The sequence below is a fragment of the Oncorhynchus mykiss genome, chromosome 23 (assembly GCF_013265735.2).
Source record: "Oncorhynchus mykiss isolate Arlee chromosome 23, USDA_OmykA_1.1, whole genome shotgun sequence".
Taxonomy (NCBI): domain Eukaryota; kingdom Metazoa; phylum Chordata; class Actinopteri; order Salmoniformes; family Salmonidae; genus Oncorhynchus; species Oncorhynchus mykiss.
In genome coordinates, this window is record NC_048587.1 from 33,153,256 (window position 1) to 33,223,622 (window position 70,367).

A 70,367-nucleotide genomic window follows, 5' to 3' on the forward strand; every position below is an offset into this window, starting at 1 on the left:
TGGTGAAATCCCTGAGCAGTTTCCTTCCTCTCCAGCAACTGAGTTAGGAAGGTCACCTGTATCTTTGTAGTGACTGGGTGTATTGATACACCACCCAAAGTGTAATTAATAACCTCACCATCCTCAAAGGGATATTCAATGTCTGCTTTGTTATTTTTGGATGTATTGGAAAACATCCCTGGTTTTTGTGGTTGAATCTGTGTTTGAAGGGACCTTACAGATAATTTTGTGTGTGGGGTAGAGATGAGGAAGTCATTAAAAATCATGTTAAACACTGTTACTTATTATGTGACGTGTTAAGCACCTTTTTACACCTGACCATATTTAGGCTTGCCATAACAAAGGGGATGAATACCTGTTGACTCAAGACATTTCAGCTTTTCATTTGTAATTAATGTAAACATTTTGAAAAACATAATTCCACATAATAATTATGGGGTATTGTGTGTAGGCCAGTGATATTTTTTTAAATATTGAACAAATTTTAAATTCAGGCTGTAACACAACTAAATGTGGAAAAGTCAAGGGGTGTTCATACTTTCTGAAGGCAATGCACCATTCAAAAATACATTTAATCTCTCGTTTTCAAAAAACAATGACACCCGTCTAGTTCTGCCAGCCTTGAAGTGTTTTTGTATTTAAACCAGCCATCACCTTCTCCGTCTGTTTCACAGTTCTATAGGAAGTTAAGACTGACCACAGGAGTGTGCAAAGAGACAGGGGTCCCCCCCTGACAGGCCTTATCTGTCTGCAACCCACCACATGGATCTAAGGCAGTTTCTCTCAAATTGCTGCTCCAATTTTTGTGTGGGCTTGAATAGGGCGTTGTATATTGATTTCTTCTCATTCGATTCAAGTACCAAATAATCTGAGGGGAAAAAATAAGTATGGAGCAATTAATAAAACATCAAATCAGAGTATACAGGCAGCAACTCATGCAAGCACACATCAAACAGGATAACGATTAGATCAGTAAAAAAAAAAAAAAAAAATATATATATATATATATATATATATATACTGCTCAAAAATATAAAGGGAACACTTAAACAACACATCCTAGATCTGAATGAATGAAATATTCTTATTAAATACTTTTTTCTTTACATAGTTGAATGTGCTGACAACAAAATCACACAAAAATTATCAATGGAAATCAAATTGATCAACCCATGGAGGTCTGGATTTGGAGTCACACTCAAAATTAAATTGGAAAACCACACTACAGGCTGATCCAACTTTGATGTAATGTCCTTAAAACAAGTCAAAATGAGGCTCAGTAGTGTGTGTGGCCTCCACGTGCCTGTATGACCTCCCTACAACGCCTGGGCATGCTCCTGATGAGGTGGTGGATGGTCTCCTGAGGGATCTCCTCCCAGACCTGGACTAAAGCATCCGCCAACTCCTGGACAGTCTGTGGTGCAATGTGACGTTGGTGGATAGAGCGAGACATGATGTCCCAGATGTGCTCAATTGGATTCAGGTCTGGGGAACGGGCGCGCCAGTCCATAGCATCAATGCCTTTCTCTTGCAGGAACTGCTGACACATTCCAGCCACATGAGGTCTAGCATTGTCTTGCATTAGGAGGAACCCAGGGCCAACCACACCATGGTGGTCTCACAAGGGGTCTGAGGATCTCATCTCGGTACCTAATGGCAGTCAGGCTACCTCTGGCGAGCACATGGAGGGCTGTGCGGCCCCCCCAAAGAAATGCCACCCCACACCATGACTGACCCATCGCCAAACCGGTCATGCTGGAGGATGTTGCAGGCAGCGGAACGTTCTCCACGGCGTCTCCAGACTGTCACATGTGCTCAGTGTGAACCTGCTTTCATCTGTGAAGAGCACAGGGCGCCAGTGGCGAATTTGCCAATCTTGGTGTTCTCTGGCAAATGCCAAACGTCCTGCACGGTGTTGGGCTGTAAGCACAACCCCCACCTGTGGACGTCGGGCCCTCATACCACCCTCATGGAGTCTGTTTCTGACCGTTTGAGCAGACACATGCACATTTGTGGCCTGCTGGAGGTCATTTTGCAGGGCTCTGGCAGTGCTCCTCCTGCTCCTCCTTGCACAAAGGCGGAGGTAGCGGTCCTGCTGCTGGGTTGTTGCCCTCCTACGGCCTCCTCCACGTCTCCTGATGTACTGGCCTGTCTCCTGGTAGCGCCTCCATGCTCTGGACACTACGCTGACAGACACAGCAAACCTTCTTGCCACAGCTCGCATTGATGTGCTGTCCTGGATGAGCTGCACTACCTGAGCCACTTGTGTGGGTTGTAGACTCCGTCTCATGCTACCACTAGAGTGAAAGCACCGCCAGCATTCAAAAGTGACCAAAACATCAGCCAGGAAGCATAGGAACTGAGAATAACCACTCCTTTATTGGGGGGGGGGGGGGGTCTTGCTAATTGCCTATAATTTCCACCTGTTGTCTATTCCATTTGCACAACAGCATGTGAAATTTATTGTCAGTGTTGCTTCCTAAGTGGACAGTTTGATTTCACAGAAGTGTGATTGACTTGGAGTTACATTGTGTTGTTTAAGTGTTCCCTTTATTTTTTTGAGCAGTGTACATTGGTTTAATACAATACATTGCAACTGTAAAAGTTCACTTTTCGTTTCACTTCCACAGCTATGTGAAGTCGAGGCAACTGGTTGCCCATTGGGCCAGGTGTGAATGTTCTGGGAACCTAACTTACTCAACCAGTTTGAATGCAATGGAAGCCCATCCACTGTCAACGATAACCCATCAGCAGGCAATTAAGTATGCTAAATTGAGAACATGTGAGAACATCTGCGAGAAGGTTTTGTGCATGCAGGAACAGTCATGTATGCTTTTTTTACATAAAAGCTTAGGTTAACAGAAAGGATAAACCAATATCAAGACGTGCCTTGCTCATATCGATACCAAACTGATATCAAACAATATTGAAGTCAAAACAGTATCAATTGATATTGATATAATATCACATTTACCATTCTGTTTGTTTGAGTTCTTATCCATGTAGCATGATCTGAATCTCTGACAGTCGTGAGCAGCTAGGCGTGCCCATCCGCTGAGCCCTTTGGTACAAGTCAGAGTCTCCGAAATAACGAGCACGGTACAGCAAGCCTTCCTCTGGAAGACAAAAACACACAAAAATGTATCCAATATATTGAAAAATATAATCACGCAAATGATCAAAAAATAGCTAACTTCAGCATAACTTCACTGTATTGGGCTGGTTAGTAGTCGCTAGAATGCTGGAGAGGACAATGTGAGAGGAAAATAGCCAAGCCAGTACAGTAAAGTACAATATGGCAAGATACTGTGAAAAGGGTACCAACTTTGCATGTCTGTTGTGTTAACGTTGGGCTGTGACTTACTCTGTTGCTTCTCCTTCCAGCAGTTGTTCCGGAGGTTGGAGATGTAGTCTTCCTCCACGCTCCTCTCCACATTCCTTAGGTCTTTTCCAGAGTACTCCTTGGTGAAGCTAGCTCCTACGTAGTAAGCCACCTTCAGGGTCTGTGTCTGCCTCCGGTTGATGTGGCCCGCACCTCTGCAGCGCAGCACAGGAAGTGATAAAAGAGGATGTGAGAGTGTGATAAACAGGGTGGTTCAACTTCCTAAGTGACGTCATAAAGAATTACAAGAAAAACAAAAGTCATACAATCAAAATCTTGACACACAGGTCCATTACGAGCAAAGGCTAAACATGTATAATTTAATGTTGTAATTACTGATACCCTCAGATGTAATAAATTATATGTGATAAAGTGATAACCAGAAATGCTTTAGAGGTTATTCATCAATATCAAGTTTTACACTGACTCAACTAAAGCCTTTCAAATTTCCTTGACGAACGTTTAATATATTCTGAAGCTGTGACCCCAAGCTGAAAATTCTGGGTCACGATCCACCATGTCTGTCAAACACTGCTATCATAAGTAGCAGAGCTGTATAGATGTTTGTATAACTATTTTATAAGTGAGTAGTAGAAGTGTTAGTGTGTAAAGGAGGACACTGAGACTCACGAGCGGTGGCTAAGGCTGTAGGGGGGAGGGGTCACCATCATCTGGCTGAGGGCGGAGACGAAGATTAGAATGAGGATGGGCATCAGCTGGACAAACAGGGCAAAACCTCCCTATAGGGGAACAGAGAAAGAAAGATATACAGAGAGAGAAAGAGAGTGAGATAAGAGTCAACCCTGCTCAAGCACTCCCCATGTGAATTCCAAATGGACTCATAGCCCCTACTCCTTTTTTAGGTGTTTATGCAGACCTGAAAGGATTGGCAGAACCTCAACCTGCCTGACAGAGGGTAAGATGGAACTATAACAATTGCTTTCAAATATACACAAAGTCTCTAGGGATAGAGGTCGATTTAGTATTCAGCACATACGGTACCAGTCAAAAGTTTGGACATTCAATGTTTTTTCTTAATTGTTACGGTTTTCTACATTGTAGAATAATAGTGAAGACATCAAAACTATCATCATGTAGTAAACAAAAAAAGTTGAAATCAAAATATATTTTAGATTCTTCAAAGTAGCCACCCTTTGCACTTTTGGCATTTTCTCAACCAGCTTCACGAGGAATGCTTTTCTAACAGTCTTTATGGAGTTCCCACATATGCTGAGCACTTGTTGGCTGCTTTTCCTTCACACTGCGGTCCAACTCATCCCAAACCATCTCAATTGGGTTGAGGTCAGGTGATTCCATTTTGAATTCAGCACACGTCACAGAATAAGCTAGATAACTAAACACGGTATAAGTTTGACTATTGTCATGGTCAGCACTCTTCATTCTGTCATGAAGTGAGGATGTAAGAAAGGTGTCCATTGATCAACAAAAAGGAGTCTACAGATTTCACTTACATCCCGCTGTTCTCTCCTCTCTGGTCCTGCTCTATGCTGATGGCCAAAGTGCATTCCGCCGTTTCTGTAAACATGTACATTACCTGGAATAGAGCAGAACATACAGTATAAAACAACAATTAGCATCCAAACATCCAGGCCAGCAGAACATCATTTAGACCTCATTTTTGTCCACAACCAAGATTGTATTCATTAGGGCATGGAACCGATAATGTTTCAAAACATTTTGCCACAGAAAACAAAAATGTGCTTTTCTTATTGGGGAAATCCAGGAAGTCCCTCCCTGTTTCAGTCAATTTTCTTACATTTAGTGCCTAATTAATAATATGACCCAACTCACGTGATGGGAAACCTCCTCCAAAGAACATGTTGAAGAGGTCCTCGGGCGAGATGTCGGCTTCGAAGTCATGGCGCTGGTGCCTGTGCTGTTGTCTCGTAGGGTGAGCTCTCTCCTCACCATACTGGTCATACTGGCTCCGCTTCTCTGTGTTACTGAGTACAGCGTATGCATTGCCAATGGCTGGAGAACAAAAAAAAACACACAGTAACCATTGTTCCAAGATGGCGTAGAAGTCGGACGTCTGTTTTGTCTTGTCCCGTGTATATATTGTTTTCTTCATATATATTTTGTATACATTTTTAATCTCAATCTCTCAATAACCCAATTTCCATCTACGGACTGAACATACTCTCCTGCAACTTGCCTCTCCCAATGTGGTACGGATCTGCTATTTTTTATATTTTAGAAACAGAACCCCCATCAGCAGCTAGCCAGCTAACTAGCTACTAGCTAGTAGTCAGTTAGCCATCACCCTTAACTCGGACATCAGCCAGCCTCAGCCGGTCAATCCCTGCCAGTCTACACAGCGCAAAATCAACCCAGAGCATATCGGACTGCTTTTTCTCTACCACATCTCCGGATTCCTACCGCAAGCTCTGAACCTTTACACCGGATCATCGCAGTGAGCTAGCAGCTATCCGAGTGGCTATCGATCCATCAGTCAATTCCTGGGCTACAATACCTCTTCAGTCAATTGGCCTGGACCCTTTACTGCTGACGCGGAGCCCCGCCGATCCATCACGACTCGTCTGCCGAAGTAACCGTCCGAGGGGGTTTCAACAGACTCTTACATTGCAACGTCCCATCTGCTAGCCCCGGCCTGCTAGCTGTCTGAATCGCCTTGTCTCCAGCTCACCTAGCTACTCACTGGACCCTATGATCAGTCGGCTACACATGCCTCTCCCTAATGTCAATATGCCTTGTCGATTGCTGTTTTGGTTAGTGATTATCTTATTTCACTGTAGAGCCTCCAGCCATGCTCAATATGCCTTAGCTATACTTTTTGTTCCACCCCCCACACATGCGGTGACCTCACCTGGCTTAAATGGTGCTTCTATAGAGACAAAACCTGTCTCATCGTCACTCAATGCCTAGGTTTACCTCCACTGTACTCACATCCTACCATACCCTTGTCTGTACATTATGCCTTGAATCTATTCTTCCGCGCCCAGAAATCTGCTTCTTTTGCTCTCTGTTCCGAACGCACTAGACGACCAGTTCTAATAGCCTTTAGCCGTACCCTTATCCTACTCCTTCTCTGTTCCTCTGGTGATGTAGAGGTTAACCCAGGTCCTGCAGCCCCCAGCATCACACCTATTCCCCAGGCTCTCTCATTTGTTGACTTCTGTAACCGTAAAAGCCTTGGTTTCATGCATGTTAACATTAGAAGCCTCCTCCCTTTGTTTGTTTTATTCACTGCTTTAGCACACTCCGCCAACCCGGATGACCTAGCCGTGTCTGAATCCTGGCTTAGGAAGGCCACCAAAAATCCTTACATTTCCATTCGCAACTATAACATTTTCTGACAAGATAGAACTGCCAAAGGGGGCAGAGTTGCAATCTACTGCAGAGATAGTATGACAGAACTCTGCAGGCTATCCAGGTCTGTGCCCAAACAATTCGAACTTCAACTTTTAAAAATTCACCGTTCCAGAAACAAGTCTCTCACCGTTGCCACTTGTTGTAGACCCCCTTCAGCCCCAAGCTGTGCCCTGGACACCATATGTTAATTGATCGCCCCCCATCTATCTTCAGAGATCGTATTGTTATGTGACCTAAACTGGGACATGCTTAACACCCCGTCCGTCCTACAACCTAAGCTAGATGCTCTCAATCTCACACAAATTATCAAGGAACCTACCAGGTACAACCCTAAATCCGTAACCATGGGCACCCTCTTAGACATCATCCTGACCAACTTGCCCTCTAAATACATCTCTGCTGTCTTCAACCAGGATCTCAGCTCTGTAATTGGTCCGTGGTCAAACAACCACCGCTCATCACTGTCAAACGCTCCCTAAAACACTTCAGCAAGCAGACCTTTCTAATGGACTTGGCCCGGGTATCCTGGAAGGATATTGACCTCATCCCGTCAGGAGAGGATGCCTGGTTGCTCTTCAAAAGTGTTTTCCTCACCATCTTAAATAAGCATGCCCCATTAAAAAAAATGTAGAACTAAGAACAGATATAGCCCTTAGTTCCCCCCTAACTTGACTTCCCTTGACCAGCACAAAAAAAAAATCCTGTGGCGTTCTGCATTAGCATCGAATAGCCCCCGCAATATGCAACTTTTCAGGGAAGTCAGGATATCAATATACTCAGTCAGTTATGCTAGCTTTTTCCAACAGAAATTTGCTTCCTGTAGCACTAATTCCAAAAGGTTTTGGGACACTGCAAAGTCCATGGAGAATAAGAGCACCTCCTCCCAGCTGCCCACTGCACTGAGGATAGGAAACACTGTCACCACGATAAATCTACGATAATCGATCATTTCAAGGCTGGCCATGCTTTCCACATGGCTACCCTTACCCCGGCCAACATCTCTCTGCACCCCCTGCAGCAACTTGCCCAAGCCCCCCCCCCCCCCCCCCCCCCCCCCCCCGCTTCTCCTTCACCCAAATCGGCAGCAGATGTTCTGAAAGAGCTGCAAAATCTGGATCCCTACAGATCAGCTAGGCTAGACAATCTGGACCCTCTCTTTCTAAAATTATCCACCAAAATTGTAACCCCTATTACTAGCCTATTCAACCTCTCTTTCGTATCGTCTGAGATCCCCAAAGATTGGAAAGCTGCCGCGGTCATCCCACTCTTCAAAGGGGGAGAGACTCTAGACCCAAACTGTTATAGACCTATATCCATCCTGCTCTGCCTTTCTAAAATCTTCGAAAGCCAAGTTAACAAACAGATCACCGACCAGTTCAAATCCCACCGTGCCTTCTCCACTATGCAATCTGGTTTATGAGCTGGTCATGGGTGCACCTCAGCCACACTCAAGATCCTAAACGATATCATAACCACCATCAATAAAAGACAGTACTGTGCAGCTGTCTTCATCGACCTGGCCAAGGCTTTCGACACTGTCAATCACCGCATTCTTATCGGCAGACTCAACAGCCTTGTTTTCTCAAATGACTGCCTTGCCTGGTTCACCAACTACTTCTCAGATAGAGTTCAGTGTGTCAAATCATAGGGCCTGTTGTCCGAACCTCTGGTAGTCTCTATGGGGGTGCCAGTGTTCGATTCTCGGGCCGACTCTTTTCTCTGTATATATCAATGATGTTGCGCTTGCTGCTGGGGATTCTCTGATCCACCTCTACGCAGACGACACCATTCTGTTTACATCTGGCCCTTCTTTGGACACTGTGCTAACAAACCTCCAAACAAGCTTCAACGCCATACAACACTCCTTCCGTGGCCTCCAACTGCTTTTAAATGCTATTAAAACTAAGTGCATGCTCTCCAACCGATTGCTGCCCGCACCCTCCAGCCCGACTAGCATCACTACTCTGGTTGGTTCTGACCTGGAATATGTGGACAACTACAAATACCTAGGTGTCTGGTTAGACTGTAAACTCTCCTTCCAGACTCACATTAAGCATCTCCAATCCAAAATTAAATCTAGAATCGTCTTCCTATTTCGCAGCAAAGCCTCCTTCACTCATGCTGCCAAACATACCCTCGTAAAACTAACTATCCTACCGATCCTCGACTTCAGCGATGTCATTTACAAAATAGACTCCAACCCTCTACTCAGCAAACTTGATGTAGTCTATCACTGTGCCATCCGTTTTGTCACCAAAGCCCCATACACTACCCACCACTGCGACCTGTATGCTCTCACTGGCTGGCCCCCACTACATATTCGTCGCCAAACCTACTGGCTCCAGGTCATCTATAATCTTTGCTAGGTAAATCCCCGCCTTATCTCAGCTCACTGGTCACTATAGCAACACCCACTCATAGCACATTCTCCAGCAGGTATATTTCACTGGTCATCCCCAATAGAGGTCGATCGATTATGATTTTTCAACACCGATACCAATTGTTGGAGGACCAAAAAAGCCGATACCGATTACATCGACCGATTTTCTAAATGTTTTAATTTGTAATAATGACAATTACAACAATACTGAATGAACACTTATTTTAGCTTAATATAATACATCAATAAAAATCTATTTAGCTTCAAATAAATAATGAAACATGTTCCATTTGGTTTAAATAATGCAAAAACAAAGTGTTGGAGAAGTAAAAGTGCAATATGTGCCATGTAAGAAAGCTAACATTTGAGTTCCTTGCTCAGAACATGAGAACATATGAAAGCTGGTGGTTCCTTTTAACATTAGTCTTCAATATTCCCAGGTAAGAAGTTTTAGGTTGTAGTTATTATAGGAATTATAGGACTATTTCTCTCTATACCATTTGTATTTCATTAACCTTTGACTATTGGATGTTCTTATAGGCACTATACTATTGCCAGTGTAACAGTATAGCTTCCGTCCCTCTTCTCGCCCCTACCTGGGCTTGAACCAGGAACACATTGACAACAGCCACACTCAAAGCATCGTTACCCATCGCTCCACAAAAGCCGCGAAGCTGCAGAGCAAGGGGAACAACTACTCCAAGTCTCAGAGCGAGTGACGTTTGAAACGCTATTAGCGCAAACCACCACTAACTAGCTAGCCATTTCACATCGGTTGCACCAGACATTAGTCTGATAGGCTTGAAGTCATAAACAGCGCTATGCTTGCGAAGAGCTGCTGGCAAAACACATGAAAGTGCTGTTTGAATGAATGCTTACGAGCCTGCTTCTGCCTACCATCGCTCAGTCAGACTGCTCTATCAAATCATAGACTTAATTATAATAACACACAGAAATACGAGCCGTTGGTCATTAATATGGTCGAATCCGGAAACTATCATTTTGAAAACAAAATGTTTATTATTTCAGTGAAATACGGAACCGTTTGGTATTTTATCTAACATGTGGCATCACTAAGTCTAAATATGCTCGTTAGATTGCACAACCTTTAATGCTATGTCAAAATTACGTAAAATTCTGGCAAATTAGTTCGCAATGAGCCAGGCTGCCCAAACTGTTGCATATACCCTGACTCTGCGTGCAATGATCATAAGAGAAGTGACACAATTTCACCTGGTTAATATTGCCTGCTAACCTGGATTTATTTTAGCTAAATATGCAGGTTTAAAAATATATACTTCTGTGTATTGATTTTAAGAAAGGCATTGGTGTTTATGGTTAGGTACACATTAGAGCAACGATACGCACCGCATCGATTATATGCAACACAGGACACGCTAGATAAACTAGTAATATCATCAACCATGTGTAGTTATAACTAGTGATTATGATTGATTGTTTTTTAGAAGATAAGTTTAATGCTAGCTAGCAACTTACCTTGGCTTCTAATGCATTCGCGTAACAGGCAGGCTCCTCGTGGAGTGCAATGAGAGGCAGGTGGTTAGAGCGTTGGACTAGTTAACTATAAGGTTGCAAGATTGGATCCCCTGAGCCGACTAGGTGAAAATCAGTCGTTCTGCCCCTGAACAAGGCAGTTAACACACCGTTCCTAGGCCGTCATTGAATATAAGAATATGTTCTTAACTGACTGGCCTAAATAAATAAATAAATATATATATTTTATATATATATATATATATATATATATTTGAATGTAATTTATTTTTAAAATCGGCCAAATCGACGCCCAAAAATAACGATTTCCGATTGTTATGAAAACTTGACATTGGCCCTAATTAAATCGGCCATACCGATTAATCAGTCGACCTCTAATCCCCAAAGCCAACACATCCTTTGGCCGCCTTTCCTTACAGTTTTCTGCTGCCAATGACTGGAACGAATTGCAAAACAATTACTGAAGCTGGAGTCTTATATCTCCCTCTCTAACTTTAAGCATCAGCTGTCAGAGCTGCTTACCGATCACTGTACCTGTACACAGCCAATCTGTAAATAGCACACCCAACTACCTCATCCCCATATTATTACTTACCCTCTTGCTTTTTTGCACACCAGTTTCTCTAATTGCACATCATCATCTGCACATCTATAACTCCAGTGTTAATGCTAAATTGTAATTATTTCACCTCTGTGGCCTATTTATTGCCTTACCTCCCTACTCTTCTACATTTGCACACACTGTACATAGCTTTTTTATATTGTGTTATTGACTATAAGTTTGTTTTGTGTAACTCTGTGTTGTTGTTTTTGTCGCACTGCTTTGCTTAATCTTGGCCAGGTCTCAGTTTAAAATGAGAACTTGTTCTTAACTGGCCTACCTGGTTAAATAAAAACTTCAGTTAAGCTTTTAAACATACTTTGCCATGATGGTATACTTCAGATATGACATTGTGTACTCATTATCAAGCAGTGACATTTCAACTGCCAGAAAAGAGGTTACCTTTAAATGCCTCTGTGGCTCCTGGAGCATGGTTTTTATCAGGGTGGAATTTCAGGGCCAGTTTCCTGTAGGACTTCTTCAGGTCCTCCTCGCCGGCGTCCTTTTCAACTCCCAGAATCTCATAGTAGTCTTTACAACTCTTTATTCTACACACATGGCATAAGAGAAGCAAAGAGAAAGTAAACAAGTCAGTGAAGCAACCCAATTAGTCGAGCAATGAGCAAGAAAACAACCAATGAACCATGTAGCACTATCTCAGGTTGTCTGAATCATTCTAAAGTATGCCCGTTAAAACATAATATAGACAGAGGTTATAATTGTCAAAGTATACAAAGTATATGTTCCCCTTAAACACAGATCTAGGATAATTGAATCAACCCCAATCATGATTCCAAACCTTAACCATTAGAGAGGATAAACAAATACCAAATCCTGGACCAGCGGTTAGGGGGAACTCATTCTGGCTCTGTTAAACGGAATAAGTACACAGACATACTTTTTAACAGCATCCAGCTGATCTGATGTGTATGGTTTGGCTGAGTCTGTGGCTGAGTCTCCGGCTTCGTCCCCATGGCTACGTTGTCTCACTCCAGAACCATCCCCATTCATAGGCCTCTCTTCTTCGTCCGGTGGTTTCTTATTCTGTTCGATAGACTCTAGTAAACCTGGGTGGATAGGAATAGGTTTACGGGACAGCTGCAGATGATAAGTGGTAACGTTGGCATGTCACTGCAGCCATATAATTTACACTTCTCTCCCCATAACTAAGGCAAATGTAAGACGTGCATCACAGTACAGTAAGGCCTACATTTTATCTCCAACACTATTTTGTAACTATGTAACGTTACAGCAATGTTGGTGGTGCCACCTGTGTCAGCATATTACAAGCAAGAAAGTTAGGGAAGTAGTTACTAGCTTGCTTGGCCATTCATGTACTGTAATGCAAGCGCCTTAGGTGGGCTGGGTATGAGTTTCTCGAGAGCTAACGGGGTCGATAGCTAACGTTAGCAGGCTTGTTGTTAGCTTGCTAGCTATCGCAGATGTTTATCATTAACATGAGAAATCACTCAACATGCCATAACAAAGATTAGTTGTTGATAACAAAATGAACTACAAGTACCACCTCTCCAAAAACTGAGGTCGATGTCATGCTAGCTAAAAGTTAGCATATTTGGTTCTGAGTGTACTTTGGCCCACCACCAACTGACAGGAAATACTGCACGCATAAAAATAGATAATCAACGTACTTTTGGCCTGATCGGTTGGAAACAAACGCTGTGCCTTTTCTAGAAACCTCTTAGCTCTGTCTGTCTGGTTTTTACTGAGCGCACTTATAGAAATCTTAATACACCGTTCAGCTTCGTCCTTGTTTGATTCCATCGCGACAGCGGAACTAGTCTGTTTACTCGCCAGATGGTCGCTCTATGATGGCGTCACCGGGAAGGTAAAAAAAAGTTGGAACTTAAATAATACGTCATTGAATTTCAATCTCCGTGGACATGTGTACATTCAGGGTCAGTGACTAATTCATTTTAACATAGTTGGCTTCAAATTGCGATATACCCATTCTGGATGTGTTTGGTGGTCTAAGATATTTGTCAAATTGTAAATACATGTATTGTAACAAGTGGCTAAACAATATAGATATTTTTTTAAAGCTAGCTTCATTCAAGCTAACTGATCAACGGAGGCGTCCAAGGATTAATAATCCCAATGTATGTACAACAGCCATTAAAACGTGTGTGTTCCTGTGTATAGTTTAATCATATAATCCCCCATTTGCCATGCTTTTAATACTAGCGGGTTTAAGGACAGCATTACTAAAACATAAGCTAGTAAATGTTCTGGTGGAGGCATGTCTATGCTCGGGAGCCAAGGATACCACCACCAACCCAGGGAAACCACCAAAATTATCAAAGAAGAAATGGAGAAAGAAGTTCAGGAACAAGCCTGCATCAAATGAACACCTGCCCTGGGAGGAGAGACTGGCCGACGCTGTCACTCCTCTGTGGCGCCTGAGTTACTACGATCAACTCCAGCTGAAACAGAAGCACCAGGAGAGGATCCTACTACAGCTCTCAGATCAGCTCTTATGTGGAGAGTCGACCCAACATAAGGCCTTGACACAATGTACTCCACCCAGGAGTACCAAACTCAGCTTCCCTCTGCTGCCTATCTTACCGTCACCTGTCAGGGACGGCTACCGCAATAAGTCTACCTTCTCAGTCAACCGTGGCGTGGATGGCAACCCTAAGACGGTGGGGTTCTACGTGGGAACGGGAAAGGTGGGAAACATTGTGTGTGTGAACGGGGACCACCTCCTCAACATGCCCGAGAGACATAAACTGGTGGCCAGGTGCTACCAGGACTTCCTCCGCCTTTCAGCCCTGGAGCCCTGTCTGCTGTTCCACGACGGAGGCCACTGGAGGGAGGTAGGATAGTATCTAAACCCAGTTCAGAGGGCCCACCAGTAATTTAATATATTTAATGTATCCTAACACCATCACAACTACTTCGAATCAAATTAATAGTGGTGGCATTCCTGCTTGATCAGATCTCACATCACTTGTATAGGTGTTTAACATATCAGCTAATCACATCATATGATATAGCAAGCAATCTGATGCCTAACTGTGCAGTCGATGAAGTGGCAAACAACCATTGGTTGATGCAATGCAACTGCCGTTTTTGAAAGCATCAAAACTGTGATGCATCTTAGGTAAATTAACTGACTTGACTGATCTACAAATAATAATGGTGCTCCGAAAGTGACTTTGTGGACATGAATGCCAAAACATTCAAGAGATTAAGGTGCTCAAAGTTGACATCTTCTGCATTTCCACTAGAGGTTGACTGATTAATCGGAATGGCCGATTAATTAGGGCCGATTTCAAGTTCATAACAATCGGAAATCAGTATTTTTGGGCGCCGATTTGCCGATTAAAATATATATATATATAATAATAATTTTTACATTTTTATACCTTTATTTAACTAGGCAAGTCAGTTAAGAACACCATTATTATTTTCAATGACGGCCTAGGAACGGTGGGTTAACTGCCTTGTTCAGGGGCAGAACGACAGATTTTCACCTTGTCAGCTCGGGGGATCCAATCTTGCAGCCTTACAGTTAATTAGTCCAACGCGATAACGACCTGCCTCTTTCTCGTTGCACTCCACAAGGAGACTGACTACCTGTTACACGAATGCAGTAAACCAAGGTAAGTTGCTAGCTAGCATTAAATGTATCTTGTAAAAAACAATCAATCATAATCACTAGTTAACTACACATGGTTGATGATATTACTAGATATTATCTAGCGTGTCCTGCGTTGCATATAATCTGACTGAGCATACAAGTATCTAAGTATCTAACTGAGCGGTGGTAGGCAGAAGCAGGCATGTAAACATTCATTCAAACAGCACTTTTGTGCATTTTGCCAGCAGCTCTTCGTTGTGCGTCAAGCATTGCGCTGTTTATGACTTCAAGCCTATCAACTCCCGAGATGAGGCTGGTGTAACCGAAGTGAAATGGCCAGTTAGTTAGCGCGCTAATAGCGTTTCAAACAACACTCGCTCTGAGCCTTCTAGTAGTTGTTCCCCTTGCTCTGCATGGGTACCGCTGCTTCGATGGCGGCTGTTGTCGATGTGTTCCTGGTTCGAGCCCAGGGAGGAGCGAGGACGGAAGCTAAACTGTTACACTGCCAATACTAAAGTGCCTATAAGAACATCCAATAGTCAAAGGTTAATGAAATACAAATGGTATAGAGGGAAATAGTCCTATAATTCCTATAATAACTACAACCTAAAACTTCTTACCTGGGAATATTGAAGATTCCTGTTAAAAGGAACCACCAGCTTTCATATGTTCTCATGTTCTGAGCAAGGAACTGAAATGTTAGCTTTCTTACATGGCACATATTGCACTTTTACTTTCTTCTCCAACACTTTGTTTTTGCATTATTTAAACCAAATTGAACCTGTTTCATTATTTACTTGAGGCTAAATTGATTTTATTGGTGTATTATATTAAGTTAAAATAAGTGTTCATTCAGTAATGTTGTAATTGTCATTATTACAAATATATATTTTTTAAATCAGCCGATTAATCGGTATTGGCTTTTTTGGTCCTCCAATAATCGGTATCGGCGTTGAAAAACCATAATCGGTCGACCTCTAATTTCCACCATACCATGAGACATCCATGTCTTCATCACTGGAAAATGTAAACGGTTGAGATTTATATATTTTAAAACCTTACAAACAGGGTTGTCGACTATTTGATAATTTCTTGATAATTTTTAGATGCATATAAATAGTATTTTTTTTAAATCTTTTACCTTAAACTAACATGATCTAAAAAAGTGGAAATTCAGATTTTTTTTCATATTCACATATTTCATAGTTTAGATCATCTGAGGTTTTTGAGTTGTGCCCGCCATCAGTTTAGACATAACATGTTCTTGAATACAGGGTGGGTGTCATGTATTCACTTGTAGCCTACTTCTCAGCTGAGATGCCTGTGAGAAGGACCCAATCACGTGACTGGCATTGGCTAATGAGATATTTGAGAGAACCATGTGAGTGAGAGGTGCTTCGGAGCACGGCAGCCGGGAATTATAATTATTATATTCAGCCCAAGGGTACAACGGTCACAAAAGGCATTGTTTTTTTAGGGGGCATTACGGCCACACAAAGGGGATGCCGCCGGGAAATTCGAGGGCTGGTGAGAATATTATCAAGTGTTTGTGAATGAGAGACGAGTGCATTGTGTGCAGCCTGCTATACAAACAAATCAGAGCTCATGCCTTTCATGCAACTTTTTTCAAGTCATCATTAGTCGCATCACGCAGCCTTAAAACGTATTAACATATAGCCCAGCGTTTGTATCAACACTAAAGTTGCATACATAACTCTAAATTAAGCATATAGGAAGAGCTGTTTCTTTGTAAACCGCTCAACACAGAATAGTCGCATGTGTGCACTTCCTTGGAAATCGTTTGGAGAAAATATACTTTCTATTTTATTCAGCAATGTTAAATTGTATTTTTTTTATTGTGATAGTGTCGGCCAGGGGTACTCAACTCTTACCCTACGAGGTCCGGCGCCTGCTGGTTTTCTCTTCTACCTGATAATTAATTGCACACACCTGGTGTCCCAGGTCTACATCGGTCCCAGATCAATGAAAAAAAAGTAATGAAACTGGCTTTAAGGTTAAGGTCCAGAGTTGAGTTTGAGGGGTGTAGGCTATATTAAATGGATTTATTAGACTTTTTAAAATGTAGATGTTCCAAAGGTCTTCATCAGTGGCTTGTAGGCTATGTGGAAGCCAGGAGATGCTAAATGTGTTTATGTTAATTACGGTCTATTACTGTTAAACAGGCAGTTATTTTCTTGACAATTTCATGACCGCCACAGCCCGAGCTGTGTTCAAGAGTGTGAAATCCGTGATGCATTGTGGGTAAATTGTGACTGATTGACTCATCTGCAAATAATAACTAGTTTATTTATGATGCAAGGTGATTCGTAGATAAGTCAGTCAGAAGTCGCCTGCAATGTCGAACAAGCCCATTGGTACAGGTGTTTCAGCTGTTCTTGTGTTGGAATACTTCAAATAAATAGAACTGCTGGAGGGCCCAGAGGAATGGAATTTTTTTTATTTGACCTTTATTTAACTAGGCAAGTCAGTTAAGAAAAAAATATTATTTTCAATGACGGCCTTGGAACAGTGGGTTAACTGCCTTGTTCAGGGGCAGAATGACAAGATTTTTACCTTGTCAGCTCGGGGATTCGATTTTCCAACCTTTCGGTTACTAGTCCAATGTTCTAACCACTAGGCTACCTGCCGCCCCAATGAAAAAGGCTGGGATAGGATAGATTAGGCCGATACTTTATTGTTGCTGGGGGGGGGGGGGGGGGGGGGGGGGTAAATTGTCTTGACACAGTACTGCTGTATACACATGAACCCTATAAATTATTACACACTCACAGGTGACAGTGAGGACCAACGCAGCAGGCCACACCATGGCCATCGTCTATTTCCACCCACAGAGGCTCACCCCGGAGGAGATAGAGGTCCATAAGTCCTCCCTGGTGGAGTACTTCACCCAGGGGCCTGGTGCCATCTGCCAACTAGACTCCCTGTACTTCCAGGAGAGCTCCATGACCCGTTGCAGCCACGAGGAATCCCCCTACCAGCTGCTGCATGGCCAGCCACACATACACGAGGAGGTGAATACAATACATTGCAATACAATACAATATCACTGCACTCTGTACTCCTCTGCAAATTGGCAGTCAATGGTACTGATATTATAATTTTTCACGCTTCATGTCCAAATCATCAATAAGTAACTTATTTGAGCGACACAATACATTTTCATACTTTAGCATGATTTGAACATGAGTGCAAAAAAATCTAAAATCAATACCATTTGATTAGAATTTAGCATTTGGAAGCAGTGGCCAGGTAAATAAAACCAAAACATGGGATTGCTGTCATCATACCTTGTCCATAGACTGCTTAGAGCAGGTGTACTCAACTACTATTAGAGAAGGTCCAGTGACACCAACTTCCAGGGTGGCAAAGGTCCGGATGGATATCGTCCTTTATCGTTACAGCGTAGTAACAAACATACAGTAGTTGTCTACGACTTAGGAAATATGTTGTTATATAAAATGTACATTAATTACATTAAATGAGACTGAGAATTTTAATTACATTATTTTGAATGTAAACATGTGCAACGTTGCGTCAACATTGCTGAAGAACAAAAGTGGTTGCATAATTGTCTATGCAGAAAGTGCACTGTGAACCATTGTACATGGGCCTTGAATATTTTTTTAAAATAAAATAAAGTGCATGTTTTCTGGAGAACAAAGGAGAGTTGAACAAAAACAATAATCTGAATGCACAGAACGTCACCCAGGGCCTTGCCCTGCATTAATGAGAGAAATGACACTTTCGGTCTCCTGCCAATGCTTTGAACTTTGACACAAACGGTATGAGAGCAACTCTGAAACACTGGTGCAGGTGTTCATTGGTGAGCCTGTTGCGGTATTTGTTTTGAATCAAGCTAATTGTGGGGAAGGCTGATTCACAGCTGTATGTGGAACCAAGCATGGTCAGGATGTACAGTGCATTCTGAAAGTATTCAGACCCCTTGACTTTTCTCACATTTTGTTATGTTATATAGCCTTATTCTAAAATTGATTAAATCGTTTCCCCCCTCAAATTACACACAATACCAATACCAATACCTTACAAGGCACAAAGTTTTGATTTTTTTTAGCACATTTATAAATAATAAGAAACTTAAATAACTTAAATATCACATTTACATAAGTATTCAGGCCCTTTGCTATGAGACTCAAAATTGAACTCAGGTGCATCCTGTTTCCATTGATCATCCTTGAGATGTTGAACTTGATTGGAGTCCATCTGTGGTAAAGTGCACTTCAGAGCAAACACCAAGCCATAAGGTCAAAGGAATTGTTTTTAGAGCTCCAAGACAGGATTGTGTCAGCACAGATTTGGGGAAGTATACCAAAACATTTCTGCAGCATTGAAAGTCCCCAAGAACACGGTGGCCTCCATCATTCTTAAATGGAAGAAGTTTGGAACCACCAAGACTCCAGCCAAACTGAGCAATCAGGGTAGAAGGGCCTTGGTCAGGGAGGTGACCAAAAACCCGATGGTCACTCTGACAGCGCTCCAGAGTTCCTCTGTGGTGATTGGAGAACCTTCCAGAAGGACAGCCATCTCTGCAGCACTCCACCAATCAGGTCTTTATGGTAGAGTGGCCAGATGGAAGCCACTCCTCAGTAAAAGGCACATAACAGCCTGCTTGGAGTTGCCAAATGGCACCTAAAGGACTCTCAGACCATGAGAAACAAGATTCTCTGGTCTTATAAAATCAAGATTGAACTCTTTGGCCTGAATGCCAAGCGTCACATCTGGAGGAAACCTGGCACCATCCCTACGGTGAAGCATGTTGGTGGCAGCATCATGCTGTGGGATGTTTTTCAGTGGCAGGGACTGGGAGACGAGTCAGGATCAACGGAAAGATGAACAGAGCAAAGTACAGAGAGATACTTGATGAAAACTTGCTCTAGAGTGCTCCGGACCTCAGACTGGGGCGACTGTTCACCTTCCAACAGGACAATGACCCTAAGCACACAGCCAAGACAACGCAAGAGTGGCTTCGGGACAAGTCTCTGAATATCTGAGTGGCCCAGCCAGAACCCGGACTTGAACACAATCAAACATCTCTGGAGAGACCTGAAAATAGCTGTGCAGCAACGCTCCCCATCCAACCTTGACAGAGGTTGAGAGGATCTGCAGAGAAGAATGGGAGAAACTACCCAAATACAGGTGTGCCAAGCTTGTAGTGTCATACCCAAGAAGACTCAAGGCTGTAATCGCTGCCAAAGTTGCTTCAACAAAGTACTGAATACTTATGTGAATGTGATATCAGTTCTTTTATTTATATATTTGAAAAAATGTCACTGTTTTTGCTTTGTGTGTATATTAAAATAGATTTAAAAATCCCTCAGAACAAGGTTGTAAAATAACAATGTGGAAAAAGTCAAGGGGTCTGAATACTTTCCGAATGCACTGTACGCATTAAACTACACAGTAAAAAATGCAAGAACATTGTATTAACATGTAGCTGATTTTTATGTATATCTTTTTATTTATTGTATATTGTATATATTATTGTACAAACACTGTTTGTATTCGGTCTTGTTTTCGGTCGCCTTGCCATGATTAAAAGCAGTGGTTCGCGCTTTCAGTTTTGCGCGAATGCTGCCATCAATCCACGGTTTCTGGTTGGGGAAGGTTGTAATAGTCACCGTGGGTACATCACCACCGATGCACTTGCTAATTAACTCGCTCACCGAATCAGCGTATACATCAATGTTGATATCTGAGGCTGTCCAGAACATATCACAGTCCACGTGATGGAAGCAATCTTGAAGCGTGGAATCCGATTGGTCGGACCACCGTTGAAGGTATATATTGTTAGTCTTTTCTTATTATCTGTTAACCCATTACAATTATAGCTGGCTATACTTATTTCACCAATTACCCAAATCTATCATACTTTTTAATGGTGCATTTACAAATATAAATTAACAGTGCTTTTTAACTACATGGTGATCGAGTTTAGCAGTGTAGGTTATTGTGGAAGAAGAACAGTAAAATGTCTAAATCTATTTTGCTTAAAGGCCATTAGTATAAATGAGATGTATTAGGGATGTTAATCAGTTAGCCACCGGAAATACACTGCTCAAAAAAATAACACATCCTAGATCTGAATGAATGAAATACTCTTATTAAATACTTTTTTCTTTACATAGTTGAATGTGCTGACAACAAAATCACACAAATTATTAATGGAAATCAAATTTATCAACCCATGGAGGTCTGGTTTTGGAGTCACACTAAAAATTAAAGTGGAAAGCCACACTACAGGCTGATCCAACTTTGATGTAATTTCCTTAAAACAAGTAAAAATGAGGCTCAGTAGTGTGTGTGGCCTCCACGTGCCTGTATGACCTCCCTACAACGCCTGGGCATGCTCCTGATGAGGTGGTGGATGGTCTCCTGAGGAATCTCCTCCCAGACCTGGACTAAAGCATCCGCCAACTCCTGGACAGTCTGTGGTGCAACGTGGCATTGGTGGATGGAGCGAGACGTGATGTCCCAGATGTGCTCAATTGGATTCAGGTCTGGGGAACGGGCGCGCCAGTCCATAGCATCAATGCCTTCCTCTTGCAGGAACTGCTGACACACTCCAGCCATATGAGGCATTGTCTTGCATTAGGAGGAACCCAGGGCCAACCGCACCAGCATATGGTCTCACAAGGGATCTGAGGATCTCATCTCGGTACCTAATGGCAGTCAGGCTACCTCTGGCGAGCACATGGAGGGCTGTGCGGCCCCCCAAAGAAATTCCACCCCACACCATGACTGACCCACCGCCAAACCGGTCATGCTGGAGGATGTTGCAGGCAGCAGAACTTAACTTTGGTGGCCTGGATTAAAAGGAGCTATTTTTATTTATGAATCTCAACTCTTAATTAAAACGCGCCTCCCAATCGCCATTCGTGTGTATAGGCTATAGCCTGCCTACCGTTGACTTATCAGCGTTTCACCCACCACTTTGCAATGTGAGCTTGAGGCAGTATAATTGTTTGAAACCTGAACTTTTACTTTTACTTTCCTTCAAATAATGAGGCATGTTTAACCTTGCTTCAAAGTAGCCTTACGAAAATCCAACCGTAGAAACGTGGAGGTAATTACACCACATTACCAAAAGCATGTGGACACCTGCTCGTCAAACATCTCATTCCAAAATCATGGGCAGTAATATGGAGTTCGTCCCCCCCCTTTGCTGCCATAACTCTTCTGGGAAGGCTTTCTACTAGATGTTGGAACATTGCTGAGGGGACTTCCTTCTATTCAGCCACTAGTATTAGTGAGGTCGGGCACTGATGTTGGGTGATTAGGCTCGAAGTCAGTATTCCAATTCATCCCGAAGGTGTTTGATGGGGTTGCGATCAGGGCTCTGTGCAGGTCAGTCAAGTTCTTCACACCGATCTCGATAAACCATTTCTGTATGGACCTTGTTTTGTGCACGGGGGCATTGTCATGCTGAAACAGAAAAGGTTATTCTCCAAACTGTTGCCACAAAGTTGGAAGCGTAGAATCGTCTAGAATGTCATTGTATGCTGTAGCGTTAAGATTTCCCTTCACTGGAACTAAGGGGTCTAGCGCAAACCATGAAATAAAGCCCCAGACCATTATTCCTCCTCCACCAAACTTTACTGTTGGCACTATGCATTGGGGCAGGTAGAGTTCTCTTGGCATCCTCCAAACCCAGTCTTCTTTTGGACTGCCAGATGGTGAAGCGTGATTCATCACTCCAGAGAATGCGTTTCCACTGCTCCCGAGTTCAATGGTGGTGAGCTTTACACCATTCCAGCTGGCTTTTGACATTGTGCATGATGGTCTTAGGTTTGTGTGCTGCTGCCCGGCCATGGAAACCCATTTCATGAAGAGTCTGTCCTCGGTTGCAACAATCTATACGTGCTTCAGCACTCGGCGGTCCAGTTCTGTGCGCTTGTGTGGCCTACCAGTTCTTAGAAGAGTCGTTGTTGCTCCTAGACGTTTCCACTTCACAGTAACATCACAGTTGACCGGGGCAGCTCTAGCAAGGCAGAAATATGATGAACTGACTTGTTGGAAATGTGACACATAACTCTGCCACTTTGAAAGCCATTCTACTGCCATGTTTTGTCTATGGAGATTGCATGGCTGTGTGCTAGATTTTATACACCTGTCAGCAACAGGTGTGGCTGAAATTTAAGGAAATAAGTCGATTGAAATAATTTCATTAGGACCTAATTTATGGATTTCACATGACCGGGAATAAAGATATGCATCTGTTGATCACCAATACCTTAAAAAAAAGGTAGGGGTGTGGATCAGAAAACCGGTCAGTATCTTGTGTGACCACCATCTGCCTCATGCAGCGACAAATCTCCTTTGCATAGAGTTGTTGATTATGTCCTGTGGAATGTTGTCCCACTCCTCTTCAATGGCTGTGTGAATTTGCTGGATAGAACTGGAACAAGCTGTCGTATACGTCGATCCAAAGCATCTCAAACAAGCTCAATGGGTGACATGTCTGGTGAATATGCAAGCCATGGAAGAACTGGGATATTTTCAGCTTCCAGGAATTGTATACAGATCCTTGCGACATGGGGTTGTGCATTAGCATGCTGAAACATGAGGTGCTGACGTCAGATGAATGGCACGAGAATGGCCCTCAAGATCTCGTCACAGTATCTCTGTGCATTCAAATTGCCATCGATAAAATACAATTGTGTTCGTTGTCCGTAGCTTATGCCTGCCCATACCATAACTCCACTGCCACCATGGGGCACTCTGTTCACAATGTTAACATCAGCAAACCGCTCCCCCACACAACACCATACACAGTGTCTGCCATCTGGCCGGTATAGTTCGAAGGTGAACATTTGCCAACCGAAGTCGGTAGCGACGCCAAACAGCAATCAAGTCAAGATCCTGGTGAGGATGACGAGCACGCAGATGTGCTTCCCTGAGACCGTTTCTGACAGTTTGTGGAGAAATTATTTGGTTGTGCAAAACCACGGTTTCATCAGTTGTCCAGAAGCTGGATGTGGAGACCCTGGGCTGACGTGGTAATACTTAGTCTGCGGCTGTGAGGCCGGTTGGACGTCCTGCCAAATCCTCTAGAACGACGTTGGAGTCGGCTTTTTGTTTGCTGCTTCATGAAGGGAGTTGCATGTTCAATAATAGGCTATATGAACTGTAAGACGATAGGCTTGCTATTGTTGCATGTTTCCATTTAGCTCTTAATGAAAAATATCTGGTCCTTGTATGCATGCATAGTATCTGGGAGGATGAGGCAAAACAAGAGGTTTCACTCTCGCCAAAATATGTCCAAAATAAGCCCAATACGTTTCTATGGGATTATTTTGGGCCTAAGCTTGTCGTCTGCCTTCCCGCCTTGGGACGACTCCCATTGTTAGGGCGGAAACATAAGCATCTCGTCATTATATACAGATCTCTGGTAGTATTTTCTGTTGGTCACTTAATTTTATTGTTTGCAAAAAATGTTAGTTTGTTGACCGATTATTGAGGATCAATAAGTCAGGAGCAAAATTAACAGAAATTTGAATCCCTAAGATGTATTTATCATGCACTTATATTATCCACAGATTTTGGGGTTCAAGTTCCGCATCTCGGCAGACGCTTTCTTCCAGGTGAACCAAGGGGCGGCGGATTCGCTGTACCGCACAGTGAGAGAGATGGGCCTCCCAAATGGAGCTCGAGAGGTAGGAGGAGGGGGCACACTCTTGGATGTGTGCTGTGGAACGGGGGCCATCGGGATAACCATGTCCCCCAGAGCGGACCGGGTAATCGGGATAGAACTCATCCAGCAGGCCGTGGAAGACGCCAGGCACAACGCAGCCCTCAACAAGATCCAGAATTGTGAGTTCCTCCCTGGGAAAGCCGAGGTTGTCCTTCCTGGGCTCATGGAGGTCCTGGGCTCCACCACTGCCTCTGGAGGCCCCCTCACGGCTGTGGTGAACCCAGCCCGCGCTGGACTGCATTATCGTGTGATCCGGACTCTAAGGAATCACTCATCCATCCGCAGGCTGCTCTATATCTCCTGCAAACCCGAAGGAGAGGCCATGAGGAACTTCAGGGAACTGTGTTGCAGTCCCGACCCACATAGGAAGCTGACAGGCGAGGCTTTCAGGCCGACTGTGGCTGTGCCTGTGGATATGTTCCCTCACACGCCACACTGCGAACTGCTGTTGGTCTTTGAAAGATAGTTCATTACTACCACTACAACTTCCGTATCAAGTTTTTCTAGTTCTTACACTTAGTGAATGGTGTCCTCTGGATTGTGTGATGACTACAGAGATAAAACAGTCAAATCAGTGGAAACTCAATTCCAAAATCCTCTCAAAAAGGAAAGTGATTATTACATGTAAAAAAATGCTGAGAGCTTTTCAATGTCATGTAGAATGTTGAATGAAAGTTGTGTTATTCAGAGACAGATGCAAGTCTAATGGGGGGGTTGTGTCCCTAAATCCTGCAGCAGGAGTGAAGCAAAACATTTCCTGCCTTTTGTGAATGGATCAAAAGTAGGAAATGAGTGGAGAGCAGGGGAAGTGTGTTTGGGGTTGCTTGCTCACAAAATGCAAGAATAGATTCTACGCTATCTTCCTGTATTCTGTGTTTGAATGAGGCATATGCACATGCTGTATTTCCTGTTACTTCATGTTACATGCCTGAACTGAATAGGCATAAAGTCTATATATCTACACTAGGTGGTGCTATGGAGTCCAATGGTCCAACTATTAACTAATACTGTGTTGCCTTCAGGTATGGTACACATCTTCCATTATTGCTGACATACAAGACAGAAGGTACCCATAAACTTGATCAACTAGGGTGGAATCTACAGTATTTGATCAGTTCTTCCTTCTAAAACCCATAGTTAACATATAACAAACTTAGAACAAAATACATTATGGACATATTTGACAAGTTTGGGATCAATGCAGGAAGTAAGCAATTTTCTGTCCTGCTTTAAACCAAATACAACTCACAAAGTTTAGCATACATAAAGGCTTCATAAGCACTACATAAATGCTTCACAAATCACAAGTGTATCGCATATTCTATCAATGGTGTATAAACACTGCGTTATGTCACATTTCGCAATTCACTCTACAGTGGGAATGACAATGTCACCTTTAATATATAATTTATGACATATGCATATAGATAGCAGCTGTTAATTGGTCAGTTCTGAGGACTCCTGGGAGGCGTAGGTCTATGACCAAGGTGGAATTAAAATAAAATCACATGTATGCTTTAAAAGTTGAATATACATTCACAACTTTACAAATTGGTTTGAAGTACTAAAAGGACAAAACAAGACACTTGAGGCAAGAAGCATTTCAATATAGCTTTTTCTCATTTTTATGACTTACAAGCAGCTCTGTCCAGGACATAGCTTAGATGAAAAGGCCTACGAAAATGTTGGCCTCAAGATTTATTTTCAAAGGCACAAGTAGGTATGTCAGAATTCAAGTAAATAGGAGCACTAGCAAAACTGGGAAGAAGTGGAATAATAGAAGTATGGAGAACAACAGTACTGTTCTTGCTGACAGAAGCACACTAATCACCCTATATGTAGCCCATTGTGAGGAATGATAATTGTTCCACTGACAAGCTATTGTGAAAGAACAACTACGTTTTTACAACAAAATAAAAAATGGTTGCTCTAGTACATTTTTGTGGTTTAGAAGCAAATTTCCTACAATTCTACGCAGGATTTTGTAACATGACTCATGGCATATTTTGGGTAGGCTATATCATGATAATAATATTGTAATTAACATGAACCATCAAGTATATTAGTTAAACATATTCTTCAGAAAGAGATGCTGACTGAGTCACACATTAGATTACTTCCCAAGAAAAGTCGATTTTTGCTTTGCTTTGAGTCCTCGAACCAAATATATCCCCATATGCATCAGAATCACGCCTTTCTCATGAAAGTTGCTGCTTGTTTATAGCCTAAAGCATTACAGAGTTAAGCGATGTTTTTATAACGCTTATAAAAGGGATATCTTTTTCCCCCTTCAAAATCTTAAGCTTAAAAGGTATGCTTTTTGCCATTTTCATTAATAAGGGGTATGGCATACCCCCATATACCCCTTCAATGTGAGCCCTGGTTGAAGGTACTGGTTCACTGTACTTCACTGCCACTATAGTTCACTGACTTATTGCACGTAATGTGCAAATAATGTTTCAAATACAGAGTAGTAGAAACCGCCTGTTTGAGCTAGAGAGGTTATGTTGTTCATGTGTCGTAATGTGTTGCAACAAGTGCTCCTTGGCATGCTTGACAACAGTGTGTTTTTTTCTCCCCAGAAGTGGTCAGAGGGATGACGTCATGCTAGACCTAGACCACCAGAGCTGCTGACCAGTACATATCTCCCTAAGCCAGGAGATATGTAGCCTGGTCCCAGATCTGTTTGTGCTGTCTTGTGACAGTGACCATAGGAGTTGGCAAAACAGCATATGAGATGGCAAGACAGCACAAACTGATCTGGGACCAGGCTAGTAGAACAGTGACAGGTTGGCGAGACAGATGACCACATTGTCAAACATAGTTGAGAAAAAGATAAATGGATTCCAGAGGGTCAAGATGAGCATGTTTTGTTTATCTTTATGGCTTAGGTGCCACTTATATGACTTGTACTACAAGGGGAGTTACCTGGTTGTTTGCTCATCTAGATTTGCATCAAACTTGAATCAGATTTCAGATTGATAACATTTCTAGAATGTTCTCTGATATATTGATTAGTCAACATCACATCAGGGTTGTAATCATAAAGTGTCTTAGGGTAGGGATGCTGATCTAGGATGAGTTGAGCCTTTTAGGTTATAGTGAATGTACTGGGGGACCTGGGGCTGTATCAAGTGTCTGAGTAAGAGCGCTGATCTAGGATCAGGTCCCCCCTTGTGGTCTGATTGTGTTCCGATCTGACTGACCACTTCAGGAGGACAGTGCCAGGTTGGCAATCAGGCTACCGAAGGCAATCAGGCTACCGAAAGCGCATACAGTGGGCGACGTCAGCACCCCTCCTACAAGTCTCCAGAAAACGTGTGTTTTGGGACCGAGAGGCACTTTTTCATTACAATGTTGGAGGAAATATGTTCCTAGCATGTGAGGAATGTGTTTGCTGGCCTCATACAGCAGTTAGCTACTGCCATCAGTTGTTGTGTTTGTATCATATTTGACCTATTCCACCGTTTGTATAATGCAAACTGGCATTTGAATACAGTGCGGGAATAGGGAATCCGGACACACTGTGGACACGGTAGACACATTTAAATGTAGGTGTATGTAGATACATGACGGGTTTGGAACTCCATGATCAGAAATCTATCATCAGAGTACTAAAGCTGTATGAACTGTCAAGTCTAGACACGGCCTTAGATGTTTCATATGGCCCCAAATCCTAGACTAGCAATCTTACTGACATGCCGTGTTCAGAGGACAATTATGAGCCACTGTTTGATAACGTGCTTTCCACAGTGCAGGCACACCTATACCTGTTAACCTTCCAAGGATTCAGTGTTTGAGCAAGTGAACATGGTTTAAAATCAACCAGACAATATCAGGTTAAATTCCAACCAATTGTGTAAATGATATGTATGATGGGTGTGCTGTGTTTATCCTACTTGTTCAATACAGAAAGTTTATTATCCAACCATATACTGTACTTTATAGGATATTTAAGCCTATCTTGAAGGCCTTATTCTGACAGTCCAAACTGACCAGTAAAAAGGTATGTTTACTTTATGAAATTAGAGAATGCATGTTTCTTTCTACCTACAAAGAGTTGTGACCTGTAAGATTGTTTGGCTCATGGCAGTTTTGAAGACTTGTTGCAACAGGTAAAATATGGGGCATGATTATAATTGTGTGTTTGATCCTTCCAAGGATCAAGTTTTGGCAAGTTGAAAATATTAGGTTGAAGTTCAACCAGCAGGGAAAATTCATGTATGACGGTTGTGCTCTGTAACACAGAACCATGTACTTTGTAATTACTAAAGTACTTTTCAGCAGCAATATGAGATTTGTATCTGCAGTGTATCTGCACCAATGAAACTGTATACGGTTGGTTGACTCATGCCATGAGACAATCAACCTCGCGGGCTGCGGTAGCCTCGTAATTAGAGACAGGGGTCGGTAACTTCAGGGTTGCCGGTTTCAATCCTGGAGCTGACTGGGGGGAAATCCCCAAAGAATGATACGGCAGCCGGAGGGTTATGAATTTCAACATCCCATAACGCCGTTGTGCGTTAGAGCAAGGCACTTTACCCCTAATTGCTCCAGCAGCCCTTAATTATGCTGCTCACGTTTGTGTTTTAACTCTTTCTGTATTGAACGTTTGTGTTTTCTGTCAGGTTGGGTACTGTGACCGCAAACATACATTATGTCCATGTAAATGGACCAATAAATGAAGTATTCTAGTATTGCATTGCAGGGGCAGTTAAAGGCTTGTCATGTTTCAACAGGTAGCCTAAAATATGGTGTATTTGTTCCTTCCAAGGATCCGGTTTTGGCATATGAAAATACTAGGTCAAAGTTCAACCAGGCAGGAAACTCCATGTACGACAATTGTGCTCTACAACGACAATTGTGCTCTACTTGTGCAATATGGAAAATATATTTGATGCTTCCGTATACTTTTATTGTTGTACTTTTAAAGCAATTAAATAAGATCTGTATTTGTAGTGCAGTGCAGTCTAAACTATATGAGGTTAGTTGACTCATTGCAGTATTGAGGTCATGTTTTAACAGGTAAAATATGGTGTGTTATTATGGTGTGTTTGCTTGATACTGAACACCTGTTTAAATATAAGTAATTTCATTCATAATTACTCTATTATATAAACATGGGTCAAGGCTACAGGATGAGCAATATTGTTATAGAAAATAGTCTATTGAGGATTCTAATGATTCAAGTGATTTCATCATAGTTAAAATATTGTATTTGTTTAATATGTATGAAATTATATTCATAGTTATTATAATCATGTTTTAAGCAGGTTTAGGATCAGGTCACTCCATGTCCATGTAAACTTATTCATTGTGATGTAATTTTTTTTTTAAAACTGATCCTAAACCAGCACTTTTACTCTCATAGCTACAGCCCCTGATTCTAGATTAGCAATCCTACTCAGAAACTCCTTATGAATACAGGCCCTGACATGTGCAGTGTTCAGAGGACAAATACGAGCCACTCTTTGATGATTACATTTGCCTTCCACTGTGAAGCTTTCTATGCTAAAAGGTGTACACCTACGCTTGTTAACCTTCCAAGGATCCAGTGTTTAGTCATGTGAACATGGTTAAAAACCAACCAGAAAATATCAGGTTATCCAACCAAGAGTGTAAATTCCATGTGCAGTTGAAGTTGGAAGTTTACATGCACTTAGGTTGGAGTCATTAAAACTTGTTTTTCAACCACTCCACAAATTTCTTGTTAACAACCTATAGTTTTGGCAAGTCGGTTAGGACATCTACTTTGTGCATGACACAAGTAAAAAAAAATTCCAACAATTGTTTACAGACAGATTATTTCACTTATAATTCACTGTATCACAATTCCAGTGGGTCAAGATTTTACATGCAATAAGAGTACTGTTCCTTTAAACAGCTTGGAAATTCCAGAAAATGATGGCTTTACAAGCTTTTGATAGGCTACTTGACATCATTTGAGTCAATTGGAGGTGAACCGGTGGATGTATTTCAAGGCCTACCTTCAAACTCAGTGCCTCTTTGCTTGACATCATTGGAAAATCAAAATAAATCAGCCAAGACCTCAGAAAAAGAATTGTAGACCTCCACAAGTCTGGTTCATCCTTGGGAGCAATTTCCAAATGCCTGAGGTTACCACGTCCATCTGTACAAACAATAGTACGGAAGTACAAACACCATGGGACCACGCAGCCGTCATACCGCTCAGGAAGGAGACGCGTTCTGTCTCCTGGAGGTGAATGTACTTTGGTGCGAAAAGTGCATATCAATCCTAGAACAACAGCAATGGACGTTGTGAAGATGCTGGAGGAAACAGGTACAAAAGTATCTATATCCACAGTAAAAATGAGTCCTATATAACCTGAAAGGCCACTCAGCAAGGAAGAAGGCACTGCTCCAAAACCACCATAAAAAAGCCAGACTACGGTTTGCAACTGCACGTGGGGACAAAGATCATACTTTTTGGAGAAATGTCCTCTGGTCTGATGAAACAAAAACAGAACTGTTTGGCCATAATGACCACTGTTATGTTTGGAGGAGAAAGGGGAAGGCTTGCAAGCTGAAGAACACCATCCCAACCGTGAAGCACGGGGATGGCAGCATCATGTTGTGGGGGTGCTTTGCTGCAGGAGGGACTGGTGCACTTCACAAAATAGATGGCATCATGAGGGAGGAAAATTATGTGGATATATTGAAGCAACATCTCAAGACATCAGTCAGGAAATTAAAGCTTGGTCGCAAATGGGTCTTCCAAATGGACAATGACCCCAAGCATACTTCCAAAGTTGTGGAAAAGTGGCTTAAGGACAGCAAAGTCAAGATATTGGAGTGGCCATCACAAAGCCCTGACCTCAATCCTATAGAAAATGTGTGGACCGAACTGAAAAAGCGTGTGCGAGCAAGGAGGCCTACAAACCTGACTCAATTACACCATCTCTGTCAGGTGGAATGGGCCAAAATTCACCCAATTTATTGTGGGAAGCTTGTGGAAGGCTACCCAAAACATTTGACCCAAGTTAAACAATTTCAAGGTAAAGCTACCAAATACTAATTGAGTGTATGTAAACTTCTGACCTACTGGGAATGTGATGAAAGAAATAACAGCTGAAAGAATTAATTCTCTCTACTATTATTCTGACATTTCACATTCTTAAAATAAAGTGATGATCCTAACTGACCTAAGACAGGAAATTGTTACTAGGATTAAATGTCAGGAATTGTGAAAAACTGAGTTTAAATGTATTTGGCTATAGTGTATATTAACTTCCGACTTCAACTGTATAAAGGGTGTGCTGTGTATATCCTACTTGTTCAATACAGAAAGAGTTTATTATCCGACGGTTTACTATACTTTGGTATTTTATTAGGATCCCCATTAGCTGATGCAAAAGCAGCAGCTACTCTTCCTGGGGTTCACACGAAACACGAAACATGAAATAATACAGAACATTAATAGACAAGAACAAAAGGCACACGTAGCCTACATATCAATACATACACACAAACTATCTAGGTCAAGTAGGGGAGAGGCGTTGTGCCGTGAGGTGTTGCTTTATCTGTTTTTTGAAACCAGGTTTGCTGTTCATTTGAGCAGTATGAGATGGAGCGGAGTAACATGCAATGATGGCGCTGTATAATACTGTACGCTTTCTTGAATTTGTTCTGGATTTGGGGAGTGTGAAAAGACCCCTGGTGGCATGTCTGGTGGGATAAGTGCGTGCATCAGAGCTGTGTGTAAGTTGACTATGCAAACAGTTTGCGATTTTCAACACATTAATGTTTCTTATAAAAAGAAGTGATGCAGTCAGCCTCTCCTCAACTCTTAGCCAAGAGAGACTGGCAGCATAGTATTTATATTAGACCTCTGATTACAATAAAGAGCAAGACGTGCCGCTCTGTTCTGAGCCAAATGCATCTTAACTAGGTCTTTCCTTGCAGCACTCAACCACACGATGACAATAATTAAGATAAGACAAAACTAGAGACTGCAGAACTTGCTTTGTAGAGTGTGGTGTCAAAAAAGCAGAACATCTCTTCATCACGGCCAGACCTCTCCCTGTCTTTACAACCATTGAATCTACAGTGGCAAGAAAAAGTATGTGAAACATTTGGAATTATCTAAATGTCTGCATACATTGGTCATCAAATTGTATCTGATCTTCATCTAAGTCACAACAATAGACACACATAGTGTGCTTACACTAATAACACACAAATTATTGTATTTTTCTTGTCTATATTGAATACATAATTTACATATTCACAGTGTAGGTTGGAAAAAGAATGTGAACCCCTAGGCTAATGACTTCTCCAGAAGCTAATTGGAGTCAGGAGTCGGCTAACCTGGAGTCAAATCAATGAGACAAGATTAGAGATGTTGGTTAGAGCTGCCTTGCCCTATAAAAAACACTCACAACATTTGAGTTTGCTATTCATAAGAAGCATTGCCTGATGTGAACCACGCCTCAAACAAAAGAGATCTCATAACACCTAAGATTAAGAATTGTTGACTTGCATAAAGCTGGAAAGGGTTACGAAAGTATCTCTAAAAGCCTTGATGTTCATCAGTCCATGGTAGACAAATTGTCTATAAATGGAGAAAGTTCAGCACTGTTGCTACTCTCCCTAGGAGTGGCCGTCCTGCAAAGATGACTGCAAGAGCACAGCGTAGAATGCTCAATGAGGTTAAGAAGAATCCTAGAGTGTCAGCTAAAGACTTACAGAAATCAATGGAACATGCTCACATCTCTGTTGACAAGTCTACGATACGTAAAACACTAAACAAGAATGGTGTTCATGGGAGGACACCACGGAAGAAGCCACTGCTGTCCAAAAAAACCCATTGCTGCACGTCTGAAGTTTGCAAAAGTGCACCTGGATGTTCCACAGCGCTACTGGCAAAATATTCTGTGGACAGATGAAACTATAGTTGAGTTGTTTGGAGGGAACATACAACACTGTGTGGAGAAAAACAGGCACAGCACACCATCAAAACCTCATCCCAACTGTAAACTATGTTGGAGGGAGCCTCATGGTTTGGGGCTGCTTTGCTGCCTCAGGGCCTGGACAGCTTGCTATCATTGATGGAAAAATGAATTCCCAAGTTTATCAAGATAGCCTAACATTCTCCTGCAAAATATCTGTCTGCCAATTGAAGCTCAATAGAAGTTGAGTGACGCAACAGGACAACGACCCAAAACACAGAAGTAAATCAACAGAATGGCTTCAACAGAAGAAAAAACGGCGTTTGGTGTAGCCCAGTTCACACCAGACATCCCAAGAATATTGCTGAACTGAAACAGTTTTGTAAAGAGGAATGGTCCAAAATTCCTCCTGACCATTGTGCAGGTCTGATCCGCAACTTCAGAAAACGTTTGAGGTTATTGCTGCCAAAGGAGGGTCAACCAGTTATTCAATCCAAGGGTTCACATACTTTTCCCACCCTGCACTGTGAATGTTCACACGGTGTGTTCAATAAAGACATGACAACGTATAATTGACTGTGTTACTAGTTTTTGCAGACTGTTTGTCTACTGTGACCTAGGTGAAGATCAGATCGAATTTTATGACCAATTTATGCAGAACTCCATGTATTTCCAAAGGGTTCACATACTTTTTCTTGCCACTGTATATGTTTTGACCATAACAGTTTACAATCTAATGTAACTCCAAGAAATGTAGTTGTTCAACAGCCACACCATTCATTACCAGATTCAGCTGAGGTCTAAAACTTAGGCTAGGGAATGATTTGTACCAAATACAATGCTCTTAGTTTTAGAGATGTTCAGGACCAGTTTATTACTGGCCACCCATTCCAAAACAGACTGCAACTCTTTGTTAAGGGTTTCAGTAACTTCATTAGCTGTGGTTGCTGATGCATATATGGTTGACTCATCAGCATACATGGACACATAGTTTGTTTAATACCAGTGGCAGGTCATTGGTGATAATAGAAAGACTTGAATATCCTATAAAGTTATATTGAAGGCCTTTTTCTGACAGTCCAAACTGACCAGTAAAAAGGTATGTTTACTTAATGAAATTAGAGAATGCATGTTTCTTTCTGCCTACAAAGAGGTGTGACCTGTAAGATTGTTTGGCTCATGGCAGTTTTGAAGACTTGTTCCAACAGGTAAAATATGGTGCGGGATTATAATTGTGTGTTTGATCCTTGCAAGGATAAATTTTTGGCAAGTTGAAAATATTAGGTTAAAGTTCAACCAGCAGGGAACATCAATTTAGGATGGTTGTGCTCTGTGTAATACAGAACCATATACTTTTTATGAATGTACTTTTCAGCAGTGATATGAAAACTGTATCTGCACCAATGAAAATGTATACGGTTGGTTGACTCATGCCATGAGACAACCAACCTGGTGGGCGGCGGTAACTTCACTGTTGCCGGTTTCAATCCCCATGCTGACTGGGAGGAAATCTCCAGGGAATGAGACGGCAGCTGTTGGGTTACCAACTTCAACATCCCATATTTTACTTACCGCCGTTGTGCCTTAGAGCAAGGCACTTTACACCTAATTGCTCCGGCAGCACTTAATTATGCTGCTCCCGTCTGTGTTATGTGTCAGGTTGGGTAGTGTGACAGCAACAACAACAACAAAAAATCAGAATTTTACAGATGTGACTTACAGGAGCAATTAGGGTTAAGTGCCATGCTCAATGGCACATAGACAGATGTTTCACCTATTCGGTTCGAGGATTCGAACCAATGTAAATTTTTCTTATGTGTATGAGATTATATTCATAGTTATTATACTCATATTTATATAATCGTTATTCTCAGTGTTGTGGAGTAGTGAACTACATTTAGTTCAACTAGTCATTTAATTGAATTTTGCAGTAGCTTGGTCTTAGTTCAACTAAATTCAAATCTTGGTAGTGCTTTCAATAGTTACAGTGCCTTCAGAAAGCTTTCACACCCCATTTTGTTGTGTTACAGCCTGAATTTAAAATGGATTAAATAGCGATTTCTTTGTCACCGGCCTACACACAATCACCCATAATGTCAAAGTGGAATTATGTTTTTAGAAATTTGTACAAATTAATACAAAATGAAAATCTGAAATGTATTCAACTCCTTTGGCAAGCCTGAATACGTTCAGGGGTAAACATTTGCTTAACAAGTCACATAATGAGTTGCATAGACTCACTCTGTGTGAAATATTAGTGTTTAACATTATTTTTTAATGACTACCTCATCTCGGAACCCCACATATCTGTAAGGTCCCTCAGTCAAGCAGTGAACTTCAAACACAGATTTAACCACAAAGACCAGGGAGGTTTTCCAATGCCTTGCAAAGAAGGGCACCTATTGGAAGATGGGAAAAAAGCATGGTGAAGATTGAGCATGGTGAAGGTTTTAATTACCCTTTGGATGGTGGGGCTACCACCAGGTGTCCTTCCTGACTCAGTTGCCGGAGAGGAGGGAAACCACTCAGGGATTTAAAACAGTTACAGAGTTTAATGGCTGTGATAGGAGAACAGGATGGATCAACAACATTGTAGTTTTTCCACAATACTAACCTAATTGACAGAGTGAAAAGAAGGAAGCCTGTACAGAATAAAAATATTCCAAAATATGCATCCTGTTTGCAACAAGGCAGTAAAGCAAAACTGCAAAAAGAAATTGGCCCGAATACAACTTTTTGTCCTGAATACAAAGTGTTCTGTTTGGGGCGTATCCAATACAACACATTACTGAGTCTCACTCCATATTTTCAAGCATAGTGGTGGCTGCATCATGTTATGGGTATGCTTGTAATTGTGAAGAACTGGAGAGTTTTTATTGGATAAAAAATTAACGGAATGGAGCTAAGTACAGGTGAACTCCTAGAGGAAAACCTGGTTCAGTCTGCTTTCCACCAGATACTGGGAGATAAATGCACCTTTCAGCAGGAGTGGCCGAATAACAGTTTTGACTTAAATCTACTTGAAAATCTATGGCAAGACCTGCAAATGATTGTCTAGGAATGATCAACAACCAATTTGTTTTTTAATCTGATCGTAAGTGTTTTGTACGTAATGTTTCCACCATCATTTCTTATAACCAAAAAGAGCTTCTGGACATCAGAACAACGATCACTAATCTCAATTTGGATGAAGAGTTCTACTTTAATAAGTCGGCGGCACAAGACAAACAGGCCCTAATCCCCGAGACTCGAAAAAGTAAGAGAGGCTGACGTGAAGGCATACTGATGAAACTATGTCGGCGAGTAAACAAACCGCCCCTACCCTCTGTTATATTAGCGAACGTACAATCACTGGAGATCAAACTGGACGAGCTCCGTCGAGACTATCCTATCAACGGGACCTGAAGAACTGTAACATCCTATGTTTCTCGGAGTCGTGGCTGAACAAGGACATGGATAATATATATCTAACTGTTTTTTCTATGCATCGGCAGGATTGAAAGGATGCCTCGGGTAAACTCAAGGGGGGAGATGTGTGTCTCTTTGTTAACAACAGCTGGTGCGCAATATATAATATTAAGGAAGTCTCAAGGTTCTGATCGCCTGAATTCGAATACCTCATGATAAGCTGTAGACCAGGGGTATTCAACTCTTACAACCTACGAGGGCCGGAGCCTGCTGGTTTTCTGTTCTACCTGTTAATTAACCATTTGGTATCCCAGGTCTAAATCAGTCCCTGATTAGAGGGGAACAATGAAAGAATGCAGGGGTGCGTGCTTAGTCCCCTTCTGTGCTCCATGTTCACAAGTTTATAGACGACACGACAGTGCTAGCTCTGATCACCGACGATGATGAGGCAACCTATAGGGAAGAAGTCAGAGACCTGGCAGTGTGGTACCAGGACAACAACATCCAAGACAAAGGAGCTGATTGTGGACTACAGGAAACGGAAGTCCAAGCACAACCTCATTCAACAGGGCTGTAGTGGAGCAGGTCGAGAGCTTCGAGTTCCTCGGTGTTCACATCACTAAGGATCTATCATGGTCCACAAACACCAACACAGTCGTGAAGAGGGTATGACATAAAAAAGTTATAGAGCTAACAATTGAGAGCATATTGACTGGCTGCATCACCACTTGGTATGGCAACTGCTTGGCATCTGACCGCAAGGTGCTACAGATGGTAGTCCGTACGGCCCAGTGCATCACTGAGGCTGAGCTCCCTGCCATCCAGGACCTCTATACCAGGCGGTGTCAGAGGAATGCCCTAAAATTGGTAAAATACTCCAGCCACCCAAGTCATAGACTGTTCTCTCTGCTACCGCACGGAAAGCGGTACCGGAGCAAGTTTAATAATGAACATTTGGAATATGTATATGAGATCATATTAATAGTTATTATATTTATATCATAGCCTATTACTTGCTGCAATATTATATTAGTAGGCCTAGCCTATATTTTTTTATTTTTTTTATTTCACCTTTATTTAACCAGGTAGGCTAGTTGAGAACAAGTTCTCATTTGCAACTGCGACCTGGCCAAGATAAAGCGTAGCAATTCGACACATACAACAACACAGAATTACACATGGAATAAACAAAACATAGTCAATAATACAGTAGAACAAAAGAAAACAAAAAGTCTATATACAGTGAGTGCAAATGAGGTAAGTTAAGGAAATAAATAGGCCATGGTGGCAAAGTAATTACAATATAGCAATTAAACACTGGAATGGTAGATCGGCAGAAGATGAATGTGCAGGTAGAGATACTGGGGTGCAAAGGACACAGTGATGAGGGGTGGTCGTTTGGTCGCAGAGCCATTACGGATGCAGGCAATAAGGCAGTGATCGCTGAGATCTTGGTTGAAAACAGCAGAGGTGTATTTGGAGGGCGAGTTAGTTAGGATGACATCTATGAGGGTGCCCGTGTTTACTGATTTGGGGTTGTACCTGGTAGGTTCATTGATCATTTGTGTGAGATTGAGGTCATCAAGCTTAGTTTGTAGGATGGCCGGGGTGTTAAGCATGTCCCAGTTTAGGTCACCTAGTAGCACGAGCTCAGAAGATAGATGGGGGGCAATCAATTCACATATGGTATTGAGGGCACAGCTGGGGGCAGAGGGAGGTCTATAGCAAGCGGCATCAGTGAGACTTGTTTCTGGAAAGGTGAATTTTTAGAAGTAGAAGCTCAAATTGCTTGGATACAGACTTAGCCTGCAGAGTTCTGTATTGCTATCTATCTTTGCAGTAGATTGCAACACCGCCCCCTTTGGCAGTTCTATCTTGGCGGAAAACGTTATAGTTAGGAATGGAAATGTCAAGGTTTTTGCTGGTTTTCTTAAGCCAGGATTCAGACACGGCTAACACATCTGGGTTGGCAGAGTGTGCTAAAGCAGTGAGTAAAACAAACGTAGGGAGTAGGCTTCTAATGTTAACATGCATGAAGCCAAGGCTTTTACGTTTACAGAAGTCAACAAATGAGAGAACCTGTGGGGTGGGAGTGGAGCTAGGCACTGCAGGACCTGGATTAACCTCCACATCACCAGAGGAACAGAGGAGAAGTAGGATAAGGGTACGGCTAAAGACTATACGAACTGGCCATCTAGCACGTTCAGAACAGAGAGTAAAAGGAGCACGTTTCTGGGCACGATAGCATAGATTCAAGCTGGTTAGCATAATCGGCCTTCAGCGGGCGTTGCGCATGAGGGGCCTGTTGGAGTCCTCGGGCAGATTATGTCGGTATTCCAGTCGTAGGGGATCTGCGGGATTCCATGCCCCGTACCAGCTGTAGAAGGGGTCCGGATATTGTAGCCCAGGAGTATACTTCGGTGGTAGCCCAGGAGTATACTTTGGTGGTAGCACAGGAGCCCTGGCCGGGCTAGCTTCAAGCTAATTGGTGCTTGCTCTGGGATGGAAACGCTAGCCAGGAGTAGTCATCCGGGATTGCGGTTAGCTAGTTGTGAAGATCCAGATGAAAATGTTCAGTTTGCGGTAGGAATCCGGGGATAAAAATAACAGGTCCGTTATGCTCTGGTTAGAGTCACGTTGTTCAAACTGATGAGAGTTTTCCGAGCTGAAGGTTAGCTGATGACCGCTGGCAATGGTTTGCTGACTGATAGCTGGTAGTTAGTTGGCTATCTTCAGTTGAGGGATTCCAGATCCGAAGTAAATATAAATACTTTAGGAAAAAAAAGCAGATCCACGCCACATTAGGTGAGGCGGGTTGCAGGAGAGTATTTAGAAGTTGAAGTTTATCAAAATATTTTAAGGGATATGCGACGAAAAAGATGTAAAACAACATATACAAGGGACACGACAGGACAAAGACGTCTGACTGCTACGCCATCTTGGATCTTGTATGTAGCTATACTCATATGTCCAAGTGATGTGTTGGAAGCAAACAGGATAAATCATAATGTTGGATTGTATCAGTCAACTCCCATCACCCCACATCCTCTCCATGAGCAACAGAATGCAATGTCCCTTATTGTAATGAGTATGACCCAATTATGGGCCTAAAGGTTACTGCTGGTCACTGACTCTGGAAAGATGACTAGCCTATTAAACAGCAGCTATCCAACCATGTTGACACAAGTTGCGTAATTTTATACATAAGGAGTGTGAAATAATGTGTGACTGTAAAAACATTTTTTTTTAACTTTTTCTGGATGACTTTCAGTATTTCAGTCAGGGGTTGTAAAACGTTAAACATCAGATAATCAGGCAACCAATGAAACTGTCAGGGTAGAGGTGGCGTCAAATGCTCCTCGACCAATTGGAGTCTTTAAAACGACGTCTGAACAAGAACTCAGCAGCAGGCTTAGCTGGGTAAGCGGAATCATTATCATCACGAGTAGAGCTGCATAACGTTCGCCCGAAGAAGCTATCTCAGCTTTGTGCGCCTTTTTTATACATTGTAACGATTCTCTTCATTCTACGCTTTAAATGATGTATTCGATGCCAGTTGATAGCAATTTGTGTGCATCTTTGATAGTAGCCTATGCTATCCTAGCATTGCACCCGGAAATCGAGCACGCACTTTAACTTGATGTTAAAGTTGCTCGATTCCTTGGTGGGATGAACGAGGATGCCCGTGTTTGTCATGTTAATTGAATAGCTATCTGTCCTCTTTCTAGCACAGATCTCATCTCAACACGGCGTGTTAACTACAGACTCCCACAGCAAAAATGACAGCGACGGAGACGAGAAACCCCAACAATCAACAAAACAGAGATGCTGTGGTGGCAGAAACGTCTACGAGAGATGATGTTTTTGATGATAGCTATAAAGCAAAAGAGGGCCCTAAACCGCGGATGAGATTGGTGTGGAGAAACGTCATATTAATGGTTTTATTACATGCTGGAGCGCTTTACGGACTGATGCTCGTGCCCTCCACCTCGGCCTTAACTCTGGCCTGGAGTAAGTATCCCCATTTACCTAATGTGCCATTTGATTTGCCTTTTATTTGATTTTTATCGGGGTTTTACGCCATTGTTAAAGTTGTTTGACTACGCAAGATATTTTACCTGGTCGACATTAGAAAACAGAATGTGGTGAATCTGGGTGATGCGCTTGGTGGCGTTACACCGACATGTTGCTTGCCCTCTGAGAATAGTGTTGAATTTTGGTAAATCTATTTTGAGGAACACCCACGTAATATTTTTTTCCATGGAAATAAACACATTCATACTATAGGACCTAATGAGTTCTCTCGTCATATGTAACGGAATATGTAGCCTAACAGTTAACACCAGGGTTTCACAACTTTGGTCCTGCCCCCCTAGGTGCACGTTTTGGTTTTTGCTCTTAACTCGACGCATCTGATTCAAATAATCTAAGCTTGATGAGTTGGTTATTTGAATCAGCTGCGTAGTGCTAGGGCAAAAACCAAAACGTGCACGGGGGCAGGACCAAGTTTGGGAAACCTGAGCTACACCATTATCACCTGATCGTCACACCATGCATGCACCTATCAACTGAAGCGCTTATAGGCAGGCTACTGTGGTACAGAGAGCGAACTAGACGTTTTGGAATGCTTGGTCTGAGGTAGCCCAAAGGCCGGCAGATGGCGATATTTGGTCGCTTTGGTCTTACCGTCCAAGTGCATTGTATGCAGCTGGCAAGAAAAGTGTAACTGCTGCCCACAGTTCGGGGTGTTCCTGTATGTTGGCTTTCCTGCATCTTTTGGATGGTAAAATGAGACTCAATATCACCATCTGCCGGCCTTTGGGCTAGACTTGAGGCACCTCGGTTCACAATGTTTCTTAATCAGAAAATAGCTACACCAATCTGTCTGCTTGTTTAGACCTAGACAATATGTGCAGTTTTTTTTTTTGCAGAAGAATAGCCAGAATAGGTAGTTGGACAGATGACGCATGACTTGGATTATACAGAACGACCCAAACTTTGTTTCCCCTGTTGCATTACCCCCCCCCCCCCCCGGTCCCGTCCCGTCTGCGTGTGCAATGCTGAACTGCATATTATTTCACTGGGTGAGACAAAGAACAATTGCCATTCCAATAGACATTCCATTGTGAGAGGCTGCATGGCACCAAAACAGAATATCTTTGCTGCCTGGGCTGTTCGTCGGCCCAGAGTTCTCACATCCTAAGCAGCCTTGTCTGGCTACACATAGAAACGCATTCAGTAATTTTACAACAACCCTGAGAGTAGAGTAGACATGCATACCTACTCCCACTGCCAGCTCCCAACAGAAATAACTCACGACAGCAACAAGTCAGGGATGGGATATGATGTCCCCTGTATCTACTGGGAGTCAAATCTGTGCTTGACATGATTCTGTGCACGTGAGTGTATGCCAAACATGGGTGTCTATTTATCTTTCTCAACCTATCCCTCTTGCTCTCCCTCCCGTAGCTGTTGTGTGCTTCTTGCTCAGTGCCCTGGGTATAACTGCGGGGGCCCACCGCCTCTGGAGTCACAAGTCCTACAAGGCCTCCACCCCTCTGCGAGTCTTCCTGGCCCTTGCCAACTCCATGGCCTTCCAGGTAAATAAACAAAATCTCTGAATTGAATCATCTTTATTGACCTCAGAGGAAATTGTATTTGTAACCAGCATAGGATACATACCGTGGGTATCATACAGTGCATTTGGAAAGTATTCAGATCCCTTGACTTTCTCCATTTTGTTACAGGCTTATTTCTCAAACTACACACAACCCATAATGACAAAGCAAGAACAGGTTTAGACATTTTTGCAAGAGTATTAAAAACATAAATGTTTTCAGACCCTTTACTCGGTACTTTAAGTACCTTTTGGCAGTTACTACAGCCTCCAGTCTTCTTGGGTATGACACTACAAGCTTGGCACACCTGTATTTGTGGAGCTTCTCCCATTCTTCTCTGCAGATTTTCAGGTTGGATGGGGATGTCTTAAGATCGTCAATGGAAACAGGATCCACCTGAGCTTAATTTTGAGTCTCATAGCAAAGTGTTTTTGTTCTTTTATAAATTTGCCAAAAATTCTAAACCTGTTTTTGCTTTGTCATTATGGGGTATTGTGTGTAGATTGGGGGGGGGGGGGGGGGGGTGTAATTAAAACATTTTAGAATGAGGCTGCAATGTAACAAAGGGGAAATTAAAGGGGTCTGAATACATTCCAAATGCGCTGTATCAAGCATCTGAGTAAGAAAGACAATCTAGGATCAGGTTCTCTCTGTCCATGTAGACTCATTTTATTGTGATCTAAAAGGCGAAACTGATCTTAAATCAGCACGTCTACTCAAACACTTGATACATACGGCCCCAGATTCCCTCACCATGGGTCCCGTGTACTACTGTATAGAGCTGGGACAATAAACAGATTTGTCACCAACCATACGCTCACTTATCGCAGGCATTTTTCTGTTATCATTGATTACGGTACGTCGCCTATACTAGAGAAATGTGAAGTTTTGAAATGAACTAATTTTGCTAATATGGGTGAGAATTGATGGCTACAACCTTCAAAGTAGTGTGTGTGTGTATATATAAAAAAATCTCCCCATTTCACCCAGCTGTACTACTGTTGTTAGTGTTGGATATAGTGCCTCCTAAACAACCACATTTCTATTGTTTCCTCCAGAATGACATTTACGAGTGGGCGAGGGACCACCGGGTTCACCACAAGTACTCCGAGACGGACGCGGACCCCCACAATGCACTGCGGGGCTTCTTCTTTGCTCACATTGGCTGGCTGCTCGTCCGCAAGCACCCTGACGTGATCGAGAAGGGAAAGAAGCTGGAGCTGACGGACCTGAAGGCAGATAAAGTCGTCATGTTCCAGAGAAAGTAAGAAGAGAAGGGTCTCTGCCCTGTCTAGTCCTTCATATCTGATGTCTTCTCCTATATGCCATTTTAGCAGACGCTTTTATCGAGCATGTATACATTTTTAGATGGGTGGCCCCAGCGTAAGCCGAAACCATGATCTTGATGTTGCAAGCCCCATGCTCTACCAATTGAGCCACACAATACGATGTTATCTGTTGGTATATGGTAAAGAGTTTCTTACCTACATATAGTAGCAGTCATTAGTGGGGGGGACTTATCTTTCCTTTAATGGTAGTATTTTTAAAGGTTGGCCCTGGCAGTGCCCGCACTCTAAATCATGCACTCTGAATAAAGGAAACACCAACATGAAGTGTCTCAACAGGGCGTTGGGCCACCACGAGGTACCAGCACAGTTTCAATGCGCCTTGGCATAGATTCTACAGGTGTCTGAAATCCTATTGGAGGGATGCAACCATTTTGTTTTCCACAAGAAATTCAATAATTTGGTGTGGTGGGTAACGCTGTCTCAGGCACCACTCCAAAATCTCCCATAAGTATTAAATTGGGTTGATCTGGTGACTGACACAACCACACCCTTAACCCCTATGCTCCTTTGAGACCCCTCTTTCAAAGTCAGATCTTTTCTAGCCATGGTAGCCAAAATAATGCGCAACTGGGCATTTTATACATTTCACTGAATCAATAAAAAAATGTTCTCATGCGCTGAATACAACGGGTGTCGACTTTACTCATTGTAAAACAAGGAATAAAACGCTCAAGAATGGCGCTATATCCAGGTCGTGCCAGATCAATGTGCAGAGGTAGGAGGTAGAAATGTACGTAAAGGCAGGGTAAAGTGACTAGGCATCAGGTTTAATAATGAGTAATATTAAAGAACGGGTAGCAGCAGTATACGCGTGAATGTATGTGGGTTATGTGTCTATACACTCAGTGGACAGTTTATTAGGTACACCCATCTAGTACTGGGTTTGACCCTCTCCCCCACTGCCAAAATAGCCTGAATTCTTCAGGGCATGGATTCTACAAGGTGTCACGTTAAGTGGCTCAATTGGTATCAAGGGACCCTACGTGTGCCAGGAAAACATTCCCCACACCACCACCAGCCTGTACCATTGACCGCAGGCAAAATGGGGCCATGGACTCATGCTGCTCACACCAAATCCTGACTCTGCCATCCCCCTGACAGACTGTGAAACCGTGGCTTAGGTCACTCGTTTAGCCCATTTGTTTAACATTCAATTGAACAGTAGTTGGATGCCTGTTTGCCTGCTTTACATAGCAAGCCACGGCCACGTGACTCACTGTCTGACGGAGCGAACCATTTTCGTGAATTGGATGGTGTTCCAAATCAACTGGCCACGGAGTATATTCTTGTGTGGATAGTCCATGCAAGATGGGGTCGATGCAAATAACAATGATGTGTCATTGTGTTTTGCGTTTCACATCTACCATCAGTTATGCCACCGGATAAAAGTCAGCGCCATCTTAGCCGCCTATTTGCATTCTGGAGAAGTTGAACAAACCTCCATTGGCAGTAGCATGCAATGTGCCACAGGCAATTTGAAGTCATTGTACACTTGAAAGAGCTCTGTATAAAATCCAATCCACCATATAAACCAACGGTTATAGAACTAATGGCACATCACGTTTTGGACTGCATGTGCCTGGTGATCAGATGACATTGAGTTTTGCATTTCCTCTATACCATCAGCTATGCCACTGGACATAAGACATTGATCTTATCACTGCAATAATCAAGCAACCAAATCCGGTGTGTTCCACATCATTGTACATATGTTCCACGAGACTAGCACAAGTGACTTGACAATATTGAGATGTAATTTTAATTGATTTTCTATGCGTGACTATCTAAAGTAAACCAAACTCTGAGTGCTCCACACATGTCTAGAACAAGTCCCGCTGGTACTGGTGGAAGATCAGACCTCGCCAACATTTGGCTGGTGCGTCTGTAGAAGACCCGTGGGGGTTCTTTTAAATGTCTTTTCCAGTTGTGGATCAGTGCTCAAGATGTACCAGATTTAATTTTTTTATATAATGATGTGGTCAATGTTTACCAAGTGGGGGGTACTGAAGGAAGCGTTGGTCAGGATGGCGGAGAGGTTTGGGTGTGAGGCTGTCATCTTGGGTCATTTAAAAAAATGACATTCCCTTGCGTCATGCAGCCATTCCTCTGGGTAACCCCGCTATCTGAAACGCTTCTCCAGGTGGTCGGTTTGTTTGACAGTCACTAGTATGCTCTCCATATTTGAGTTTTTCTGGGTCAGTTATTGACGTGTGCAGTTGTAATAGCACCACTTGTGTCTTCTCACGTATTCCACCCAGTTGCTCAGCTAATAAGAGCCATCAGATCAAATTAGTATTTGTTTGTAATTTTGCACCACTGGTCACAGAAATTCCCATAGAATCCAGAAGGCACCCACAATCAGCAGAGACCAAGGCCTTGTGGGATCAATTTCTTGCGCAAACAGTCGCTGTCGCTCAAAGTGACAGCGTGGAGATGCAGATGTCTTTGTCATAGGTGTTTCAGTCTCTTGTAGTGATTGCGTTGTTTTCAACATGATTGTCAAACAGTCGTGTCATAATACGGGTATAGTCTTCAGTTGTGTATTCAAATGTCTTATGGCGGTTAACATCCTCTTCAATTGGATTTGCCATCTCTGGTCGACACCCAAATGGCGGTGCGTAATGGAGTCTCGCAGATTGGAGTGCCGTATGAAAAGAAAGTACCGTCTATAGAAAAGTTTGGTCATACTCACATCCTTAAACAGGTGCTGGGCTAATAAAGAACAAGAAGGCCCACACAGTTGACACTCCCAATTCACTGCTTTATTGACAACGTTTCCATCTCAAATGGATCTTTGTCAGATCAAACACTGAGTGTTCACATCCCAAAATATCCACATTTCACCTCATGCATGCTCCACACATGTATCATTTGGAAAAAAGCATCTAATCAACAATGGCATTTTTATTAATTCTTCCAATTATTGACTTTTTTGCAACTGCCAGAAGTTTGGCGCCAAAGCATTTACAACGTAGACATAGTAAAAATAAATCTGAGGGTGGCAGGTTTGAATCCCTGTTCACCTTGTCAGCTCAATCTGTGGCTTCAGCAAGGCCCCAATTGCTCCAGGGTTGCTGTTGGTAATGGCACACCCTGTCATTTTAATTTACATAAATTCACTGAAAGCCCACACTATCACACTGTTATATTAACAGTATTGCACTTTTCATGTCGCTTACTTTTAGCCAGCTAATAGCATTACCAATCAAGCAGCAGCATGGACTAACTGTTCAAATCCGGGTTGCTTCAGGATTATTTTGCTGTGACAATACTAGATCAAATTTAAGATCCTACATCTATAGGTTGTGGTGTCCATGATGACGCTGGCTGACTGATCTATTGATAAGAGCTGCCTTCTTTGCCAGGGCCCCGATTGGGCCATACCCACACAGTACAGTGACTGGCTTGCCATTTATCAGCAGGCAGTGGGTACTCGTGGACGTAGTCCCAAACTAGTAGCACCACAGAAATTGGTCATTTTAAAAAAAAAAAAAACATTTTGGTGGAAGACTAAATCAACTGAATAGAATTCTTCAAAACATGTACTTTTTTTGGTACTGAACTAGGTGTGACCTTCCATGGCTTAGTAACTCTGTTTATGAATATAGGTGCTTGGGGTGGTCACTTCCCCAGCTTTAACTTAAATGTCATTTTAGATTCAACATAACAATGCTTCCAGTTCTACTTACAAAGCTACTTTTGTTTGACTCATATAAATTCCAATACTAATCTTACCCACCCACCCCAAAAATAAATGGTGGAGCTCTATAGATTTTCTTTGTATTTGACACACACCAAATCATCTCTTCCCTCTCTGTCCCCTCTAGGTACTACAAGCTCTCTGTGGTTCTGCTGTGTTTCCTGGTGCCCATGTGGGTGCCCTGGTACCTGTGGGGTGAGTCCCTGTGGGTGTGCTACTTCATCCCGGTCCTCATGCGGTACACCCTGGTGCTGAACGCTACCTGGCTGGTCAACTCTGCAGCTCACATGTGGGGCAACCGACCCTATGACCATAACATCAACCCCAGTGAGAACCGTTTCGTGGCCTTCAGTGCCATTGGTAAGGATCGGACTTTAAAAATATATATTGGGGGGGGGGATTTGTCTGGAGCACTGCTATTGGCCAGAGCCTTGCACTCTATAGGAAAAGGCTGTTAGCCATTTTGGACAAAGCCAATATGCCATTTCGTGACCCACCACCACACTTGTACTGTAGCCTTCCCAAAGCAGCTGATGTAGCCTGGCATGGTGTAGTGAGGCGGAACTCGCTAATCCAGTGGCCTGTGTTTACTTTGTACAAGAGATCCTGCTGTTTGTGTGAAATCAGAGCTTCAGTCTGACTGATTGCATGTTCTACTATAAACTCTCGTCTGTATAGCTGTTTGTCAGCTGTGAAAATCATGTTTTAGTTGAATAGCTTAAAACAAGTGGGACTTGTAATTTTTACATTTGAGTCATTTAGCAGACTCTTATCTAGAGTGACTTATGGTAGTGAGTGCATACAGTTGTGCTTCTTTCATACTTATTTTTTACCATGGCGTGATGTCGTCTCAGCCTACAGTATGTGTATCTCGCAACATGTAAAGTGTTGGTTTCATGAGTTGAAATGTTTGATGCACACAGTTTATTTCTATCAATTTTGTGCACAAATTAGTTTACACCCCTGTTAGTGAGCGCTTCTCCTTTACCAAGATAATCCATCCACCTGACAGGTGTGGCATGTCAAGAAGCTGATTAAACAGCTTGATTATTACACAGGTGCACCTAGTGCTGGAGACAAAAGGCCATTCTAAAATGTGAAGTTTTATCACACAACCTGTCTCGTTGTCAAGGGCATGCAATAGGCATTCTGACTGTAGGAAGGTCCACCAGAGCTGTTGCCAGAGAATTTAATTTATCTCTACCATAAGCCACAACATTTGAGTACTTGGCAGTATGTATGCCCAACAGGCCTCACAACTGCAGACCACGTGTATGGTGTCATGTGGGTGAGCAGTTTGCTGATGTCAACGTTGTGAACAGTGCCCCATGGTGGGGGTATGGGCAGGCATAAGCTACGAATAAACTAACACAATTGTATTTTATCGATGGCAATTTCAATCCAGCAATACCATGAGATCCTGAGGCCCAATTTATTAAAAAAATGTAAAACCAATTTATTTAAAAAAATAATAATAATTTAAGCTATCTGTGACCAACAGTTGCCTATCTGTATTCCCAGTCATGTGTAAATCCATAGATTAGGGTCTAATTAATTATTTTGTTCAATTGACTGATTTCCTTATGAACTGTAACTCAGTAAAAAATCTCCGAAATTGTTGTTTTTATATTTTCAATCTATAAATAAGTCTCAAACATGCAACACTTGACTTAGGGCTGCTGTAGTTTGTGCAGTTTGAGTGCTCTGGTTCAAGTTGGAGACCATAATTAACTTTGAATCATGTATTTGAATGCTTGACTGGAACAAAATGTTGCACCCAGCAGCCCTCCAGGACTCAAGTTAGCCATCCATATTGTAGTACTTTTCAGACTCCATGCTTTAGTTTACATATCAATTATGGTGATCAGATTGTTTTGAATCCTATTAAAAAAAGTAACTTGCATAGATGCACACCTATAGTATTACCAGGTGCATGGAGTAAAAGGGGGGTTCCAGCTCTTTTTTTTCTAATTTTTTTCTCTCACAAATCTAGTCTTTGCTGTCACCTGCTATTGGTTTATGGTTTTAACCTGACTCTCCTGTCCCCTTGTATCCTTCCTGCTAGGCGAGGGCTTCCACAACTACCACCACACCTTCCCATTTGACTATGCCACCAGTGAGTTTGGCATTAAGATGAACATCACCACTGCCTTCATAGACCTCATGTGCTTTCTGGGCCTGGCCAAGGACTGCAAGAGGGTGTCCCACGAACTTGTTTCGGCCCGCGCCCAGCGAACAGGTGACGGCAGCCACAAGACTGGCTGAGTTATGTTGTCTCAAACCGTTACGGACTTGATGCGACCGATGCCAGATACGATAAAACAGGCTAAACCAATGAAAGAAAGAATGTAGCTGTAGTAAATTGCAGTATTGATGATGGACTTAGTAGTGCTGCAGTTAGTAGTGATCAAACCATGGTCCATTGATGTCTGCTTCTGTGTTATGAGTTACAAACCTATACTTCAGTTCCTCAGACTAATATTGGCTTTAAAATCGGTCCTAGACCTTTCAGTAAAGTGTTTTTTTAATGAATTATGCGTAAGGTGACTAAGCAAAGTGATCTAATGGCCTGGCTAAGCTAGGTATGTTAGCACAGAGATTTAAAGAGTAAGTCAAGTGGAAAAAACTGAAGTGTGTGTGGCGGAGATAGACGCTGTAATGCGTGACACTATTACACCAACCAAACTACCTGCCTGTGCCATCTGCACCAACAATGAAGATGGTAGGACATTAACCTCTAATTTATTCATGAGCTATTATTAATTAACCCTCTGTGGCACTTTTGAAAAAGTTTGAGGTTTCTTCACATTTTAGGCTAAGTAGGTGAAATTTGTTTTGATAATGTGTCGATTTCAATTCGGGCTGAATGATTCTGACATATGGATCCAAATCTTCACGCTTTGTTGACATTCATTCACTAAGCGTGGAGTAAAAATTCTTTAAAATCCTTGGAAGTCCACCTTTTGTCAAAAGTTTACATGTATGTTTAAGATGAAATTTAAGTTTTATAATTTAACGTTATTTGCTTTTGATTAAGCCACCCTACTTCAGTCTTATTTTACTATAAGCTGCTGTGTTGAAACAGCCCTACTTACTTCTAAGTCAACATACTGTTGAGCTGTCATTGTATACCAGACCATATTCCATATAGGCTGGTGTAGAAGTGCAGTTGTGCGGCAGCATTGCATATTATTGCACCAGTTGACTCCTCCTGTCCAAGTTGCTCTTCACAGGAGGTTATTTCCTCTTGTAGAAGAGGATGAAGGTATCAGATCTCAAATTGCACATATATTCCCTGTATAGTGCATTACTGTTGACCAGGGCCCATTGTGGGCTCTGGCCAAAGGTAGTGCACTGTATATGGAATCAGGTTCCATTTGGGATGTACATAAGGTCTCTTCATTTGTGTATAACACGATTTATACCTCTGAATATTTTGTGGGGGCGATGGTGCCTGTGACTACAGTCGGATGGTCGAACAAAAGCCTGGTTGGTTTTTTTTCCATCCTGCTTCAGACACTTCTGCACTGAAACGTAGTTACAACGCAAACTCTGATCAGTCTTTATTACACAAAATAATACTTGTTTGTATTTATTTTTTACTCTTACTGCAGCTGAAGTTAAAAGCGTTAGGGACTTCGGTCTCCCTCCAATAGGACAAGGTGAAAGAGGCTGAGAGCATTTGCGTACGTGTCGTCTCTCGGTATCTTGAATTAAATTTAGTCCACTCTCGCCCACTTAGTAGACATGGACATGTCTAGAAAAAGATGGATGCGACAGGGGAGGTAAAGGAGGAGCCAATGGTTTAGTTAATTTGGTTGTACATCAATTGTAAGGGGGGGGGGGGGGGACACTATAGGAATTCTACTTCTGAGTACTGAGGGGAAAAAATGGCATTTTGAATATTTGCTTTGGAGCTGTGGTTGTTATTTAATGACTTAATAGCTATATGGGGGAGAAAGTAATGGGATTAACTTATTTAACTCAAAGTAAAAGGAAAAACCATGTGCTTTGCATCCTTGGGATATTCTGTATAGTATCAGATTCTGAGGGATTAAGGACACATTTTTGCATAATGGTTAAACAAATGTGTTTGGCTCTGAAGAAAATAAGATTCCAGATTAGTTACGAACTCATGAAATTGTAATTTGTCACACTTTGGTCTACCTTTTCTCAGTGCAATTATTTTGTGCAGTGTTAACTTCTTGAAGTCTGAATGCCTTAAAAAACTGCAGCATTTTTTTCTAAGAATGTTCTACCCACTGTATGTACCGTAAATAAACCAAATTTTCTACATGTTGAAAAGCATGTCCTGCTGTCTGTGTTGTAATTCTGTAATCTCTCCATTTCTAATTGAATAAAAGACAAGTCATTGTCTTATTTACTCGTCTTTTCACTTTTGCATCAATGTCTACAATTTTCTGCAAAGTGACTGGGGTGTAGTCATTAGTGCACACCGTAAATGTTTTGCAACAGGAAACAACTTTATTTTTTTTGGACAAGTTCAAGTTAGTTCCCTGTTTGATTCCAAGTGAATACACCCTTGGTGATATTGAGGTGGTCAGCTGTGTATGCAGCGTTTATTCTCTCCATTAATATTAAATCATTTTAGGGAAAAGCATTGCAGCTATCATAGAAAGCCATTCTCTGACAGGCCTTGTCACCAGGCTATTCTCTGGCCTATGCTCACATCTTAATTTCCCTGTACTGCATACTGAATCATCATATGGGTGTTGTGCCATGGTATTTTAGAATTTAAACTTTACACTCAAACCCAACACCAAGTAGACTAAAAGTCCTAACACTCAAAAGCTCTCTTGAATTTGGCATTTACTGATTTACATAGCATATTCATAAACTGAACACAACATGAGTTGCATCTGAGAAAAAACGGTTCAGTGCATTTAAACGACGTCTATGCGGACACTTACGTTTTATTTTTTTCTTCCAGAACTTGACCTTGTTCGCTGATAGTCAAATGCCATCACTTCCAAGTGCCAAACTCTCATTTCAGTTTTTGTGTTGGTCTCCTAGGCTCCCTGGACTGTTCAGGTTGTAACTAATTATCTCTATCTGCCCCCACTCTCTCACACACACCCTCTTTCACTGCCTCACTCACACTCCGTCTATCACTCTCACCCACTTTCTCTCCACCTTCCCCCTCTCTGGACATAGTGTGCTTGCTACCTACTTCTTTACGTTCCACAGCCATCTGCTTATCTGTTCAATCTTGAGCTGGTCATGCTCGACACGTTCTCCTATCTGGCCTATCGCGCACAATCAGGCCATGTGAGATTGCTATGCGTGTTCTCTCTCCGACCAACACTGAATGGCAGCAACAAGACACTGTTTTATCTGGTCATCTTCAGTGTGCCAGGGTCTTGGTCTATCTATGGTTTTTGTCTTGAGCCTTTGCTTTACTTACGGGTTCATTTAAGTGCATTGCCTGAGCGCGAGTTGAATGAAACATTCTGATAGACTGCTAAAATACCGGTTTCAGTTTGTCAACAAATGTCTCTTCGAAAGCTAGCGCATATGCACCACCTACTGGGGAATCTTTCAAGCCAAGAATAACCACCACTGAAAATGACCCCTCTTCACTCTAATGAAATACAGACAAATTAATTTTATGTTGTACCAATATTTTAGCCTGGGTAGTGGTCTGTTTAGCGAACATTCCTCTCCTACTCTGTCATGGCAAAACAATTTACAAGTACACAGAATATTTTTGGCTAATCCCAAATGGCCAGTTTGTGCCTAGACAGTGAATATTTAGTTTATGCAAACAGTGTCAGTTGCAACAGGTTGACAAGTCCGGACCTGGGTTCAAATAGTATTTGCAATCTTCAAATATTTTGATGGTTTGCTTTAGTCTGCCTAGAGTGCCAGGTAGGTGGGGTTTGTACTTTTGAGAATATTCTATTGGTTTCATTGCAGCAGGCAAGCTCAATGAAGTACAGATAAAGTGTTTTAAATTATTGAAATAGTGCTTGAAGCCATGTCTGTCAGTCCAGTTTCAGTTGGTGTCTCCACTACAGCACCGCTGTCTGTCTGGGAGCTGGCTAGCTGCTCTGCTGTCAGGCTCAGCCCAGCTCCCAGTGACATCACCCCTCTCTCCATTGGCTGCCTGGTGTCAGACCATTCACTCCACTACTCTGTATGTAATGCTTGTGTGGTCATCAGGCTGACAGTTTTAGCCCTGCACTGTCAAACTCTGATCTGCTTTGCTGGACACGAGACCTAGGCTGCAATATTAGCCTAGAAAATAGGCTAGGCTAACTTTTGTATTTTTTTAAATATATTTGTTTCTTAACAGGGTATCTTGCCTACTGCTGGACACTGGTAGAATATTAGAAAATCAGCCATTTTTTAATTTAAGATTTTCTTGCCAGCTGTTAGCTATAAAATTGTATTATGAATGTGTGTATATATATATATATATATATATATATATATATATATATATATATATATATATATATATATAATTTAGTTGTACAAGTGTCTCAAGTGTAGGTTATATAACTAGATTATTATGATTGGACTGCATACTGAGGGGATTTGCAGGGTCATTCGATGTAGTATCAGTCGATGTCGTCCATGGGCCAGTGGAAAAATGTTTCCACTTTGGCGTAGCAAACTTTTGATGGTATTACATTGTTCCCCACAAGCCCCTGATCAAATTGATCTATGATACCCTTTATGAAAATAAAACTAAAACTGAAATGTATATTTACATAAGTATTCAGACCCTTTACTCAGTACTTTGTTGAAGCACCTTTGGCAGGGATTACAGCCTTGAGTCTTCTTGATTTTGACCCCAGTCATAGACTGTTCTCTCTACTACCCCATGGCAAGCGGTAAGTCTAGGACAAAAAGTCTTCTCAACAGTTTTTACCCCCAAGCCATAAGACTCCTGAACAGGTAATCAAATGGCCACCCAGACTATTTGCATTGTGTGCCCCCCCCAACCCCTCTTTTACGCTGCTGCTACTCTCTGTTTATCATGTACATACTACCTCAATCAGCCCGACTAACTGGTGCCTGTATATAGCCTCGCTACTTTTATCTTTCACTGTCCTAATACCTTTTAAAAATATATATCATTAAATTGTACTGTTGGTTAGAGCCTGTAAGTAAGCATGTCACATTTCACAAATACCTGTTGTATTCAGCACACGTGACAAATAAACTTTGATTTGATTTGACGCTACAAGCTTGGCAAACCTGTATTTGGGGAGTTTTTCCCATTCTCTGCAGATCCTCTCAAGCTCTGTCAGGTTAGATTGGGAGTGTTGCTGCACAGCTATTTCAAATCAAATCAAAGTTTGTCACGTGCGCCAAATACAATACGTGTAGACCTTACAGTGAATGCTTATTTAACACGCCCTAACCAACAGTGCAATTTTGAAGTAAAAAATAGGTATTCGGTGAACAACAGATAAGTAAAAAAAAAAAAAAAACAACAGTAAAAAGACAGTGAAAAATAACAGTAGTGAGGCTATAACAGTAGTGATGCTATATACAGGCACCGCTTAGTCGGGCTAATTGAGGTAGTATGTATATGTATGTATGGTTAAAGTGACTATGCATACACTATAAACAGAGAGTAGCGGGTAAAAGCTGTTGAGAAGCCTTTTGGTCCTAGACTTGGCGCTTCGGTACCGCTTGCCATGCGGTAGTAGAGAGAACAGTCTATGGCTGGGGTTGTTGACAATTTTTAGGGCCTTCCTCTGACACCGCCTGGAGTAGAGGTCCTGGATGGCAGGCAGCTTAGCCCCAGTGATGTACTGGGCCGTACGCACTACCCTCTGTAGTGCCTTGCGGTCAGAGGCCGAGGAGTTGCTGTACCAGGCAGTGATGCTCTCGATGTTGCAGCTGTAGAACCTTTTGAGGATTTGAGGACCCATGCCAAATCTGTTTAGTTTCCTGAGGGGGAATAGGTTTTGTCGTGCCCTCTTCACGACTGTCTTGGTGTGTTTGGACCATTCTAGTTTGTTGGTGATGTGGACACCAAGGAACTTGAAGTATTATGAATATATAATTTAGTCGTATATATATACAGTGCCTTGCGAAAGTATTCGGCCCCCTTGAACTTTGCGATCTTTTGCCACATTTCAGGCTTCAAACATAAAGATATAAAACTGTATTTTTTTTGTGAAGAATCAACAACAAGTGGGACACAATCATGAAGTGGAACGACATTTATTGGATATTTCAAACTTTTTTAACAAATAAAAAACTGAAAAATTGGGCGTGCAAAATTATTCAGCCCCTTTACTTTCAGTGCAGCAAACTCTCTCCAGAAGTTCAGTGAGGATCTCTGAATGATCCAATGTTGACCTAAATGACTAATGATGATAAATACAATCCACCTGTGTGTAATCAAGTCTCCGTATAAATGCACCTGCACTGTGATAGTCTCAGAGGTCCGTTAAAAGCGCAGAGAGCATCATGAAGAACAAGGAACACACCAGGCAGGTCCGAGATACTGTTGTGAAGAAGTTTAAAGCCGGATTTGGATACAAAAAGATTTCCTAAGCTTTAAACATCCCAAGGAGCACTGTGCAAGCGATAATATTGAAATGGAAGGAGTATCAGACCACTGCAAATCTACCAAGACCTGGCCATCCCTCTAAACTTTCAGCTCATACAAGGAGAAGACTGATCAGAGATGCAGCCAAGAGGCCCATGATCACTCTGGATGAACTGCAGAGATCTACAGCTGAGGTGGGAGACTCTGTCCATAGGACAACAATCAGTTGTATATTGCACAAATCTGGCCTTTATGGAAGAGTGGCAAGAAGAAAGCCATTTCTTAAAGATATCCATAAAAAGTGTCGGTTAAAGTTTGCCACAAGCCACCTGGGGGAGACACCAAACGTGGAAGAAGGTGCTCTTGTCAGATGAAACCAAAATTGAACTTTTTGGCAACAATGCAAAACGTTATGTTTGGCGTAAAAGCAACACACCATCCCCACTGTCAAACATGGTGGTGGCAGCATCATTGTTTGGGCCCGCTTTTCTTCACCATGGACAGGGAAGATGGTTAAAATTGATGGGAAGATGGATGGAGCAAAATACAGGACCATTCTGGAAGAAAACCTGATGGAGTCTGCAAAAGACCTGAGACTGGGACGGAGATTTGTCTTCCAACAAGACAATGATCCAAAACATAAAGCAAAATCTACAATGGAATGGTTCAAAAATAAACATATCCAGGTGTTAGAATGGCCAAGTCAAAGTCCAGACCTGAATCCAATCGAGAATCTGTGGAAAGAACTGAAAACTGCTGTTCACAAATGCTCTCCATCCAACCTCACTGAGCTCGAGCTGTTTTGCAAGGAGGAATGGGAAAAAAATTCAGTCTCTCGATGTGCAAAACTGATAGAGACATACCCCAAGGGACTTACAGCTGTAATCGCAGCAAAAGGTGGCGCTACAAAGTATTAACTTACGGGGGCTGAATAATTTTGCACGCCCAATTTTTCAGTTTTTTATTTGTTAAAAAAGTTTGAAATATCCAATAAATGTCGTTCCACTTCATGATTGTGTCCCACTTGTTGTTGATTCTTCACAAAAAAATACAGTTTTATATCTTTATGTTTGAAGCCTGAAATGTGGCAAAAGGTCGCAAAGTTCAAGGGGGCCGAATACTTTCGCAAGGCACTGTACCTGCTCCACTAGCCCTGTCGATGAGAATGGGGGCATGCTCAGTCCTCCTTTTCCTACAGTCCACAATCATCTCCTTAGTCTTGGTTACGTTGAGGGATAGGTTGTTATTCTGGCACCAGCTGGCCCGGTCTCTGACCTCCCCCCTATAGGCTGTCTCGTCGTTGTTCGTGATCAGGCCTACCACTGTTGTTTTGTCTGCAAACTTAATGATTGTGTTGGAGTCGTGCCTGTCCACACAGTCGTGGGTGAACAGGGAGTACAGGAGGGGACAGAGCACGCACCCCTGAGCGGCTCCAGTGTTGCGGATCAGCGTGGCTGATGTGTTGCTACCTACTCTCACCACCTGGGGGCAGCCCGTCAGGAAGTCCAGGATCCAATTGCAGAGGGAGGTGTTTTGTCCCAGGATCCTTAGCTTAGTGATGAGGTTTGAGGGTACTATGGTGTTGAACGCTGAGCTGTAGTCAATGAAAAGCATTCTCACGTAGGTGTTCCTTTTATCCAGGTGGGAAAGGGTAGTGTGGAGTGCAATGGAGATTGCATCATATGTGGATCTGTTTGGGCAGTATGCAAATTGAGTGGGTCTTGGGTTTCTGGGATAATGGTGTTGATGTGAGCCATTACCAGCCTTTCAAAGCACTTCATGAGTGCTACGGGTCTGTAGTCATTTAGGCAGGTTGCCTTAGTGTTCTTGTGTAGAGGGACTATGGTGGTCTGATTGAAACATGTTGGTATTACAGACTCAATCAGGGACATGTTGAAAATGTCAGTGAAGACATCTGACAGTTGGTCAGCACATGCCCGGAGCACACATCCTGGTAATCCGTTTGGCCCCGAGGCCTTGTGAATGTTGACCTGTTTAAAGGTCTTACTCATGTCGGCTACGGAGCGCGTGATCATGCAGTCTTCCGGAACAGCTGATGCTCTCATGCATGCCTCAGTGTTGCTCGCCTCAAAGCGAGCATAGAAGTGATTTAGCTCATCTGGTAGGCTCGTGTCACAGGGCAGCTCGCGACTGTGCTTCCCTTTGTAGTCTGTAATAGTTTGCAAGCCCTGCCACATAAGATGAGCGTCAGAGCCGGTGTAGTACGATTCAATCTTAGCCCTGTATTGGCGCTTTGCCTGTTTGATGGTTTGTCGGAGGGCATAGCAGGATTTCTTATAAGCTTCTGGCTTTGAGTCCCGCACCTTGAAAGCGGCAGCTCTGCCCTTTAGCTCAGTGCAAATGTTGCCTGTAATCCATGGCTTCTGGTTTGGGTATGTACGTACAGTCACTGTGGGGTTGACGTCCTCGATGCACTTAATGATAAAGCCAGTGACTGATGTGGTGTACTCCTCAGTGCAATTGAAAGAATCCCGGAACATGTTCTAGTCTGTGATAGCAAAACAGTCCTGTAGTTTAGCATCTGCTTCATCTGACCACTTTTTTTATAGACCGAGTCACTGGTGCTTCCTGCTTTAAGTTTTGCTTGTAAGCAGGAATCAGGAGGATAGTGGTCAGAATTGTGGTCAGATTTACCAAATGGAGGACAAGGGAGAGCTTTGTACATGTCTCTGTGTGTGGAATACAGGTGATCTAGAAACATTTTTCTCTCTGGTTGCACATTTAACATGTTAGAGATTAGGTAAAACTGATTTAAGTTTCCCTGCATTAATGTCTCTGGCCACTATGAGTGCTGACTCTGGGTGAGCGGTTTCCTGTTTGCTCTTTTCCATATACAGCTGACTGAGTGCGGTCTTAGGGCCAGCATCTGTCTTTGGTGGTAAATACACAGCCACGAAAAGTATAGATGAAAACTCTCTTGGCAAATAGTGTGGTCTACAGTTTATCATAAGATACTCTACTTCAGGCGAGCAAAATCTAGAGACTTCCTTAGATTTCGTGCACCAGCTGTTGTTTACAAATATACACAGAGCCCCCCCGTCCCCGTCCCCCCCCCCCCGTCCCCGTCCCCGTCTTCCCGGAGTGTGCTGTTCTATCTAGCCGGTGCAGCGTATATCCTGCTAGCTGAATATCCATGTCATCATTCAGCCACGATTCTGTGAAACATAAGATGTTACAATTTTTTATGTCCCGTTGGTAGGATATTCTTGATCGTACCTCATCTAATTTATTGTTCATTATGTACAAAATAAGTTACAAATAACGCGAAAAAAAACGACATAATAGTACAATTGGTTAGGCGCCTGTAAAACTGCTTCCATTTCTTCCGGCGCCATTTTTTTTCAGGTCTCTCCAGAGATGTTAGATTGGGTTCAAGTCCGGGCTCTGGCTGGGCATCTCAAAGACATTCAGAGACTTGTTCCGAAGCCACTCCTGCGTTGTCTTGGCTTTGTGCTTAGGTTCGTTGTCCTGTTGGAAGAATAACCTTTGCCCCAGTCTGAGGTCCTGAGCGGGTTTTCATCAAGGATCTCTCTGTGCTTTGCTCTGTTCATCTTTCCCTCGATCCTGACTAGTCTCCCAGTCCCTGCTGCTGAAAAACATCCCCACAGCATGATACTGCCACCACCATGCTCCACCATAGGGATGGTGCCAGGTTTCCTCCAGATGTGAAGCTTGGAATTCAGGCCAAATAGTTCAGTCTTGTTTAGGTGGCTTTTGGGAAACTCCATGCGGGCTGTCATGTGCCTTTTACTGAGGAGAGCCTCCGGTCTGGCCACTCTACCATAAAGGCCTGATTGGTGGAGTGCTGCAGAAATGGTTGTCCTTCTGAAAGGTTCTCACATCTCCACAGAGGAACTCTGGAGCTCTGTCAGAGTGAACATTGGTGTTACGGTGCGTGAATGAGGACCCAAAAGCGAATTAACTTAGACAGAGCTTCTTTAATTACCAAACATAGGTAGGCTCAGACGGACCGGCAGATTCCGACAGGACAAGACAAGGTTACAGCAAACATGACGACAGTCTGGTTCAGGCATGAAACACAACAAACAAGAATCCGACAAGGACAGGAACAAAAACAGAGAGAGATATAGGGACCTAATCAGAGGGAAAAAGGGAACAGGTGGGAAACGGGGTGAATGGGTAGTTAGGAGGAGACAAGGCACAGCTGGGGGAAAGAGGAGGAGAAAAGGTAACCTAACAACGACCAGCAGAGGGAGACAGGGTGAAGGGAAAGGACAGAGACAAGACACAACATGACAGTACATGACAGTACCCCCCCACTCACCGAGCGCCTCCTGGCGCACTCGAGGAGGAAACCTGGCGGCAACGGAGGAAATCCTCGATCAGCGCACGGTCCAGCACGTCCCGAGAGGGAACCCAACTCCTCTCCTCAGGACCGTACCCCTCCCAATCTACGAGGTACTGGTGACGACGGCCCCGAGGACGCATGTCCAAAATTCTACGGACCCTGTAGATGGGTGCGCCCTCGACAAGGATGGGGGGGGGGGGGGGGAAGACGAGCGGGGGCGCGAAGGACGGGCTTGATGCAGGAGACATGGAAGACCGGGTGGACGCGACGAAGATATCGCGGAAGAAGAAGTCGCACTGCGACAGGATTAATGATCCGAGAAATACGGAACGGACCAATGAACCGCGGGGTCAACTTGCGAGAAGCCGTCTTAAGGGGAAGGTTCTGAGTGGAGAGCCAAACTCTCTGACCGCGACAATATCTAGGACTCTTAGTTCTACGCTTATTAGCAGCCCTCACAGTCTGCGTCCTATAACGGCAAAGTGCAGACCTGACCCTCTTCCAGGTGCGCTCGCAACGTTGGACAAAAGCCTGAGCGGAGGGGACGCTGGACTCGGCGAACTGAGATGAGAACAGCGGAGGCTGGTACCCGAGGCTACTCTGAAAAGGAGATAGCCCGGTCGCAGACGAAGGAAGCGAGTTGTGGGCGTATTCTGCCCAGGGGAGCTGTTCTGACCAAGACGCAGGGTTACGAAAAGAAAGACTGCGTAAGATGCGACCAATAGTCTGATTGGCCCGTTCTGCTTGACCGTTAGACTGGGGGTGAAAGCCGGAAGAGAGACTGACGGAAGCCCCAATCAAACGGCAAAACTCCCTCCAAAATTGAGACGTGAATTGCGGACCTCTGTCCGAAACGACGTCTGACGGAAGGCCATGAATTCTGAAAACATTCTCGATGATGATTTGTGCCGTCTCTTTAGCAGAAGGAAGCTTAGCAAGGGGAATGAAATGAGCCGCCTTAGAGAACCTATCGACAACCGTAAGAATAACAGTCTTCCCCGCTGACGAAGGCAGTCCGGTGACAAAATCTAAGGCGATGTGAGACCACGGTCGAGAGGGAATAGGAAGCGGCCTGAGACGGCCGGCAGGAGGAGAGTTACCGGACTTAGTCTGCGCGCAGACCGAACAAGCAGCCACGAAACGACGCGTGTCATGCTCCCGGGTGGGCCACCAAAAACGCTGGCGAATGGAAGCAAGCGTACCCCGAACGCCAGGGTGGCCGGCTAACTTGGCAGAGTGAGCCCACTGAAGAACGGCCAGACGAGTAGGAACGGGAACGAAAAGAAGGTTCCTAGGACAAGTGCGCGGCGACGGAGTGTGAGTGAGCGCTTGTTTTACCTGCCTCTCAATTCCCCAGACAGTCAACCCGACAACACGCCCCTCAGGGAGAATCCCCTCGGGGTCAGTGGAGGCTACTGAAGAACTGAAGAGACGAGACAAAGCATCAGGCTTGGTGTTCTTAGAGCCCGGACGATAAGAAATCACGAACTCGAAACGAGCGAAAAACAGCGCCCAACGCGCCTGACGCGCATTAAGTCGTTTGGCAGAACGGATGTACTCAAGGTTCCTATGGTCAGTCCAAACGACAAAAGGAACGGTCGCCCCCTCCAACCACTGTCGCCATTCGCCTAGGGCTAACCGGATGGCGAGCAGTTCGCGGTTACCCACATCATAGTTACGTTCCGACGGCGACAGGCGATGAGAAAAATACGCGCATGGGTGGACCTTGTCGTCAGAGAGGGAGCGCTGAGAAAGAATGGCTCCCACGCCCACCTCTGACGCGTCAACCTCGACAACGAACTGTCTAGAGACGTCAGGTGTAACAAGGATAGGAGCGGATGTAAAACGATTCTTGAGGAGATCAAAAGCTCCCTGGGCGGAAACGGACCACTTAAAGCACGTCTTGACAGAAGTAAGGGCTGTGAGAGGAGCTGCCACCTGACCGAAATTACGGATGAAACGACGATAGAAGTTCGCGAAGCCGAGAAAGCGCTGCAGCTCGACGCGTGACTTAGGGACGGGCCAATCAATGACAGCTTGGACCTTAGCGGGATCCATCTTAATGCCTTCAGCGGAAATAACAGAACCGAGAAATGTGACGGAGGAGGCATGAAAAGTGCACTTCTCAGCCTTCACAAAAAGACAATTCTCTAAAAGGCGCTGGAGGACACGTCGAACGTGCTGAACATGAATCTGGAGTGACGGTGAAAAAATCAGGATATCGTCAAGGTAAACGAAAACAAAGATGTTCAGCATGTCTCTCAGGACATCATTGACTAATGCCTGAAAGACAGCTGGAGCGTTAGCGAGGCCGAAAGGAAGAACCCGGTATTCAAAGTGCCCTAACGGAGTGTTAAACGCCGTCTTCCACTCGTCCCCCTCCCTGATGCGCACGAGATGGTAAGCGTTACGAAGGTCCAACTTAGTGAAAAACCTGGCTCCCTGCAGGATCTCGAAGGCTGAAGACATAAGAGGAAGCGGATAACGATTCTTCACTGTTATGTCATTCAGCCCTCGATAATCTATGCAGGGGCGCAGAGACCCGTCCTTCTTCTTGACAAAAAAAAACCCCGCTCCGGCGGGAGAGGAGGAGGGGACTATGGTACCGGCGTCAAGAGCTACAGACAAATAATCTTCGAGAGCCTTACGTTCGGGAGCCGACAGAGAGTATAGTCTACCCCGGGGGGGGGGGTGGTTCCCGGAAGGAGATCAATACTACAATCATACGACCGGTGTGGAGGAAGAGAGGTGGCCCTGGACCGACTGAACACCGTGCGCAGATCGTGATATTCCTCCGGCACCCCTGTCAAATCACCAGGCTCCTCCTGTGAAGAAGAGACAGAGGAAACAGGAGGGATAGCAGACATTAAACATTTCACATGACAAGAGACGCTCCAGGAGAGGATAGAATTACTAGACCAATTAATGGAAGGATTATGACAAACTAGCCAGGGATGGCCCAAAACAACAGGTGTAAAAGGTGAACGAAAAATTAAAAAAGAAATGGTTTCACTATGATTACCAGAAACAGTGAGGGTTAAAGGTAGCGTCTCACGCTGAATCCTGGGGAGAGGACTACCATCCAGGGCGAACAAGGCCGTGGGCTCCTTTAACTGTCTGAGAGGAATGTCATGTTCCCGAGCCCAGGTCTCGTCCATAAAATAGCCCTCCGCCCCAGAGTCTATTAAGGCACTGCAGGAAGCTGACGAACCGGTCCAGCGTAGATGGACCGACAAGGTAGTGCAGGATCTTGAAGGAGAGACAGGAGTAGTAGCGCTCACCAGTAGCCCTCCGCTTACTGACGAGTTCTGGCCTTTTACTGGACATGAAGTGACAAAATGACCAGCGGAACCGCAATAGAGACAGAGGCGGTTGGTGATTCTCCGTTCCCTCTCCTTAGTCGAGATGCGGATACCTCCCAGCTGCATGGGCTCAGCACCCGAGCCGGCAGAGGAAGATGGTATTGATGCTGAGAGGGGGGCGACGGAGAGCGCGAGCTCCTTTCCACGAGCTCGGTGACGAAGATCAACCCGTCGCTCAATGCGAATAGCGAGTTCAATCAAGGAATCCACGCTGGAAGGAACCTCCCGGGAGAGAATCTCATCCTTTACCTCTGCGCGGAGACCCTCCAGAAGACGAGCGAGCAAGGCCGGCTCGTTCCAGCCACTGGAGACAGCAAGAGTGCGAAACTCAATAGAGTAGTCTGTTATGGATCGATTGCCTTGACATAGGGAAGACAGGGCCCTGGAAGCCTCCTCCCCAAAAACAGATCGATCAAAAACCCGTATCATCTCCTCCTTAAAGTCCTGATACTGGTTAGTACACTCAGCCCTTGCCTCCCAGATTGCCGTGCCCCACTCACGAGCCCGTCCAATAAGGAGAGATATGACGTAGGCGACACGAGCAGTTCTCCTGGAGTAAGTGTTGGGCTGGAGAGAAAACACAATATCACACTGGGTGAGGAACGAGCGGCATTCAGTGGGCTCCCCAGAGTAACACGGCGGGTTATTGATTCTGGGCTCCGGAGATTCGAAAGCCCTGGAAGTGGCCGGTGGATCGAGGCGGAGATGGTGAACCTGTTCTGTGAGGTTGGAGACTTGGGTGGCCAGGGTCTCAACGGCATGTCGAGCAGCAGACACTTCCTGCTCGTGTCTGCCTAGCATCGCTCCCTGGATCCCGACGGCTGAGTGGAGAGGATCCGAAGTCGCTGGGTCCATTCTTGGTCGGATTCTTCTGTTACGGTGCGTGAATGAGGACCCAAAAGCGAATTAACTTAGACAGAGCTTCTTTAATTACCAAACATAGGTAGGCTCAGACGGACCGGCAGATTCCGACAGGACAAGACAAGGTTACAGCAAACATGACGACAGTCTGGTTCAGGCATGAAACACAACAAACAAGAATCCGACAAGGACAGGAACAAAAACAGAGAGAGATATAGGGACCTAATCAGAGGGAAAAAGGGAACAGGTGGGAAACGGGGTGAATGGGTAGTTAGGAGGAGACAAGGCACAGCTGGGGGAAAGAGGAGGAGAAAAGGTAACCTAACAACGACCAGCAGAGGGAGACAGGGTGAAGGGAAAGGACAGAGACAAGACACAACATGACAGTACATGACAATTGGGTTCTTGGTCACCTCCCTGACCAAGAACCAGATTGATATGAGGATTATTTTTTTTAAATCCAGTTTAGAATAAGGATGTAACGTAACAAAATGTGGAAAAAGTCAAGAAGGCACATTTGGTCCACTCATATCAGTGCATTCGCAACAGCCTAACCATTACAAAATGTATATTTGATGAAAAAAGCCTCATGTAGCAATTTAGCAATTACATTCTTTGTTGACCAAATTTGACAGTCATTGACCTCCATACAAAAATAAGACTTCATGGTCTTATTATCGTGGACAGATTTTGGGCGGAATAAAGCCTCACTTTGCCTCTTCCTTTCTGGGTTAAATCAGCAATAGTTGGACATCATTGTTTAGACTTTTCCTAGCTTTATATGAAGTTTTGTGCTCTCATTACGAAGGCATTTTGCAAAAATGGGTTACCTGTACTTCTTTGCTTGACGTAATGCATTCCTATGGGATTTCATAGGGTGCAATATACAATGTTTCACATCACATTTCTTGATGTTAATATGATTTATAGAATCATATTGCATATCATTTTAATTAATAGACATCAGTGAATTCTTCTACAACATTTTCTAACTGTTTTAATGTAATATTTGAAACGACTCCAAAACTCAGTAATTCTGACAGCTTTTTTTATACCACTATTCTGGTAATATTAAGCTAAATACATATCATTGACATACTGTACTTGGACAATATTTTCAGGTTGTCCTAATTGTAACACACATTTTAATCCATTATTGATCTTATTACACCAATTATTTTAACTCTTTTCTCTGTATATATCAATGATGTCGCTCTTGCTGCGGGCGATTCACTGATCCACCTCTACGCAGACGACACCATTCTGTATACTTCTGACCCTTCCATGGACACTGTGCTAACTAACCTCCAAACGAGCTTCAATGCCATACAACACTCTTTCCGTAGCCTCCAACTGCTCTTAAACGCTAGTAAAACCAAATGCATGCTTTTCAACCGTTTGCTGCCCGCACCCTCCAGCCCGACTAGCATCACCACCCTGGACGGTTCCGACCTAGAATATGTGGACAACTACAAATACCTAGATGTCTGGCTAGACTGTAAACTCTCCTTCCAGACTCATATAAAACATATCCAATCTAAAATCCAATCTAGAATTGGCTTTCTATTTCGCAACAAAGCCTCCTTCACTCACGTCGCCAAACTTACCCTAGTAAAACTGACTATCCTACCGATCCTCGACTTCGGCGATGTCATCTACAAAATGGCTTCCAACACTCTACTCAGCAATCTGCAGTCTATCACAGTGCCATCCGTTTTGTTACCAAATCACCTTATACCACCCACCAATGCTCTAGTCGACTGACCCTCGCTACATATTCGACGCCAGACCCACTGGCTCCAGGTCATCTATAAGTCTATGCTAGGTAAAGCTCTGCCTTATCTCAGTTCACTGGTCACGATAACAACACCCATCCGTAGCACACGTTCCAGCAGGTATATCTCACTGATCATCCCCAAAGCCAACACCTCATTTGGCCGCCTTTCCTTCCAGTTCTCTGCTGCCAGTGACTGGAACGAATTGCAAAAATTGCTAGAGTTGGAGACTTTTATTTCCCTCACCATCTTTAAACATCAACTATCTGAGCAGCTAACCGATCACTGCAGCTGTACATAGTCCATCTGTAAATAGCCCACCCAATCTACCTACCTCATCCCCATACTGTTTTTATTTTATTTACTTTTCTGCTCTTCTGCACACGAGTACCTCTACTTGCACATCATCATCTGCTCATTTATCACTCCAGTGTTAATCTGCTAAATTGTAATTATTCGCTCCTCCTCGTGCCTTCTGCACACACTTTATATAGATCTATTTTCTCTACTGTGCCATTGACTTGTTTGTGTTATTGGCTTGTTTATTGTTTACTCCATGTGTAACTCTGTTGTTGTCTTTGTCACACTGCTTTGCTTTATCTTGGCCAGGTCGCGAGTTGGGAGTTGTACTGATTATAGACCAAATTGATGATGACTCTATATAGCAAAAACAAATGTCTCCAATGGGTCTCCTTGTTCTGTGTGAAATTTGGTTTAGTACCATGTGATAGTAGAGCACATCCCAATACTGTCCATTCTGGCTCGATATACCCCAAATTGCATACATGTATGACCAGATTTGACCCCCCAAGGTGTGCCCATAGAGATGTCATAATTCCAGTTGCTTCATACTTCAATACAGTGGGTATCAGAAGTATTCACATCCCCCCCCCCTTGGATCGAAGTGGGCCTTTTGTCAACGATCTACACAAAATTCTCTGTAATGTCTAAATTCAAACAATTCTTAAAAAGTTATGTATAATGAACACTAATGTACCTTGATTAGATAAGTATTCACCCCGAGTCAATACATGTTAAAGAAAAACAGTAATTGGCAGTAATTGAGTCTTATTAGGTGAGTCCGGTCTGGCCACTCTGGACAGAGCTTTGCACACTTGGATTGTGCAATATTTTCCCATTTTTCTTTTCAAATTGATTAAAGATCTGTCAAGTTGTTGATGGTCATGGTGACAGCGATTTTCAAGCATATTTATTAATTCAAAATTGTAACTTCGCCACTCAGGAACATTTAAAGACTTCTTGGTAAGTGCCTTCAGTGTAGAATGTGTCCTTGTGTTGTAGGTTATTGTCCTGCTGAAAGGTGAATTCCTCTCCCAGTGTCTGTTGGAAAGCAGACTGAAGCAGGTTTTCCTCTAGGATTTTGCCTGTGCTTAACTCCATTCTGTTTCTTTTTATCCTGAAACACTTCCCAGTCTTTGCAATGTCAAGCAAACCCATACCATGATGCAGCCTCCACCTTGCTTGAAAATACTCAGTGATATGTTGTGTTGGATTTGCCCCAAAGATAAGGCTTTGCATTTATATTTTTGTTCTGTATATTTGAATTCTTTTCACAGTCATTATTGTGGAGTAACTAAACAAAAATATAAACGCAGCATGTAAAGTCTTGGTCCCATGTTCCATGAGCTGAAATAAAGATCCCATATTTTCCATACACACAAAAATCTTATTTCTCTCAAATTCTGTGCACATACACTACTCGTCAAAAGTTTCCAAACACCTACTCATTCAAGGGTTTTTTATTTTTTTACATTGTAGAATAATAGTGAAGACATCAAAACTATGAAATAACACATATGGAATCACATAGTAACCAAAAAAGTGTTAAATCTAAACATATTTTATATTCTTCAAATAGCCACCCTTTGCCTTAATGACAGCTTTGCACACTGTCCGTAGAGCTCCGAGACAGGATTGTGCCGAGGCACAGATCTGGGGAAGGGTACCAAAACATTTCTGCAGTATTGAAGGTCCCCAAGAACAGTGGCCTCCATAATTCTTAAATGGTAGAAGATTGGAACCACCAAGACTTCAAAAAGCAGGCCGCCCAGCCAAACTGAGCAATCGGGGGAGAAGTGCCTTGGTCATGGAGCTGACCTAATAACCCAATTGTACCTCTGACAGCGCTCCACAGTTCCTCTGTGGAGATGTGAGTACTTTCCAGAAGGACAACCATCTCTGCAGCACTCCACCAATCATGACTTTATGGTAGAGTGGCCAGACTGAAGGCACTTCTCAGTAAAAGGCACATGACAGCCCGCTTGGAGTTTGCCAAAAGCCACCTAAACAAGACTGAACTCTTTGGCCTGAATGCCAAGCAGCACATCTGGAGGAAACCTGGCACCATCCCTACGGTGAAGCATGGTGGTGGCAGTATCATGCTGTGGGGATGTTTTTCAGCAGCAGGGACTGGGAGACTAGTCAGGATCGAGGGAAAGATGAACAGAGCAAAGCACAGAGAGATCCTTGATGAAAACCCGCTCAGGACCTCAGACTGGGGCAAAGGTTATTCTTCCAACAGGATAACGAACCTAAGCACAAAGCCACGGCAACGCAGGAGTGGCTTCGGGACAAGTCTCTGAATGTCCTTGAGTGGCCCCGCCAGAGCATCTCTGGAGAGACCTGAAAATACTGTAGCTTTGCAGCAACATTCCCCATCCAACCTGACAGAGCTTGAGAGGCTCTGCAGAGAATAATGGGAGAAACTCCCCAAATACAGGTGTGCCAAGCTTGTAGTGTCATACCCAAGAAGACTCAACACTGTAATCACTGCCAAAGGTGCTTCAAAAAGTACTGAGTAAAGGGTCTGAATACTTATGTAAATGTGATGTGAATGTGAGGACTGGCCACCCCACATAGCCTGGTTCCTCTCTAGGTTTCTTCCTAGGTTTTGGTCTTTCTAGGGAGTTTTTCCTAGCCACCGTGCTTCTACACCTGCATTGCTTGCTGTTTGGGGTTTTAGGCTGGGTTTCTGTACAGCACTTTGAGATATCAGCTGATGTACGAAGGGCTATATAAATACATTTGATTAGATTTTGATTTGATTTGATTTCTTTGAAATGTTTTATACATTTGCAAAAATGTTAAAAACCTGTTTGAGTCATCATTATGGGTTATTGTGTAACTTGATGGAAAAAACAATGGAATCGATTTTAGAATAAGTCTGTAACGAATAAATTTTAGAAGGCTGTAACATAACAAAATGTGGAAATAGTCAAGGTGTCTGAACACTTTCCGAATGCACTGTATGTACCTATGGAGGTGTTACGCACGCCTCTAGGAAGAGGGAACGCAACACCCTGCTACAACTCACCTCCCCATGGAGTGAAAGTGGTATGGGACTATACGTGCGAGTAAGGATGACAAAAGCAGAGAATTTACCATTTACTGGGAATTTATTCCTTCACACGGTAAATTTGGGGAAAAGGGGCTGAATGGAACCAAAGCAAAGAAAGTAAATGTCAAAGCCCCCTCTCCTACCTTACCTGCCTACCCACTACTTACCTAACTTACCCTCTCCTACCTTACCTGCCTACCCACTACTTACCTAACTTACCCTCTCCTACCTTACCTGCCTACCCACTACTTACCTAACTTAGCACCACCTGGTGCACTAACCAAAATACAGGGGGTGGTCCACCCAGGTCTTACCTAGTGTGTAAATACTACGGGTTATGTATGCCCGCGTTCCCTAGGTGCCCCCCTGGGAACAAAAACAGAATACAAATGTAAGTAAACAATTTCAATAATCAAAAACACTGCCTCCTATGGGGACACACATACCTCAGAAGCAGCGGCTACAAAGTACTTAACAAAAACCTCTCTCAGCAAAAACCAACACAGGACATACTAAATCTCACTTAACAACCGACACACTAATCATCTCCCTCTGAGAAACAACCAACATATGATATAACCCTCAGCTCTCTCTCTTA

The 70,367-nt window shown here is 43.2% G+C and overlaps 3 protein-coding genes across 8 annotated transcripts; 2 read left to right on the forward strand and 1 right to left on the reverse strand.

Moving 5' to 3' along the window:
- Positions 1–617: 617 nt before the first annotated feature.
- dnajb12a (DnaJ heat shock protein family (Hsp40) member B12a) lies at positions 618–13,072 on the reverse strand. Its single transcript, XM_021580793.2, has 9 exons — positions 12,882–13,072; positions 12,131–12,299; positions 11,635–11,780; positions 5,195–5,374; positions 4,855–4,937; positions 4,013–4,122; positions 3,365–3,537; positions 2,975–3,116; positions 618–868 (listed from the first exon to the last, which is right to left on the reverse strand). Exons 1-8 carry the CDS (start codon positions 13,012–13,014, stop codon positions 2,995–2,997), a joined length of 1,116 nt encoding a protein of 371 aa, XP_021436468.2. The 5' UTR covers positions 13,015–13,072; the 3' UTR covers positions 618–868; positions 2,975–2,994.
- LOC110502611 (tRNA (uracil(54)-C(5))-methyltransferase homolog-B) lies at positions 13,059–26,126 on the forward strand. Its single transcript, XM_021580792.2, has 3 exons — positions 13,059–14,066; positions 17,626–17,865; positions 24,409–26,126. Exons 1-3 carry the CDS (start codon positions 13,419–13,421, stop codon positions 25,027–25,029), a joined length of 1,509 nt encoding a protein of 502 aa, XP_021436467.2. The 5' UTR covers positions 13,059–13,418; the 3' UTR covers positions 25,030–26,126.
- A 14,063-nt stretch (positions 26,127–40,189) lies between these two features.
- Positions 40,190–51,855, forward strand: LOC110502614 (acyl-CoA desaturase). Of its 6 annotated transcripts, none has more exons than XM_036960248.1 (6): positions 40,190–40,300; positions 40,614–40,891; positions 42,350–42,480; positions 43,557–43,762; positions 47,675–47,907; positions 49,613–51,855. In XM_036960248.1, the coding sequence occupies exons 2-6, from the start codon at positions 40,660–40,662 to the stop codon at positions 49,810–49,812; spliced, it is 1,002 nt and encodes a 333-aa protein (XP_036816143.1). In that variant the 5' UTR covers positions 40,190–40,300; positions 40,614–40,659; the 3' UTR covers positions 49,813–51,855. The 6 variants fall into 6 exon arrangements, with proteins under 6 accessions (XP_036816143.1, XP_036816141.1, XP_036816140.1 ...); XM_036960246.1 differs by having other exon boundaries at positions 40,213–40,300; positions 40,609–40,891; XM_036960245.1 differs by having other exon boundaries at positions 40,261–40,388.
- The last annotated feature ends 18,512 nt before the right edge of the window (positions 51,856–70,367 follow it).

Bases quoted from the DNA above. Each gene is read 5' to 3' on its own strand.
- dnajb12a (XM_021580793.2), bottom strand. From the start codon at position 13,014: ATGGAATCAAACAAGGACGAAGCTGAACGGTGTATTAAGATTTCTATA. The intron at 11,781-12,130 runs GTATGTCTGTGT...CCATGTGTGTAG, and splicing joins CAGCTGGATGCTGTTAAAAA to AATAAAGAGTTGTAAAGACT. The intron at 3,117-3,364 runs GTAAGTCACAGC...TTTGTCTTCCAG, and splicing joins CTGGAAGGAGAAGCAACAGA to AGGAAGGCTTGCTGTACCGT.
- LOC110502611 (XM_021580792.2), top strand. From the start codon at position 13,419: ATGCTTTTAATACTAGCGGGTTTAAGGACAGCATTACTAAAACATAAG. The intron at 14,067-17,625 runs GTAGGATAGTAT...ACACACTCACAG, and splicing joins ACGGAGGCCACTGGAGGGAG to GTGACAGTGAGGACCAACGC. The intron at 17,866-24,408 runs GTGAATACAATA...TATTATCCACAG, and splicing joins AGCCACACATACACGAGGAG to ATTTTGGGGTTCAAGTTCCG.
- LOC110502614 (XM_036960248.1), top strand. From the start codon at position 40,660: ATGACAGCGACGGAGACGAGAAACCCCAACAATCAACAAAACAGAGAT. The intron at 42,481-43,556 runs GTAAATAAACAA...TGTTTCCTCCAG, and splicing joins CCAACTCCATGGCCTTCCAG to AATGACATTTACGAGTGGGC. The intron at 47,908-49,612 runs GTAAGGATCGGA...CCTTCCTGCTAG, and splicing joins CGTGGCCTTCAGTGCCATTG to GCGAGGGCTTCCACAACTAC.